Genomic DNA, 54458 nt, shown 5'->3' with positions numbered 1-54458 from the left:
AGGTAGTCTTTCTCCCGAGTGCAGCCGGCAAAAAGGCAGAGAAGACAATGTGGAGGCCCCAGAGGCCGGTTTGTGAAGTTATTTTTATTAAGAGCCAATTTTCAAAGGCGATCCCGCCCTCCTTCATCTTGTGGGATGTGGATTTGGGAAAGCTTAGCACCGGGGGAAAAGGTATGAATCCATTTCCTGCCTTGGAAGCAAGCGCTCTGGGTAACAATCCGGTCACATCGAAAGTATGCAAGGTATCGCTCAGCCACATTCTGGCCCCACTTTTATTTGCCCAGCTGTGTGGTTGGTGTGATGTGGTTGGTGTGGAGGGTGAGCGCGCGCGCAATTGCTGGGAGGAGAGTAAATTGGCGCATCTAACTTAACAGTTTAACACGCACACGCACACATGGGCTTTTGTCCCAATCAAGAAGCCTTAGAGACTTCTCTGCAGCCTCTTCCTTAGCCCCCACCTTCAAGGTACCTCTGAGTCAATGAGGAGCAGCAGCCCTGCCCCACCCCCACCGCAGTCCTTCCTTCAGACTCCACCCTGCCTAAGGCAGGTGCCTGCCCCACTGCCGTTGCTGGACTGCTGCCTTTGACCCGCGGCCGGAGCTGACGCCTGCTCCTGGCTAGAGGGATGGATGGGTCCCTCAAACGTTGGAGATGGTGCAGCGACAGTACTTAAAGGGAGGAAAACGAAGAGAGAGAGGGAGAGTGTCGCCTCCTTCAGCCAAAATTGCTGCCCTCCTAACACTCCATGCCACTTTTCCCTACCAGTAACAGCAGCGCGAACTTGGCTTTCCGCCCCCCCGCGGTTTGCCGGATAGATTTGTGTGTGTGTGAGTGTGTGTGTGTGTGTAGACAGACATAGATTTTTTTTTTCCCAAAAAAAAAATGCATTTCTAGAATCAGAAATGGGGAGTTGAGGAGAGCGAGATGGCAGGCAGCCAACGCTTCTTGGAGGAAGAGCGGAGGGCGGGCGGGCGGGGACTGGTGTTTTGCTAGGCGCGTTGCTGAGCAACGGGAGAGGGAGTGAGCCTGCAAGCCTAGTGCTGAGAGCGCTCAGGGCTCTGCATTTTATTTTGGCCAGTTCAGGGGCAAAGATAGATATAGAAACAGAGGGCAATGTGTGTGAGGCTGGAGAGAGGCGGGAGACAGGAGTTATTTATTGAACCAAGCTCGTGAGCTGGGCCGAGTCAGCGAAGGACCCAGCTTTGCTCTGGGCATTGTTTGGAGAAGGAGCCTTGCGGCTTTACTGGCGCGCATTCTTGTCCAGGTCTGGAAGATATCTCTTGCGCCTGTGAAACATTAAGTTTGGGATATAGGGAGAAGTGGATTCTGGGTTTCAGTTCTGTCATTGAGAAATAAGAGAGGAGAGGAAGAACAGAAAATATGCTTCTGGGAAAGAAAAAAAGTTACCTAAATAAAAATGAATTGCTTCTTTGAGGGGTTTGGCCCTCCATCACCCTGGCTTCCATTCCCAGCCTGGTCCAAATGCAATGTTGAAGTCAAGTTCCAGAGTTAGGTTTATTGGCCAAATTGGTGCCTGGGTCGAACAAGATCATGGAAAACTGAAGGAGCCAGATTCCTTTCCCACCCGTATCCCCTCCCTTTGAAACATGTCTTTGAGAGGCTGGCTGTGCCCTGAGCCAACCAAAATGGGAGCTGGGAAGACAAGAGAGGATGTTTTAACTTGAATTTTCTTGTCTTCCCCCTCCCCTCTCTTCCCCTCCTTCTGCTGTGTCAGCTCAGAATGGAAGAGTAAGCACAGTTGTCCATTTTCTTTCCATTTCTCTTTTTTTCCCCTTTCTTATCCCCCCCCCCACCTCTCTCCCACCTCCTTCTCCACCCCTCAACTCCAAGACGTCCCCTGAGGGTTTGAGTTTTAAGCCGGAGCAGCTGTGTGTTAGTCCTGGGGCTTGGGTTGGATTTGAGGGGGCAGGTGGGCTTGCAGCTGCAGAGGGAAGACCGGGCTGACCTAGGAGCCAGAGGTCACCCTGAGGGTTAGAGCAAAGGGCATGGGAGCAGGAATCCCAACAGAAGCCCTGGTCCCCTTAACGGGGAGGGTGGAGGGGAGAAACTAGCAGGACAAAAGGTGATCTTTGTCCTCTACAGTTTTTACTTCGTACCTGAGCAATGTCTTTGAAACTTTGAGTTATTTAATGTATGGAAAAAAAAATTTTGAAGAAGGCACCACCGCACTCCAGGCCCATTGCCTCCAGAAATTGGAAGAACGCCACAAGCAGACCAGGTACCAATGAGGTCCCACTGGAAGCAGAAGTGGAGGGGGTGGGAAGTGATTGCCCTGACAGGGAAGCAGTTTGGTGGGGTTTTGTTTGAGTTTTTGTTTTGCATCTTTACTGAGTTGGTCCAAAATTTGCAATCCCCAGAGACCAACCTTAAATTGTAACCTGGATGTATGGTTACAATAACAATAAGATTGGTTACATATTTGCAAATATAAATAAGCAAATCAACTAAAAAAGCCAGTTCTAAGCTTCTGCACCCCACCCCCCACATATCCAGAGAATCCACTCTTGTTTCCAGATCCAATTTTTTCCATGATTTCTATTATGATGTCTTTTTTAAAATTTCTTCTTTTTAAACACAAGTCCAGAAGAATGATTGGAAATCTCTAGGAGAGGTGACATGGCCTTGCAGCCCTACACTCAGCTTAGCTCCATCCTAGTGTCTCTCCAGGAACTGTCTGGGTATTGGCCAAAGAAGCCTACAACTGGAAGGAGCGCACAGCAATCCTGGCAGTCAAGGTCTTCATTATACAGATGAGGATTCTGAGGCCCAAAGTGCAGGGTGAGAGGCAAAGCCAGGGCTAGAACTCAGTCTTAGAGTCCTGTTGATTCTAGGCCTCCGTTCCACTATCCCCGGCTTCCTTCCTTCCTCACTAGGGCTCTGGCCTGGGCTTGGTCTAACCTGCAAGAGGCCTTTGGCAAAGATTTCCTGAGGCTGCCATCCTATAGCAGAGGTTGCAAAGCTGAAATAAGCGCTCAGAACTGGGGGTGCTCCATTTGAGGGGAAGAAGTGAAGCAGCCCCCAAGTGGAGAAGGCAGTACCCCTTTATTTTCAATCCTTCTCTGTTCCGTCGCTTTTTCTACACAGTCTTGCAAGCAAGGCTGGCTTAGGGCAGTGGTTTGGTGAGGGATGGGGGCAAGGAGGGTGGAAAGGGGTGGCATTCAGCCCAGACTTCAGGTCCATGTGCCAAACCTCATTTCCTGAATGACAGGGAGCTGTCCTGATGTGGGCAGGGAGGCGGGCCCTCGCTGCCCCTTGGCTGGGCATCTGTCCTCAGTCTCTAAAGAGCACAAGGCACAGGAATGGCCTGCTTCCCGTGGCAACCAGCCTCCAGTACCAAGGGCTTCCATGGAGCTGGAAGCGGGTGGGATGGACTGAGGGAGTGATTGGGGGATTCGTGCATCAAAAGAAAATTGAGAAAACCACACATCACAAAGTTTGATAAGGTTGAGAGTGAGAAGATCACCAGGGTTTTGAAAACATTCAGGCACATATTCAGAAGGAGAGGAGAGGAAGGGCTCCGGATTCTGGCTGGGGGCTCAGGTTGATCAGAGGAACTGCTGAGAGCCACCCTAATACATCCTGGAGGCTGTGGCAGCTCCTCCCTTGCAGGGTTCCTAAGAAGGAGGCAGATAAGATAAGACTGTCTTCCCAATAGATTAGACCACCAGGTGAACCCTTGGCGGCGGGGGCAGGGAGGGGGGCTATTTCAGTCTGGGCCTTCCTTGCTTCAGGGTTTGGCAAGGGAAGGCCTCTGATGGTCTGGATGAAGGGATCAAAAATGAGATGACCTGTTTGTTTTAAAATACCACCCCCCAAGGGTTCACCTGGTGGTCTAATCTATGGGGAAGACAGCCAAATAAATAAGAATCTCATTTTTGATCCCTTTACCTAGACCATCAGAGGCCTTCCCTTGCCAAACCCTGAAGCAAGGCCCAGATTGAATTGGAATGCAAAACCCAGCCTCGTATGACCTCTGCTGGTTTGCAGAAAAGTTTCCTGGGGGCCCCAGCTATCCTGAACTGTTTAGATTGTACCATCACAGCTGTACTGGGCATGCTCCCCAGTGTCTTTGTCACCACAGTAAAGATGACTCTCAGATCCTTTAGGATAGCACAGTTCAATTGAAACATAATACAGGCTGCATATGTAATTCAAACTTTCTAATAGCCACATTTTTTAAAAAGGTAAAGAGAAACAGGTGACATTTTCATATATATATATGGATATGTATATATATGTATCTCCAAAATGTTATAGTTTCCACATATACTCAAAATAAACAATTATAATGTTTTACATTCTTTCTTTCATATTAAGGCTTTGAAATCTGAGGTGTCTTTTACATTTATAGCACATCTCAGTTCAGACATCAAATTTTCATTGGAAATACTTGATCTGTATTTTAAAGCGTCCTAAGATTTACAGTTGAGAGAAGCGATTCAGACAGACTCAAATGTTTTCCAGAAAACAAATTGGGTCTTGGTTTTTTAAGTTAAATGAAATAAAATTTAAAATCCAGGGAGTTCCAGTTGTGGCTCATTCGGTTACAAACCAGGTTAGTGTGTAAGAGGATGTGGGTTCGATCCCTAGCCTCACTCAGTGGGTTAAGGACCCGGCATTGCCCTGAGCTGTGGTGTAAGTCACAGGTGCATCTCGGATCTGGCATTGCTGTGGCTGTGGCATTCTCCCACAGCTACAGCTCCAATTCAACCCCTAGCCTGGGAACTTCCATATGCTGCAGATGTGACCCTAAAAAAGTAAAAAACAAAAAAAAGTAAAAGTAAATACATTTTAAAAAAAAATGCAGTCCCACTAGCCATATTTCAAGGGTCAGAAGCCACATTCGGCTGGTGACCCGTAATTGGATAGGGCAGAGGTCACTGGCAGGCCCCTCCCACACCTAGGAAGAGAACTACTCTCTCTACTCTCTTCCTCCTGCACCCAAAAAGCCAAAATGGAAAAGAGTCTGAGCTTTAATTGGCAGACAGGACATATTCCCTTGTTTGACCCCTAGCAAATCTCTCTTCTTGTGCGGGGGGGCGGGGGGGGGGCGGTGTTCAAACCATCTGCTCCCTGCCGCCCCCTTCTGGTCATGCAGGACTTTCCTGGGAATGTGGCTACTTAACTGTTCTGTTCTCAATGGTCTGTGATGAGTCATCAGTGGGAGTGTGGCCAGGTCAGAGAAATGGCCCCTCACTTCCTCAATCTCCTCATCTCCCCCTGCCACTCAAAGGCTGCTCCCTACCTCATTCCTCCATTACCTTCTGGTTTGGGGTGTGTATAGGTATTTCTACCGAACATTCGCCACCTTCCCCAAGTCTAGAGAGACCGTAAATTGTGCATAGTGTGTATTTCTCATGCATACATTTATCACCAGCTGCCTCCCAGGGAACAATAAATGTGTACCAGAGTCTCGGCCCTGAATCCTACTTGTCCCCGGGGTGGGGAGGGGGCAGTGGGAGAATGAGGAGGACCCTTCCTTTACAGTGAAGGATGTGTGAGCGGGACCCCAGCTTTTTGTGCTGGTGAAGTGTCACCAACTTGCTTTGGTGTCTTCATTTATCTGCCCAGGATAGAGATGTCCCACACCCACATCGGCCAACTTGGCTGTTGGTTCTCCTAGACCAGCATGGGGTGGGGGCTCTAACAGAGCTCAGCGAGATAAGCCTATTACTCTATCCAGTCACTGACTCTGCTCCCCGCCTCTGCCTTGCACCCAAGTCAGCAAGACTTCCCTCCATGTCTTCTTGCAACCCTCCCTTCTTGCAACTGTTTCTTAGGATGGTGGTTGTTTGGGTTTTTTTCCTCTTGGAAAGTCAGTGCTCCTTTTCTTCTCAGCCCCCATAATTCAGGTCAAGAAGAGCCTAGAACATGCATGTCTGTTACTGACCACAGAGGAAAAGAAAACAGCATCTTCCAGTGTCTGCCTGGGCCAAGGCAGACACTGGTCAGGGATCCTCCTGGTAGGAGTGGGGACGTTGCAGCTCCCCTGGGAGCCTCTGCAGTCCTCCCTACCACCCTGTCCCCTTTTTCTTTATGCAAAAGAGGCATATGCAGTGTAACTGAGTCTTTGGCCTTTGCAGCTGGGAAACGGTCAGACTTCAGGAGACTGAGACATGATTCACATTTTTGTTAAATAGTGAGCCACTGATCCATCATTTTTCCCATAAGCCTCTAGTTGTAGCAAAGAGCAGGAGACTGCAGGTTGGCTAGGAAATGGGGCAAAGTGGGCAGGAGACACAGAGCACCTGGCCCCACCCAGGTGTGGATCAGTGTCCTCGAATAAGCTGTCCAGTAGAATTTTCTACAGTAATAGAAATGTTCTGTCTCTTTGCTGTCCAACAGAGTAGCCACTGGCCATGTGGCTACTGAGCCCTTGAAATGCGGCTTGAGCAACTGAGAAGCTGAATTTACCTTGACCGAATATGTATTTATCTCATTAGGCACATGTAGCTAATGGCTACTGTCCTAGATGGCACAGTCCCAGATCAAAGAAGCCCAGGAAATCCAGGGGACCCTACTTCTTCCTGCTCCTACGAGGCTCACGTGCCTGCCTCCTTGTTCCCTCTGCAGCAGTTACTGTGCTTAAAGGCAGGGGCATGGATGACATGAACCCACCAGGCACCCACTGAGCTCTAACATGCCCCAGCTTAGATCACAGAACTGCTCCTAGACCTGCTTCTCTCTGTCTCATGACCAGATTCAGGCATCTCTCCATTCAAAGGTTATTTATTGAAGACCATTTATTTATTGAGAGACAAAGATAAATAACAACATTCTGCCCTTAAGAAATTTACTGTTTAAATTCCATAGAGGGAGCTAGAATGAGAGCCAGGGGCCACCCAGCTCCCCTTTCCATCCCTTGTGGAGAGCTTCTGGGTGAACCCATCTTATCTTCTGGCTAGAAAAAAGAGATTCTTCCTTTCCCCAGGTCCCAGTGGCAAAGCCCTTCCTTCTTCTCAAGCTGTGAGTTCTGAGCACATCTGTTTCCTCAATTTCTGTAAGCAAAGTCACAATATCTGAGCCACCCATTTTCTCCAATTTTGATTATAGGTCAAGTTCAAGTGAGAAATGACCACCAGGCTGTCAGTGGTGCCAAGGTAGGACCAAAAGCCAGGGTGGAAGTTTTGATTGCAGGAAGCAGCAGGTCCCAGACAACACACCCATCCTTGAGACTGGGGAGCAGGTGGAATGAGAATGCTTCTGAAGAGCACTAGCCTGATTCTGCTGCTGAATCATCCTGCCCCTGCAGGAGGACAGATGCAGCAAGAGGGCAAGGTTGGAGACAGTGGTCAGCTTGGGTATAGAGTGCATTTTGGCAATTACAGTGCGAGTAGCAGTGCCTCTTGATCCGCGGAAGCTGCAGCCTCACTCAAACACCTGCTGGGTTTGCTGGAACATGAGGATGGCATAGTCCTCAAGCAGGTTTTCATGTTGCCTCAGTGGGTGTTGCTGTATCTGTGTGAATGGGCAGCGCCTTATGAATGAAGGAGAAACTGAATTGGCCACCCTCACATGGCAGGGGCTGGGGCCATCAGAGTGCCGGCTGGCAGGACTGGGGGCAGAATAGAGCAGAGAATCAGAATGCACCCTAAAGATAAATATCAGGACAATATAAGAGCTCTTGCTTCCTTAATCACTGGATAGATGATGGAATTAAAGGGCCCTGCCTGCACAGCTTCCCAGAGAGGGAACAATATTGAACATTCCTTATTCCTTTGCCCACTCTGCAGCATCCTTTCCAAATGACATCTAGAGATAGGAAGGGAGGTCCTAGATCTGTTTTTCTTCTTTCCCTGATCTTGTTTCAGTTGCAGATTAAAGAAATAGCAGGGGGTTACACACAGATCACCTTGACCCGGTCTCATCCTGCCTTCTCCCCCTGACCTCATTCGAGTCCGTTCCAGTCCTCGCTTGTCCATCTCCCTGACTCTTTAAATGCCTACCGCAGAGGCACAGAGAGGAGGATGGGTGAGGTTGTCAGAGAAGTAGGAGTGGGAGGCACACAGACTCCTGATTTTAAAATTGCTTACAGGGGAGTTCCAGTCGTGGCGCAGTGGTTAACGAATCCGACTAGGAACCATGAGGTTGCGGGTTCGGTCCCTGCCCTTGCTCAGTGGGTTAACGATCCGGCGTTGCCATGAGCTGTGGTGTAGGTTGCAGACGCGGCTCGGATCCCGCGTTGCTGTGGCTCTGGCGTAGGCCGGTGGCTACAGCTCCGATTCAACCCCTAGCCTGGGAGCCTCCATATGCCGCGGGAGCGGCCCAAGAAATAGCAACAACAACAACAAAAAAAAGACAAAAAAATATATATATATATATATAAATAAAATAAAATAAAATAAAATTGCTTACAGCCCCTGCTACAACGGTCCTTGGCCATCAGTCTCCTCCGCCATCTACTGGTCATGTGGAGGTACTGACCTGCTGGTCAATCAGGTTCCACAACCCTCTGCACAGTTAAGTTCCTTGGATTGCAGCTTCACCAGGAAGTCCTCCCTTATATCCCACCTAAATCCCTTCCCTTTCTGCAACCTTGTTCCATTTTCTTTTGATGAAACAGCTCAAGATCCACCAGTCTACTGGTGCCTTCTTGTTTTATCTAAAAGTTAAACCCTCCCCAAATTGAAAGCCTATTTATGACTTGGCCGCAGAGCAGCTGAGTAGGGCTAGCTGGCTCTGGCACTCCAGCTCCAGTCTTACTTTCCAGCCCTTTAATCTTTGTGGCTCTGCCCTGGCTCCGCTCCAAGTTTCCACTGTCTCTCTGGAGCCTACAGGTGACCACAAGACCCTGCTTAGTATCTTTGATACTCGACTCTCCCGCTGCCTAAGTAATAGGTCCCATGGGGTTAAATGGCACCAAAAACTGGGAGGGACATCAAAACTTTAAGCCTGCCCTTCATAAGCAGCCAAAGAGCCTGCAAACTGGGGAGGGTATGCCCTCAGGAACCCTGCCTTGGTGGAGGAAGGACAGAGGGTTTGCAAAAGTATTTTGAATCCTGAAAGAAGGTACAGGAATCTACATTTGTTTTCCTAGTATCATCCTTGCTTAGTCCCAAAGCTAAGACTTTCATAGAAAAGACTAAGAGATGTCAAAGTAAATTGTCCCAAAGTTTCTTGAACCGTGATTAACGGCCCCATCCTCTTCCCAGGAAGGGTGACCCAAGGTTAAGGAAGGCCCACAGCACTTCCCAGGAAAATTCCTAAAATGTGAAGAGTCTGGAGAAGAGCAGCTGATGTACAGGGGGCCATGAGCCAACATACTTCCACCAAGGGCAGAGGGAGAAGCTCCAGAAAAGATGGTGACATGGCAATTGGAGGAGGGATCCCTCTGACCAAAGGGACAGGGAGTCCCCAAAACAGGTGGCCAGAGGAGGAAGGGTGGCACCCCCATCCCAGATGCCTTTAAGAACTAAAAAGAACACCACTTGGATGGGTGCATATACTTGTTTCTGCCTGGACACGGGGGATGGACTAGAGGGTCCATTGGAGGAATTCTGGGAGCTGGCACATCCTCTGGAGGTAAGCAGTTTCCGGGGATCTCTTCCGGTGAAGAGTGATTCCTGGAGCCCAGCTCCACAGGTGCCCCTGAGGACAAGCCAGAACAGCCCCCAAAGGAGATGCTCACCTCCTTTCTTGCACCGGTCAGCATCTGGCCTTCTCATCCTCCTCCCCTCCCTTTATCTGGTTACAGTTGCAATTGAGGAAGGGCTGTGGCCATGCCCCCCAGAATGCTCTCTGCCTTTCATTTCATATACATATTTGGCCGTGCTCACAGTACACAGAAGTTCCCAGGTCAGGGATGGAACCCAAACCACAGCAGCAACCCATGCCCCTGTAGAAAAAATGCCAGATCCTTAACCTACTGCAGCACAAGGGTACGTCCCAGCCTTTCAAGGGCAGTCATGTCTTGCCCTCTCCCCTACCCCAGTGTTGGAGTGAGGATCAGAATGCTGGGTGATGCCCAGAAAGGTTGAGTGAAGTGTCAGGTCACTCAGAAAGCTGTGACCCTGTGGTTAGCTTTTCCCCTCCTCATGCCCTCCCCTCACCCGGAACAAGGTTGCGGGTTTGGGCCTGTGTTACTAGATAACAGCACCGTGATTTTTCAGTGTGTGCGGAGCTCCCCGCCCCCCAATTCAGCTGTGATCTGCTCTGCATCCCGCCCCCATTCTGGTTCATCCCACAACCAAGAAAAGTTGGTTTTTACACCAAAACACCTCTCCATTGGCTAATCCCCAGGAGGCCTCACTCTGCCTAACAGGTGCATTGCCTTGTTGCTTCAGCACCCAGCAGATCTTGATAAAGGAGAGTCAGAGCCCCAGGTCAGGACATGGGGGGCAGGGGAGTGAAAGGCCAAGAGCGGGGACTGGGATCCTGGCCATTTGTTAGCCATTTGCTTTCTCCCCACTTCTTCTCCAAAGACTACTTCCCTTCCTCTCTGGTGGACAGACACCCAAATCAGCTAACCACCCAGAACACAGCAAACCACTGGAGGCTTATCCAGGGCGGGAAACTTCCCTGCTGGGGCTTTAAAGACTGGATGTCTATTCGTTGAATTTGATAAATCCCCAGCCAAGAGACAAACAAGTGCATGGGGACTTCTTACCACCTGCCCTCCTGATTAGGTTAGGCCAAGCCTCCTAATGCCTCCTGGAACCTCCCCTGGGCCAAGAGCTCCTGCCCTGGAGACACCAATGTCTTCTCACCAAGCTGCTCTTCCCCCATACCTCCCCTCACCCACCTCAGATTCTCCTCCTTTTCTCATCCCTGTGCCTTGCCGTCAGGTTCCTGGGTAGCCCAGTGAGAGCCATGAGGGTGGAGAACAGAATTTTCCTTCACTCTCTATTTGAGGTATTTGGCATTACTACTAAAGCCCCATTTTCTTTTCCTAGAATTTGAAAAGAGGTAATGAAGGTGGGGTTCCCTGACCCCGCCTGCACAGCCCTGCCCTGCCCTGCCCTGCACCGGCTCTCACTCTGGGCATCCTGGCCACACCCTGCCCACCTGGGAAGATCGACCCCACCCAGGGTCTGCCAAGGCTGGTGGGGTCAAGGAGCTGAGAGGAAGGCCTGGGACCCTGTGAGATGAGAATTTCATGGAAATCTGTGGACCAAGAAAAGGCCGGGGGGTGGGGGGCTAGGGGGTGGAATTAACAGATCAAGAAATAAATGAACAAAGTCCTAGTCCTTTAAAGGTCATAAGTCAGCTAAGTATAGACTGTCACCAAGTCACTGCTATATATAACTGCTCCAGCCCCAGCCAGCTGTCTGCCTCTCCTGGCCTGGAGTTGAGTTATGTCCCAGCCTCCCAGGGTACAGAGTACAGAGCCACCTCTGAGCAGGGAGCGGCGCTTTGGGCATCCATGGCCCCCACCCACCCACCCTCACTGCTCCCCACCAGACCCCACATTTCTGGATCTCCCAGGTCCCCTCCTCCTGCTCTTGGGGATGGACCCCACCACTCGGCCAGGACCCTCTTGCCCTCCACTCCCCAAGTCCAGATATACCTCAACTCCAGCAGTTCCTTGCCACCAAGATCTCACAAGATGATGACTTGACCTCTTGCACACACGCTGGCAGTCCCCCATTTCCCTCAAACAACCTCGATCTCCAGCCTGTGTTCTTCCATCACAGCCCCACCACCAGCCACTGCCCCATCTACTTAGCCAGCCCCCCAAAACAAGCAAGCCCCTTTCCACAGCCTACCTCACACCTCCTCTCACCAGAAGGTCCTCTGCCTCCCATTCAACTTCCCCTGCTGTATCAGCTTGACTTTTCCAGCACTCTTCTACTCCATGAAGTCTCCCTGGATTTTTTCTACTGGACCTCCCACCACTTACACGAGTGTTGGTTCACGTCCGAATTCCTATTTCCCTGCTTTCCCCAGTTTGGTAGGCTCCACGGGGGCTGAGAGCCCATGCCCCACCCTAACCCTTCGAGCCCTGGACTCTGCCTGGTTGTGCCTCAGCCGGCAGAAGCTGATCCTCTGCCCCACCTCCCTGCAGAGAGAGACTCCCGCGAGCACGAGGAGCCGACCACTTCCGAGATGGCGGAGGAGACCTACTCGCCCAAGATCTTCCGACCCAAGCACACCCGCATCTCCGAGCTGAAGGCAGAGGCCGTGAAGAAGGACCGCAGAAAGAAGCTGACCCAGTCCAAGTTCGTGGGGGGAGCTGAGAACACCGCCCACCCTCGAGTCATCTTGGCGCCTGAGATGAGACAGGAATCTGAGCAGGTGAGTCTCAAGGGGTCCCATCTCCTTCTGCATCCGCACCTGCAGCCTCTGCCACCACTCCAGCTTTGACCTTGCCCCGAGTCTAAATGAGCATGCGTGGCAGTACTTAATATACCTGGGGCGGGGGAGGGGGGCGGCGAGGCAGGAAGAAGACCTTGGGTTGCAGCTTATCAGAACAAAGAGTGGCTCCCCTTGCAGACTCTTTAGCCCCCACACACCAGCCCCGAGCTCTGCACGATCAGGTGGTTCCCTCCGGTCTTGCCATGCCTCTCACCCCTCCTGTCCGCACACAGGGTCCCTGCCGCAGGCACATGGAGGCTTCCCTGCAGGAGCTCAAAGCCAGCCCGCGCATGGTGCCCCGCGCGGTGTACCTGCCCAACTGTGACCGCAAGGGATTCTACAAGAGAAAGCAGGTACGCCTCCTATCATGCCCCAAGGTCAGGGGTCTCCTGGAAAGGCCCTTGCCAGAAACCTCCATCTCTAAATGCCTGGATTTCTGGTCTTGAAAACCGTGTGTTAATATCCTTAATATCTTCGGATAGCCTTGCATACACCACAGTCATGCCCCCCCATTCCCTCCTACACTAAAATCTATTGAGGTTTCACTGATTCACCTTATGTACATGAATTCATTTTAAAAGGAAACTTTCCATCCCTGAATCATGTCACACAGTTTGTTGTGCTGTTTTCTGATGCAGACACTTAAATATATACACTATGTGTGACTCTAAAACGTATTTTCACCATGTACCACCTGAAATTGTTCAGTGCACCATTCACAACCAGGCCACCCTTTGGGCAGTTCTGCTGCTGGTTAACCAGCAATCTTAGCCTGTGAAGGAGTACACGCGACCTCAGGGCAATGGTTCTCAGATTTCTAGAGCTCAGCATCTCCCCGAGGGCTTATTACCCACACCAGAGTTTCTTTTTTTCTTCTTTTTTTTTACAGCCACATCTGCAGCATATGGATGTTTCTGGGGTTAAATCGGAGCTGCAGCTGCAGCTGCAGTCCATGCCACAGCCACGTCAACACTGTATTCTTAACCCACTGAGCCCAACAGAGGTGGGCTTGCACCCGCAGAGACAATGTCGGGTTCTTAATCTGCTGAGCCACAATGGGAACTCCTACCTCCCCAGAGTTTCTGATTTCTAGGTCTGGGGTGGACTCCGGGAATTTGCATTTCTAACAAGTTTCCTCCCAGGTGACTCTGACACTTCATAAGGGCACCGACCTCTCACCTAAGTTAGGGGTCAAGAGCCAGATAGCTTTGGGTGAGTTCTTGGCTCTCATGCATATGAGCTGTGTCCTCTTACCCCAGTTAGTTAATGTCTCTGCCTCTGGCTTCTCATGTAAGATGGACAGTAACTGTACCTACTATTCTCAACTGCTTTTGGGAATAATGCACTAATCTTTGCAAAGCGCTTAGAACAGCACCTACAGTATAGTAAGTGTTAAGTGGTGTCTGGTATATGACACAGCTGTACAAGTGATGCATCTTATTATTATTATTTAATTATTTAATTTATCATCATCATCTTCAGGCCACGTAACTCCCTGGAGAATATCAAGTTGGAAAACCCTGAGTGGGTGACATAAAAAAAAAAAAAAAAAAAAGTTGTAGGAGTTAGCCAAGGGCAGGCTGCCTAAATCAGCTCTTTTCTCCAGGTCCTCTCATGCAATGTGGACACGAGGACCCCAAGAGTTGGGTATAGCCCCCTCGACCCTCTAGGGATGGGGGTCTGTCTTGGGGTGGGGAAGATGAAGGACCAGGCAGGAGCAAAATGCAGGGTACAACCTTCCTCACTGCCTGTCACTCTCCCATGCCAGTGCAAGCCTTCCCGTGGCCGCAAACGTGGCATCTGCTGGTGCGTGGACAAGTACGGGATGAAGCTGCCAGGCATGGAGTACGTGGACGGGGACTTCCAGTGCCACAGCTTCGACAGCAGCAACGTTGAGTGATGCGTCCCCTCCCCATCCTTCCTCCCTGCCCCATCCCGCCCCCAGCCCCAACTCCAGCCAGCGCCTCCCTCCACCCCAGGACGCCACTCATTTCATCTCATTTAAGGGGAAAAAAATACATATATCTATCTATTTGAGGGAACTGAGGACCTCGGAATCTCTGGCAAGGTCTCAACTTTGAAAACGGCAACAACAGAGATGCAAAAAGCTAAGGAGACCCCCAACTTAAAAAAAAAAAAAAAGATTTTCTTTTTGAGGCAAGTTGAAGGAACAGGGAGGGCAAGAGAGAAAAAACAGAAGAAAGAGAAGGGAGGGAAGCAGGTGTGTGTATGAGAGGATGAATAGGATGAATAGTTGTGAGAAGGAAAAGCAGAGTGTGGGCAGGAAGCATCTGCCTTTATGTCCATCCCTGACCTGAGTTGGGGAGCCATTTGGGCACAAGCAGGTGTGATCCCAGGTGTGATATTCTGTGACACACTTGGAATTTGCCCAGTTTGGATATGTCCCAGGTGGAAGAAAGGAAAAACAACAGGTGTCAGTGCCTCTCCTGGATCGATCTCCTGCAGCCAGCAACTTGCACGGCTTGAACCCTGTCCTTCCTCTCCTCCCCCGCCCCCCACCCCATGGCACTGTGATCTCTCTTCCCCCCCAGAATTTACAAAAACTAAAATGCATTCCATTCCTCTCAACACAAAGCAAATTCCTAACTGAGTGATATTAGGGAGATAGGTGTTCCTGAACAGATCCATGAACATGAAGTGTGTGTGCATATTTCACTCCCCATGCAGACTCTGAGAACTCAACCCACACCCCAGTCGTAGGAAGACCTGTTCTTCCAGGGTGGCTAAAACCAAGTGCTGAGTGAAGCCTGTGGTTTCAGCCCTTCACTGCATTCAATTCACAACTAGGACAGCCTCTGTGGGGGAGGATAGGCTGAAAAAAAAATGTGAGCTTGTATCTATCTACAAGGCTCCATATAGTCATATATAGGCATATACATCTATCTTCTTTCTTTTTTTTTTTTTCTTTCTTCCTTCCTTTCTGTCAAAGGTTGCATTAACTTTCCAAGTAGTTCCTATGGGGGCATTGAAGCATGTCCTTATTCTGGGTAAACCAAGAAAACCCATATTCTTCTAATACCACCCACAATACCAGTGTTGCCTCTTCTCCGTGAGCAGCAAATGCATCCCTTTGTGGGACACAGTGTTGGATAGTTTCGTGACTTCCCACGTGCACGTGTGTTCACACGCCACCAAGCCATGTGGATGAACGCACCCAGTGGCGCACCCACCAAGCCCTCCAGGACACCCCATTCAGCTTGAGGCCCTCTGGAAGTCACTGTCTCTGGACCCCACACCCAATGAACCCAACAGGTCTAAGTTGGACCCACTGGTCCAGCCCAGCCTTTTCGTTTCATCTGCACAGAGCCTGCATGTGGAAGGCCTCTCTCAGCCTGCATGCTGGCAGAGCAGGAGAGAGGCTGAAATGAGAGATGGCCAAGAGGGAGAGGGAGGTGGAAGGGTTAAGGACAGGGAAACAGTAGAAGTGACGGTTCAGGCCAGAGTAGATGCAGTGAAGGGCAGGGAGCTGGAGAAACAGGGGGCTGACTTCCCTATTCTAGCTTTGGAGCAAAGTGATGGGAAAGGGGACAAAGCCCAGAGAAAGGTCCTTGGGTCCCCACCCAATAAGCTCTCTGGGATTTAAGAGGAACGAGAGAGGAAGGTGGGGGAACAGAAATGAGCTTGAACCAAGGAAGGTGGCTATCTTCAGGTGGGTTCTAGACTGTAGGTGCTGGACAGGAACAAGGCTCGGTTGAGATGGGCCGTGGTCTTGAAGGGACAAGCCTCTGTGCTCAACGTGCCCAGCTTCACCCCGCAGTGACGAACTGAAGCCAGAGAGTCTGTCAAGCTCTTCATCCACTCTGTTCTGGCTTCCTTCCTGGGGTGGAGGGTGGCAGAAAGGCCCAGGACAGAGAATGGATACTCTGGGGGTGCTGTCATTCGGCAGCCAGATTCTGAACCAAGCAAAATCCTATTCGCCACTGGCTCCCCCAAAAAATGGGCAGATCTGGGGCTGTTCTCTGAGGATGGAGCTCGCCAGCCAGATCAATGGCATGACACCATGGAGACCACCCGGGCCCCGAACTTGGGCCAGTGAATAAGGACAAAACTAAGGACAAAACCATCTCAGTTGGTGGAAAGCCCATGGCTCTGGAACATGGCGGGGTGTTTCCTGCTCACCCACCCCCACCCCTACCGGGATGGTTGGCTGGGATGGGAAAGACAGTCGATCTTCACAGGACAAAGGGCCTGATGGGGGTGGCAGCTTTGAGGACTTACTCAACCTGCTGTGCCAGCATATCCCAGCTCTCTGCGCAACTGTCCCCAAGCCCCCGGCTCTTGTGTCAGCGTCTTAGGCCAGTATCGTCAGCCTTTCCCACTTCACTCTTTCTTCCCGTTCTTCCTCTGGACCTTGAGCAGTCGTCTCTCTGGGATCCGCCACGTGGATACTGGGGTGCCATTACCCCTAAGAAAAGACTGAGCCAGGAATTGCATACCCCACCCCTCCAAGGCCTGGACCTGGTTCCTGAGAGGGGCGCTCTTTTCCGCCCAATGCCTGATGTTTACTGGACTCTGAATGGGCCTCTGCTCCTTCCCTAGGCTCTTTGCTGTCAGCCGTAAGGTGGGGGATTATGGCCTGGTTTAACGCCACCCATCTCTTCAGGTCTCCAGAGCTCACACCAACTCACCCGAACCTGTGAGTCTCTTTCTAGTGCTTGGGGTGTGAAGAGGGGTGATTCTGGTCAGCTGACCACTCCCCGAGAGGATGCTGGACCTTCAGACAGAGGAAGGTCCAGCCTGAGCCCAGGGTGGGAGCTCAAGGGAAGGGAGTCATTGAGGAAGGTAAGCCAGGGCAGGGTGGCAGGAAGGCAGGTGTGGCAAGCTGCCAGCTGTGAAGTCCTGAGCAGGGATCCTCTTGACCCCAGGCTGCCTATTGGCAACTGTCTGCTCACCTGTGGGCCTCAGACTCTAGGTCTCTGTGGCCTCAAGTCTAAATGCTGCCCCGCAGGCCAGCAGGAGTCTCTTCCCATCCCCTTTTGACTCACGCCTCACTCGCAGTGGAGACCCATTGTCCCCCATTGCTGCCAGGTGATTGAAAGAAGCCTCACCAGGACTGATCCTCCCACCCCCAGAGCTGCCCTACCCACCCCCCTGGGCAAAGCAGGGCATCTGGGAAGGAAGACATGCAAAAGTTCTCAGACAGCCAGGCCTGAACAGAAAGGCCTGGAGACATTCAGAGGGAGGTCAGAAGGCCCCGTGTGGTCCCACCTCCCGTCCCCTTGCCCATTTTCCCATCACCACCTCAGTGGTCTCCATGGTAACCCTGCAGGGCCAACCTCCTCTGGGGAGGTGGGCCTGGACCACCACTCTCCCACCAGCCAGCCCACGCAACCGCCAAGACCCCCTCCTTCAGCTCAGCCCCCTGCGAGGGCTCCAGCTCAGATGGGAATCTCAGAGAGGAGTGGGCCAAGGAGAAGCAACCCTCTGGTCTCAGAGAGGGACGTATTTCCTTTCTTTCCTGGAGAAAGGAAGCTAAGTTTTGAGAAGTGGTGGGACAAGGGAACGGAGGTTACCAGCCAGCAGCGTGGGCGTTGTACTGTCTTTATTTTTAAAACCACTAAAGTGCAGACTGATTTTGCACTTTTCTCCACTTTTTTTTTTTTCCTCTTAAGTTTTTGATGTCTTTTTTTAAACATACTTTCTTGGTTTTCTAATGGAGTATATAGTTTAGCCATTTCCACAGACTCTGACCTCCTCTCTTTAACACTTTTTTTTTTTTTTTTTGGATGGGGGAAAGGAGAGGTGCGGGGTTGGGGGGTGGGGGATCCAGCCTCTCCGCACCCATTCACCCCACCTCTCTGGACCCTAGCCACCAACCTGAGTCCTGGACCTTCCACCACCACCACCACCACCACACACAGTAGCCCACACGGATAGACAGTTGTCAGACAAGATTCCTTCAGATTCCGAGTTGCCTACCGGTTTGTTTGTTTAAACAGCAATAACCACAGCACATATTACCATAGTTCCTTATAGTTTGACATACATACATACATACATACCATAGCGCTATTCTCTCCTCTTTTTGTTTGTTTGTTTTCAACTTTTTTTTTTAAATAAATGCTCATAATCTTTACTGGTGAAAAGGATGAAAAAAATAATAAACCAACAAACAAAACCTGTTTGTGGAAAAATAAATAAATGAAAAAAGGGGGATAAGAACTCACCTGAATGTGGAAGAGCTTGCCTCCCGTTTAGGGTTTTGTACCTAAGGAAATAAAACACAAAACAAAACAAAAACACCCCCGGAGGATCTCACGTTTTATTAAAAAAGTGAAGATTGCTGTATACTATTTATTCAACTTATAATTTATGTTACTCCTTGATCTTTGTCTTTTGTCGTGACAAAGCATTTATTTAATAAAGTTATGCATTCAGTTAGCCTGCGTCGGCTTCCTCCAAGGGCCCGGGGAAGGTAGGCGAAGGGCGAGAGAGGATGGACGGAGGAAAGGAGAAAGGACCAGACAGAAGCAGGACCAGGGCCTGCTCCCTCCAGGGAGATTCCCCACACCGGCCCTCCCACCCAGAACTCAGGTGCCCGCCTCTCCATCTCTTCAAAAGCCTTTCAAGGAGTTCATGTACACAAGCAGGGCGGGAGGTCCTACAGGTTTAACTGCTGCTGTCACTGTGACTTGCTATCATTATTACCAGTTAACCTCAGCTCCTGCTGTTAAAGAAAGTGATTGTGGAGTTCCCATCATAGGTCAGTGGTAAAGAACCTGGCTAGTATCCATGAGGACACGGGTTTGACCCCTGGCCTCACTCAGTGGGTTGAGGATCTGGCGTTGCCATGACCTGTAGGGTAGGTCACAGACGCGGCTCAGATCCTGAGTTGCTGTGGCTGTGGCTGTGGCGTAGTCCGGCAGCTGCAGCTCCTATTAGACCCCTAGCCTGGAAACCTCCTTGTGCCTCAGGTGCCCTTAAAAAAAAAAAAAAAAAAAAAAAAAGATTTTAGTTGACTCTTAAGCAAAAGATCGGTCTCCTCTCTTCGGAGAGGACTTTGAGGAAGGCATTACTAGAATATTCCCCCGTTGCCGATTCCAGTGCCCCTCAAGCTCTTCACTCCTGGGAGCCTCTGGCTGAGGTGAATCCCACCTCCGACTCCTACCCAGCCCCCACCCCCACAGTTTCCAAGGAAGAGGAAAGTTTTGGAATGGCTAGTGACTCTGATTTCAACCCTCCAGTGGCTTAAAGAGCACAGTTCCTACACTGTCCTGCCATCTGCCCTTCCTCCCTCCGGCCGCTTCTCCTTTCAGGCTCTTCTTTCTGTCTCCATGTCCCTTTTCATCTGCAAGCCCACAGCTGGGCATTGCCCTTCATGCATCCCCTCCCCCGGTACTGCCCCCCAATTGGGGCCTCCATCTGTGGTGGGGGGGTGACGGGGGGGCACGTCTCCACTCTGCCCAGCCTGAATCCCAGGGCCCTGCCATGTCCCAGTCACGTGGCAAGCAGAGTAATTGGAAGCATCCCTGCCAGGCGAGGAGCTGGCCTGTCATCGGGCACAAGTCCTTCTGAAGCATCATTGAAGCTCTCTTGGTGAGGCCACTCAGCCCGTGTGCAGCCTGGCAGACGTGCAGCTGTGCAGCCAGCGCCCAGCAGTGATGGCAGAGATGGAAGGGGTGACAGCTGTGCTGGGAGGTGCAGCGAGGAACCGGCCTTCCCCCACTCCTGGGCTTTCCTCTGCAGGGAGGCTGATGAGTAGGGGACACCAAAAAAGCAACGTGCAGGAAAGCCATACAAGTCTGTATCAGGCCACACAGCCTCACCCACCCTGGGACTTGTCCTGGCCCCTCCATTGGCAGCTGCTCACCCTACTGTCAGCCATGTCCTGCCTGGGGGTAGCTGGAGACCGACCCTTCTGCCCATCATCCCAGCCCTGGGCCCACTCCGCCATGCCCCTGACCCCTATAGCCTTCACCTACCAACCTCCCTTTCACCTACCCAAGTCGTTTAGGATCTGGCCTTTGTCCCACCCCTCCCTGCACCATTCATCCTCCAGGACACCCAGCTCTTTAGTGACCACACATTCACCTGGGGGCCTTGTGTTCCAGGAGGACTGGTCTGGGACCTGGGATTGGGGGCTGGTCCGAGGCCACACTCTGAGAAACACTCTCCCCTCCACAGTCTCACCTGCATCTGCTGAAGCCACTCTCTGAGCCTGGGTACCCTAAAGGGTTACACATGGAAAATCCAAAGATTTCCCCGTCCCCTTCCAATTGCAATCGGCTGTCACAGTGAGAGAAATGGGGCGAGGGCACTGTGATATTTACCTTGTGGAGAACGATGGCCTTCTATCCTCTCCATTCTGTTTTTGGACTCGTCTCCCCTCCCTGGCTCCACTTCCTTCCCTGGGGAGCCCAGAGCCCACGGCTCCTTCTGCTGTCTGGGTCTTGCCTGGCCTGAAGCCCCTTGGCCCTGAATAGACCTCCCCTTGTCACTCCTGCATGGGCCCCTGAGCCCTGCTGGAGAAAGTCCCCTCATCGTGCGGACTGACACCACCACAGAGTTCCCAACTTCAAATCCCACCTGGGGAAGCTCTTCATTCCCCTCTTGTCTACAACACCCTGTTGTGCTTCTCTACACACCGTCTTCTTGCAGAGAAAGCCAAGACCCACCAAGGAGAACGTGCATCTTCTCATTGCCATCCCTCCAGAGTCAGACACAAAGCTATTGCCATGTTCTCCCCCGCACCCATCCCCCAGTCAGTCTTCCTCTGCTTCCCAGGGGTGGCCCCCTTCCTTCACTCTCCCCTGCCGATGCTCCTCCATCTCCTCCATCCCCTGCCCCCCTCTCCTGCTGTAGAGCCAACAGAGGAGAGGGAGAAAGAGGGATGGATAGGAAAGTATCTTGTATTTAGAGCCCATGGAACTTGTTCATGGGATAGACGTCTGGATGAGGATGAGGGAGAGTCAAGGATATCTCCTCTATCCAAAGTCCACCCCACCACTCCCACCTCCCGGCAACTCAAGTTCAACCTGTCCAGACTAAACTCAGGTACTTTGCCTGTCTTGTTCTATCTTCTATCCCAAACCACAAGTTCAAAACCAAGAACAAGATTTGAACTCATCATCTTCCCTCCTAAACGACCCCCCTTCACACCCCCTCTCCTTCTCCTCCCCCACCTCCCTCCACTGTTTGCTGTCTCAGAGAATGGCAGCATCATCTGCCCAGCTGCCCACACCAGACCCTCCTGTACCCCAACATCTAATAAGTCCCCAATGACAGGAACCAGCCACCTCATTGACAGCTCTCCCATCTGTCCCTTCTCTCCATCTTCCTTACCTGGTTCAGGCCATGCTCACTTCTCACCTGGATCACTGCCATTTCCTCCTGCTGGGATGTTCTACCCCCTCCCATGTCCTCCAAGTGAGACGTCACAGTCAGAGTTCACTTTCAAAAACACAGACTCAGTCCTGCCCACCCTCTGCCTAAATCCCTTCCTTGACTCTTGAGAGCTTTGGGTCCAAAATTGAAATCTTTCAGCAAGACACCAAGGTCCTTCCTGGTGGGCCCTTCCGCCTGCATCTCCCACCACCACAGGTAGCCTCAAGCATGGGAAGCTCTCCCTGTTCACTGTATAGCTCATGCTGGTTCCTCTGCCTGAGCGCCACCACACACACATGCACACACTCACACACATACCACTCCTTTCCCCCAAATTCCTACTCCCTCCTCACAACTCTGCCTTTGCACCCCTCTGAAACACAGATGTCCCTCCTAATTGCGTTGGGCACACCTCCACCACACCCACAGTCATCAAGTGCCTGGTTCCCTCCACTAGAATATCAGCCCTTTCAGGACAGGGCTTTTTCATCTTTTTCATCTCCATGTCCTTAAACCCTAACACTGAGCTTAGGACACAGTACTCATTGCATGCAGGGAGCATTTATTATATGACAGAAATGGTTTTCTAGTCTCAAAGCCATTCTTGGAGAGAGAAAACATCTCAGTATTTAAAGATGAAACGAATGAGGTTCAGAGTTAGAAAAGTGTCCAAAGTCACATAAGTTGTAAGTAGTAGAGTCCGAATTCTCTTCCAAGACTGCCTTACTTCCAAGCGCTTGCTTTCAACCACCCCGTCTTATGTAGCTAGTATTCCACACACATCTGAAAGATGCAGTCACTACAATGGTGATTCTCCAGATTCAGAGGGTGTAAAAACAGGCAGTCTAGGATCGGTCCTGTGGTTCTAAAATTCAACAAACATCCGTAATTGACTCATTCCGGACTCTTGGGACCACCACTTAAACAAATGACTCTTGCAGTTTCCTGTGTTACCACACGGTGGCAGTATAGCACCAGTGTTTGTCAACTGTCCCTCTAACATTTAAAGAGGAAGTGAGTTCCAGAAGGTAAACTATTGGCTTGATATTGTAGAGATCCTGCCCGACCATCTTCCCATATAAGTGCAATTAGCAATTGACCTCAGAAAAAGTTTCTAGGTCATACTATGCGTCGGTCAGTGTGGTTCCTGTCTCTTGGAGCCACAGCCGAAGGGCTGCTCACATACTTGCAAAATCCTTGGGTTTAGGGTACAAGGAGGTAACATGGTAATAATGGAAATGGCAGGGAGATTGAGGCATCCTCAAGAGTACGCTGGAAATATAATACAGAAAGGACCCATGTGTGTTGGCAACTTTGGGGCGTGGGGGCTGGCATAGGCTGATCCCAGCAATGGCCCCATGGTAAACATTCACTTTATACATTCCTATAGTTCTCAAAGCACATTCACATCCATTGTCTTACACTGATACCACCCTGTTATCAGCTGGGTCATAGCAAATATCAACCCTACTGAGGCTGAAACCATCCCATTTAACAGATGAGGAAAACTGAAGCTCAGAGAAGGTGAGTAACGTAGCTCCAGGGCAGTGGAATCATAAGTTGGTGGGATAGGATTCAAACCCAGGTGTCCAGCATGCTCCTTGCCTCCTCCCTGGCTCTGCGTTGGAACCTAAATAAATACATACATACATAGAACGACTTGCCTGTGCTCTGCTCCAGACCACTCAGGTCAGAATTTCTTTTTCTTTCTCTCTCTCTTTTTTTTTTTTTTTTTTTTTTTTTTGGTCTTTTTAGAGCCACACCTGCGGCATACGGAAGTTCCCAGTCTAGGTGCTGAATCAGAGCTACAGCTGCTGACCTACACCACAGCCACAGCAACACGGGACCTGAGCCGCATCTGTAGCCTACACTACAGCTCACAGCAATGCCGGCTCCTTAACCTACTGAGCGAGGCCAGGGATCGAACCTGAATCCTCATGCATACTAATCGGGTTCATTAACTGCTGAGCCACAACAGGAACTCCCAGGTCAGAATTTCTGATGGTGGGGCAGCAGCAGGAGTATTTCTTTCAGTGCCCCAGTTGATTTAAATGTCAGCTAGGTTGAAAAATCGCTGCCTTTGCTGGAAGAGCCAGCATGGCTGCCCCACCCAGGACAGCAGCCATCGGCTGCCAGCTACAGCTGAGGGGACAGTGGCGGGAGCACCCACCAGTGGACGAAAGGAAATCCACAAAGGGACTGCTGACCCACAGGGCACAGATCCAGCCAGTGCCCAAAGCCCTCCAGGCTCTCTCTGAGCATCCTCCAGCTTTTGCCCACAGGGGGCAGTATAACTCAGGGCTGAGCAGCATCAAGGCTCTGGAGTTTGGGGTCCCAGCCCTGGGTGGGAGGTCAGGGCACTTTGGGGGGCCTTTTCCTCATCCATGAAATAGAGCTAATACTAGTGCCTCATTTGTGGGTTCACAACGATTAACTGAATAAAGTGCTTCAGGGGTGGCCAGACACCAGGTGATGGTGCAACCTAGCTGCTCTGGCTGGGGGTGGGGGAGGGGAGTCTCTCTGCTTTAGGGGACTTGTTTTTCTTCTCCAAGGAGGAATGAAGCTCATCCCACCCCTGGGATGGGCCCCAGGTGTCCCTCTGCCTCTCCTGAGTTGCTAGATGGAAGGTCAGGAGGGAGGGGAACCAAGCAAAGCTGCCTCTGGTCCCCTCCTCCAGGATGGGAAGGATCAGGCTCCACAGACAAGGTGTGGACCGTGGGCCTGCAGGCGCTGAGCGCTCCTTCCCTCATGGTCCCCTGCCAAGGGGGGAAGCCCCCTGGAATTTGCCAGGACTGGAGGGGCCAACAGAACCAAGCAGCAGAGCTCTCACACAGGATTTGGCTTCAGACATAGGACCCACTTCTGTGCCCCCGAGTCTTGGACAGCTCCTCGGGCCTCTTAGCAAGCAGGCCTGGATTCTCAGAGGTCACACTGTTGTGAATACACTGGCCCCCAACACCCCACTCCCTTTTCTGGGGGGCTGAGTGAAGGTCTCCTCCCACACACCTGGCTGGAGAGGGAGCACTCCATGGTTTCAGGGGCCAGAGGACCCCAATTTCACTGTTTCTGGGTTCCCTTCCTCTTGTAGCAGTGTCCAGGGAACTGAAAAAGGAAGAAATACCAGCCCCACCCCTGCTTCCCCAAGGCCCACCCAGGGGCAGGACTGGCCAGAGCCCTAGCTGGGAGTCCCCAGATTCCTGGGGTTGTGCTAGAAGGTTCCTCCTGGGTTTAGGACTTGGAGTTCCTTTGTTCCTTTTTTTTGTTTTGTTTTGGGGGGTATTTATTTTTAATAGTCCCAAACTGGAAACATCGAAAGTGCCTATCAGTTGTTGAATGGATAAGCAAATTCCAGTCTATTCATGAATTGAAATACTACTCTGCCGTTTCCATAAGCCCTTTCCCCTGCCCAACCCATTTCATTCCTGTTGAGTGGACAACCCATTCTTGCCTCTCCCATTTCCCCCAGGGTCCGGGGAAAGCTGAAGAAAACGAGGCTGGTGAGCCCTGAACCTCGGGATCTCCTTCCCAGGGGGACCCCAAAAGATTCAGCCAAAAGACACACACTTTATTTGTCCTTCCTTTAATCTTAAGCAAAAGAGACACAGGGGTTCAAAAATAAAAATTTCTTTTTTCCCCCCTCCCAAACCTCTACCCCAGCTCCGCCACTGCAGCCACCCCCTCCCTCCCCAGCAGGGATTCCAGGAGGGAGGGTGCGGGCATCTCCAGCTGGGCATCTCCAGCTGGGGAGGGGGGAAGGAGGGGGGGACGGGTGCCAAGCTCGGTGCTGGTCTCTTTCCAAATATAAATACGCATGTCAGAACTCCTGGAAAATCCTCCCCCACCCACCACGCAAGCACTCTCCCCGCTCTGCCTGCGTTTGAAGAGGGGTGGGGGGGGGGGGTGCCAGGCACCGGCTGGCTGTGGTTTACTGCATCCGCTGGGTGTGTGCCCCGCGAGCCCCCTGCTGCTCGTTGTAGAAGAGATGACACTCGGGGTCCCCCCGGATGGTGGGGGCCCCCTGGATCAGCTTCCCGGTGTTGGGGTTCACGCACCAGCACTCCCCACGCTGCCCATTCAGAGACATCTTGCACTGAGGAGAGAGAAGTGGAGGTGGAGGAGGCCGCACTGAAATGCAGATGCCCTTCGGCAGGTCTGGGTGTGCTTGCGGTTCTGCAGGGCTAAGGAGCTCCAGCGAGACACTGGTGCTGCTGGCCCAGGACCACGCTCTGGTTAGTGGCATGGCTGCTGGGGATGCCCCAAGGAGGAAAGACATAGCCCCCACCTGCAGGGAGGTCCCATCCAGTGGGGGACCAGTGTACTGGAGGTCAGCCCTAGTGTGAGGCAAAATACCCAAATGATGGTAAAATCATCGCTAGCACTGGAGTTCCTGCTGAGGCTCAATGGGTTAAGACCCTGACGAGTATCCGTGAGGATGCAGGTTCAATTCCTGGCCTCACTCAGGGGGTTCAGGATCCGGTGTGGCTGTGAGCTGTGGTGTAGGTCACAGACGAAGCTCAGATCTTACATGGCTGTGGCTGAGGCGCGGGGGGGGCAGCTGCAGCTCTGATTCGACCCCTAGCCTGGGAACTTCCATATGCCAAGTTTAGGTACGGCCCTAAAAAGAAAAAGAAAAGAAAAATGTTTTTTAAAAAATCAGCTCTAGCACACATCCTACCATGTGCCAGGCATGGTGTAAGTTTGCTTATAGTTCCTATCTGACGTATGTATTCATTTAATCCTCACAACCGCCTTGTGAATTAGGTACCATTACTTTACCCCTTGACAGACCATCAGAAGGAAACACAGATGGGTTCAGTAACTCGTCCCACATCACAGAGCTAGTAAGAGCCATCGCTGTGATGCCAATGCAGGCACTCCCCTCCCAGGTCCCTGCTCTTCCCCAAAACCCAGCTCCTCTTGCAAATCCCTGCAGTTCTCCACAAGGCTCAGTGTGCAGGCTGGTTTTCTATAGAAGAGATGGCTATTTCTTCTTTTGTGCTCCAAATGCAGTAGCTGGCTGCCATTTAGAGGGCAGGCGCATGAACCAATAGCTTTTAATGTTAGACTGATATTTCGAGGGGCAAGATGCCTGGGCCGTGTAGGACGTGGGGAAGTGAGACCCCCCCACCGCGGGATCCGCAGAGCCTGTACCCCATCCCCTGGCTTTGCAATCTACCCTTTCAGTCAGTTTGACAGCCTGCTAGGATCACCAGGGGAGCTTTGAAAATCCGGTGCCCAGAAAGCCCCCCAGACTCACAAAATCTGGATCTCTGGGAGGAGGGCCAGGGCATCGTATGATTTGAAGCTCCCTAGAAGACCCCACTGTGCAGCTGGGCTCAGAACCCCTGCTGGAAAACAGAATGGCTGGTGGCGCCCACACCACTACCCGCTTCCTCCCTCCTAGCTCTCACCTGTCTTCAGTGAAATGCATGTGGACTTCCCCTCCCCACACAAGGCATGAGCGGAGTGGGAGGGAGGGAGCAGTGGGCTAGGAAAGAGGGCAGCCGACCAATATTAAACAACCACTAACAATCATGACTACAAACTCTAGACGGTTACATAAAAAATGTAATAATGCTAAAGGGAAATATGCATATGCCCACCATTGATCACGAGAAGGTATATGAACAGGAGTTCCCATTGTGGCTCAGCGGGTTAAGAACCCGACTAGCATCCATGAGGACACAGGTTCGATCCCTGGCCTCGCTCCATGGGTTAAGAATCTGGTGCTGCTGTGGCTGTGGTGCAGGCCGGCAGCTGCAGTTCTGATTCGACCCCTAGCCTGGGAACCTCCATATGCCACAGGTGTGGCCCTAAAAGCAAAAAAAATAAAAAAGAGAGAAAGAAAGAAAGATGGTGTACGAACATATGAACAGAGAGTGGAAAGGGGTGAGAAAAGGGCTCCTGGGTATTTTACTTACACTTTCTTAATTTTCTCTAATGTACTGACAGAGCTGTTCTACTACCCTTCTTAGACATATTTTAAGTCATATCACTCCACCCCTGATTCTCCATTCCCTGAAATACTTGAAAACCAGAGCGGCTACTTGGTCAGTGGTTTAAATCAGTGATTCTGCAAGGGCAGTTCATGGCCCATCAGCATCCCCTAAGAGCTGGTTAGAAAGGCAAATTCTCAGGCCCCACTCCAAATGGCAACCTTTTTTTTTTTTTTCCTTTTCTTTTCTTTTTGGTCTTTTCAGGGCCACACCCAGGCATATGGAAGTTCCCACGCTAGGGGTTGAATTGAAGCTACCGCTGCCAGCCTATACCACAGCTCACAGCAATGCCGGATCCTTAACCCACTGTGCCGGGCCAGCAGGGCCCGCATCCTCATGGATCCTAGTCAGGGTCATTACCACTGAGCCGCGAAGGGAACTCCCTGAATGGCAGTCTTTGGGGGTGAGGCCTGGGAATCACCTCCTGGTGATTCTAATGCTCAACAGAAGTCAAGACGCCCTGGTGTAAGGCCCCCATCCCTTCTCCAGGCGGCTCCCTCCCATCCAGCGCTGCCGCCAGGTAGCCAGGTAAGTGGAGTCAGCCTCCGAGGGGCCTGAAGCCAAGAAACAAGCCCCACCCTCACTCTCCCTGGCCTGGCAGCGGACATCCCCACCCCTGGCTCATGAAGACTAGGTCTCCGGCTCAGCTCTGAGACCTCCAGGGGTAGGATGGGAGCAAGGCACGGCCAGAGAGCCTCACTCACCTGTTTGAGGTTGTACAGGCCATGCTTGTCACAGTTGGGGATGTGCAAGGAGTACAGGTGCTCCAGGGGGCCCCGCTCATCCGGAAGGCGCATGGTGGAGATCCGTTCCAGGACCTGGTCCAACTCCTGCTGGCAGGGGGTCTGTGGGCACAGGCGAGCCAAGAGGATGCTTAGAGTGAGAACTGGATCGTGAAACCAGGGCCCTGGGTGCAGCCTCAGGAAGAAGCCCAGGTATGAGAGGGAGTTTCCCAAGGCCATACTGCTAGCTAGTGGATCCAAAGACTTCTCACTACCCTATCATTGTGTCCCACCCCGGCCTAAAGAAAGCTGCCTGCATATGAGTTTTCACTCCTCCCCTCCATCCGTGTCAATGGCTTTCAGGGGTCAAAGTGGGATCGACTTGCAAATCCCAAATTCAAGAGGCTGCCTCTAGAGTTTCTCTACCCAACCCTGTGGTCCAATCGCCATTCCTTCCATAACCCCAACCAAGGTGGAGACCAAGACAGCAGTGCTGAGCTGGAAAGAGGAAAAGGAGTAGCTGAGTGAGGGTGGCGTATGACAAGGGTGAGCAAGTTCCAGGGGATCCACCTTCATCTCTAGCACCCAGTGTTTGGCCTGTGTCCCAAAGCCAAGGAGAAATGTGAAGGTTTTAGAAGGAAGGGACTTCAAGAACCCATAATCTCAGCCCATTTCAAAGCCAAAGAGGCTAAAGCCCCCATAAGAGATACTGATGGGCCTGAAGGTCACTGAATGTTAGTGGCAGAGCCAGAAAGGAAAGTGCTTTGCCTGCAGGCCACACAAGACATGGACCTCACCGGGGCGCCCACTCCCTTCCACCCCCCACATGCTGGGACACCCCTCCAATCAGACCCAACCCCTGCTCTGACCCTGGCAGGCGGCGGCCGCAGCTTCTTGGGCTCCTCCAGGCCGAGGTGATGCTTGCCACCCTTGCCCATCTGCCGGTGCTGCTCCGTGACTTTCTCCCGGAACACAGCCAGCTCCTTCATGCCTGACTTGAGGGGCTTCCGGCCAGCACCGCCTGTACCTCCCAACAAGTTCACGTTCCCATCCACGTGGTTCTCAACCAGGCCTCCCTCAGCATCGTCGCCATTGTCTGCAAAGAGCAAGCAAGGAAGAGCTGCAGGTCCAGTTTCCAGAGAAATGGACCCCCAAGGTCGTCTGGGCCCCGGATAACGAGGAAGGGGATGACAAACATCTAAGCAGGGGCGCTAAGCAGCTTTCGTGGATCACCAATTTCCACTTCACAGCAATGGGGGAGGGGCGCCCTTTGCACCCTCCCCCAACTTCTACCGACCGAGAAGCTGAGGCTCATGGAGGCCAATTTCTTGACCAAGACCACAAGGCAAGATTTGAACGTGGTCTGACTCCAGAAAAATGCCCAGCCACCTACTCTGCTCTGCCTCTAACCCAGGAGGCCGAGGGGGAAGCCCTGGCAGAGCAGAAGGACAACCACGTGGGCAAGGCCCTCCCGGGAAACAGGATTCGGCCCATCATTTTTCCCTAGAAGGACCCCTCGGATTCACCCACCAGTGACACCCCCTGTTTAAAGTCTTCATCATTTATGGCCTGAAAGGGCATGGATCGGCTGAGTTTTTAAAACTCAGGCCGTAGAGATCACTAGGCCGTGCCATGTCCGGTGGGGGTGAGACGGAGAGCCTCGTGGCCAGCAGAACTCAGGTGTCCAGCACCCTTCACCGTAACTCTTTTTGGGCCCGTCTGCCCCCTCCCTCCTGTCACCCTGATGTTTTGCTCCTATGGCTATGACACTACCCAGGGACCCTGATTTGTTTCATCTGTCTGCATGCTGCCCACCCCCCATTACAGTGAGAGCCCCAAGAACAGGCGCGACCACCTCCTCCACACTCTAGTTCCATCTCATTGCATGGTGCTTGGTCTCATGCAGATGTCTGACCAAGAACCATCCATGAAATCATCTGACTTTTTTTTCTTTTTTAATGGCCTAACCTGCAGCATAAGGAAGTCCCGGGCTAAGGGTTGAACCAGAGCTGCAGCTGCCAGCCTATGCCACAGCAACGCCAGATCTGAGCCACGTCTGCAACCTACACTCCAGCTTTCAGCAATGCCGGATCCTCAACTCACTGAGAGGTCAGGGATCGAACCCACATCCTCATGGATACTAGGTTGGGTTCTTAATCCATTGAGCCACGAGAACACCTTGACTTGCTTAAATTGCCAGCCAGTGAGCAACAAGGAATGGCTCCTACTGGGCACACAGCTTGGGTGGAGGGGCCCCAAGAGTAGCCCCCGATAACCAGTCTCCCGCAAGCTTTAGGCATGTTCATCCAGGGAACAAAGTGAATAATACAGAAGAGTTGTAACCAGGGAGACAATTTCCCACAAGCCCTAGTGGGCCAGGACGCAAAGAGCCCCCCTCCCCCACAGACACTGCGGGACAGACAGGGCCTCAGGCCACACCATGCGGAGCTGCCCCCTGCAGGGTCCAGGGAGGCACAGGTGTTTCCAAACAAACCTGGGGCATTTCTTTTCCTCTTTAATGCACCTTGAAAAACACACAACCCAGGAATTCCCGTTGTGGCTCAGGGGAAACAAATCCAACTAGTATCCACGAAGATGCGGGTTTGATCCCTGGCCTCGCTCAATGTGTTAAATCATCCGGCGTTGCCCTGACCTGTGGTGTAGGTGAGCTGTGGTGTAGGTCGAAGACGCAGCTCAGATCCAGCATTGCTATGGCTGTGGTGTAGGCCGGCAGCTGCAGCTCCAATTCAACCCCTAGCCTGGGAACGGCCACATGCCACAAGTGCAGCCTTAAAAAGCAAAAAAATAAAAAAATTAAAATTAAAAAAACATACAGCCCAGATAACATATGTTAATGTCTTTTAAAACATTTCTACACAAGGATTTCGGGTAAGGCACCCAGTATATAGGGGTCCCTTCAGAATCTGGGCACAGTGCGGTGGGCTCCAAAGGTTGCTGACCTGGGCAGTGCTGTACAGTGGAAAGGAATGGCCCTCGCCTGTAAAAGGGGTGCCCTGGTACCACCTCTGGGTGGCTGTGAGCAGCAGTGTCCACGGCCTTACCAGCTGAGGGGAGGGATGCTCATTCATGCATTGGGGAGCTGGCACCCACAGCCCCAGAGCATGCTACACAGGCACCAGAGGACCAGGCAGCATCAGGGGCCCTGCAAATGGAAGAGTTCACCAGAGGTTTGCTCCCAATCCTTTTCTTCCTGCTGGGCCTGATGCCTGGTCTGCTCACACCCGCTAGAGCATCCCTTTAGAACCAGGCACTTTATCTCCAGATGGGCGAGCACTGGTCAGGGAGGGCATACTCGGGTTAAATCCCAGCTCCACTACTTTTTATCCCAGCTGCATTTATACCCTTCTCTGGACCTCTATTTTCTTAACTATAAATTGTTGGATGATAGTTCCCATGTCACAGAACCACTGAGAGTATGTTATAGGTAAAGCCATTATGATATACCATGAGGAATTCCTGTTGCGGCTCAGCGGGTTAAGAGCCCAACGTAGTGTCCATGAGGAAGCTGGTTCGATCCCTGGCCTTGAGCAGTGGGGGTTAAGGATCCAGCATTGCCACAAGCTACAGCATAGGTCACAGACGTGGCTCAGATCCAGTGTTGCTGTGGCTGTGGTGTAGACCGCAGCTGCAACTCCAATTCAACACCTAGTCTGGGAATTTCCATATGTCACAGGTGTGGCCATAAAAAGTTGTGGACCATGGAATGCAGAAACCCTAGGTCACACTGGTGGTGATTATTTTGATGATGACGAGATGCAAATGATGACAGCTGCCTCAGGGATCTGGTACTCCGGCCATATGAAACCCAACCACGATGCAGGAAGCAGAGGAACAGAAGCTTCTGAGCATCAGGACAGCAGTCACCACATCCGTGTGTTGCAAAGTTGTGATGCTTCCCTCACAAAACAGGGCAAGTCAGCATGTGGCGAATGCTGACAGTTCGCAGTAGCGCTGCTCCCGTAGGCCTGGCTTCTGCATGTCTGGTTTCCAAGGCCACCACAGAAGAAAATCAACAAAATTAAAAAGAGCAAGAAGGAAGGCCTGTGGACAGTGGCAAGAAGTATCAAATGGCAGGGAGGAAAGAGGACACTAAAAAACCAAACAGAAGAACCCTGGGGACGTTCAGTGCCTGGCAAACAACTCCACTGCCATCGATGACCCCTCAAAAAGTTCACGTTGTGTGGTCCCAGACAAGAGGTGTGTTGATAATAATGCTGACCCCCAACATCCCAAAAGGGGAAGAGTTAAAAGGGCAAGTATTCAGTACTTTTTAAAAATAGATTCGATGTCTATCCCAAATGGTCAATATTAGAAAAACAACATTGAAGTGTTTAAATAAGTAAGCCCTCTGAAACCCAGAGAATTTTTCTCCAGAATGGCTATTTCCCCAGGGGTTCCAGATAGCCTGGGTTTTACCATAAATAAACCAAGCACAGATTCAATCTTGTTCCAGATGCCTCAGCATCATCCACAGGGGAAGGACGATTTGAAGCATTTGCTACCAAGCTGGATGGGAGTCCATCTCCAGCCCCTTCTACATCTTTCCTCCCAAACTTCCCTCCCTGATCCTGCCCTCTCCTTTCTGTCCTTGAGGCTGAAACAGCAGAAATTCAGAGGCCCCAGAAGCAGCATTCCAGGTTCCCCAGCTCAGCTACTGGCCAGGTGCCCCTGAACAGGACGGAGTAGCCCTGCCTGGCTGCACCTTTCCCCTGGACCTGGTCAGGCTGCTGAGGACAACCACAGAGAAGACCCCACCCCCGGCCCCACTTCCCTCTTCAGATACCAGAGGTGGAGGGCTGGAGCTGGGGGAGAGAGGCTTGGGAGGGCCCGAGATGAACCTGGAAATTACGTAGGACGGTCTGATTCAGGGAGCCCTCCATGTCCTTAACATTAGCCTTGAAGCACAAGACAGATGCTGACAGAGGTTGGCACATGGGGTCAGGGGGGAAGATGGACCTCCTCCTCATCCTTTCCATCAGTTCTGCCTTTTCCATGTCTACAGGCTTCTCTGCACCTGCCTGGTGGGGCAATTTCAGGCTCCCTACGCCCATCACTGACCTCAACACCACTTTCAGCTCTTGTGCGCCCTGCCCATGGGTAATTCAGCAAGGGCTCTGGGAATCGGCCCCCATTTCTGGAACCATCCACTGTCATCACTAAGCCTGTGATTCTCAGAAGCTCACCTGCGCATCTCTCTTTTGGGGAAAAACATGCCTGTCCATCCCAAGGCTTAGACTAAAACAGCCGGTCTCCACTGTGGCTGCAATTATGCGTTCTCAGATTAGAGGAGGGCAGGGCAGCCCAGGTTCCGTCCTATCCAGGAGCTGGTGAGAAGACTGTGCTCTTCTGAACCCAATGCCTGGAACATTCTCGGGGTCAGGGTCTTCCAACCTCTGTGCTACTGGTTTGGGGACCAGAAGATTCTTTGCTGGGGAGCCGTCCTGTGTAAGACACCCAGCACCAGCCTGGGTCTCTACCCACCAGATGCCTCCCAGTTTTGAATCAAGTGTCTTTCAACATTGCCAAATGGCCCGTGGAAGGCGAGATCGCCCCTGGTTGCAAACCACTGTTCAAGAGTAACAGTTCCCCAGCCAAGTGCTGAAGACTCCAGGCCTCACACAGGGCGGATCTGAGCTCTGCTGCCCCCACTCCCTCAGCTAAGACCCTCCACCACTGTTCATCCTCAGGCACACTTCTGGCCTAAAAGCCCCCACTTCTTGGTCTCAGACGACTCCCAGCCCTCTCACTCCTCTTTCCTAAGCTCTCCTGCGCACTCATACCTCCAGAGGCCAAAGAAGCATCCTTTGGCTGAGCCCTGGAAGTCAGTCCACAGTTAAGGCTCAGAACAAGTCCCTCTGCAAGCCCCTGGATGAAAGAGAGGGGCACAGAATTAATGTGCATTCAGGGCCACAGTTCTGGACAGGGCTGGTCTGTTTATCAGCAGGCACAGTGCCCAGGGCCCTAGGAAATGTTTTCATTTCTTTTAAAATAAGGAGAAAAACATAGAACTTTTAGGTCAAAGCAAATGTCTTCCTATAACACTGATAAAGTTATAAAATACAATTTTAGAAATTTTTTGTGGGAAAAGGGGAGCACGAAGGCAAACATGCCTAGAGCCCCAAAAGTCATGATGCACCCCCCAACTCCAGGTCCCCAAAGACAGCCTGTCCTCTTCAAGGAGGACAGAGGTGTCTTCCTGTCCTGAGCTGTCCCAGGCCTCTTGGAGCTGAAGGTCAATTCATCCACCCTCAACGGAAGCCACTTGGGTTCAAGGGTGTGTCTCATTCCATTCCTTTATTGATCTCCTCACTGCCAATGACCATGCTGATAAGATGAGGACATCTGCGGGCCTGGCTTACTGACACAGGTGCCAAAGCCCCACATCTTGAAGTAGAAACCCAGGGAAATGCAATCACAGATAAAGTGGAGATCAGAAAGGACCACAGGCTTAGAGAAGCCTTGATTCTTTGACCATCCCTATTTCCAGCCAAAGAGGTTCAAGAATTCAGCCTCCAAGGTCTAGTGGCCTGGCTGAAGCCCAGCTTCCCAATGAGCTGTGCAGTCACAGACAAGTTCCTGAAGCTCTCTGTGCCTTCACTGCTCATCTGTAAAATGTGGATAAACAGAACCCACCTCCAGGAGTTCCCCCTGTGGCTCAGCAGGTTAAGAACCCAACTAGTATCCATGAGGATGCAGGTTTGATCCCTGGCCTCATCCAGTGGGTTAAGGATCCAGCGTTGCTGTGAGCTATGGTGTAGCTATAGCTCCAATTCAACCCCTAGCCTGGAAACTTTCATATGTCAGGGGTGCGGCCCTAAAAAGTTTAAAAAAAAAAAAAAAAAGAACCCACCGCCAGCAGGCGGCAGGGAGGATCCCAAGAGATGCTGGCGCGTACACAGTGCCAGGTTCACGGGCTGGCTCACAGTTGCTTCCTTTGCTCTCCATACTCACAAAAGCACCCACAAGGGACCCCCACACTCTGTCAGACAAGGACATCGCCCCCCATTACCAAGTTCTGCCCAGACGTTCTCTGATAGGTGACAGGGCAGTCTGCAGGAAAACATTCCACATGGAGAACTCCAGCTAGAGATGGAATTTGCCCTCAGAGCAAAATCACCAAGTTGCATTTTTTTTTTTTTCTGCCTGAGAGTTAGGTTCAGAATAATATTTATTAAGCAACCACTTATGTATGCAGCTCTGCAGGCTGCAGCGCAAAGGTCGCTCTAAGGAACGGTTCTTAGCAACCCAAATCACATAACTGGAAAAGCCTGTGGGCTGAGAGGTGACTGACAGGGCCCTCCCAGAGCCCTGAAGAGATGGCCATCTAAGGATCAGTAAGCAGTGGCTGTCCTCTGCCTAGCAGCCCAGGAAATGGGTCAACACCGAAGCAGGCTGGTTCCAGAGTTATATGCAGAAGGCCAAGCTCTTCCAAAGAGGAGAGGATGGAGAGAGCAGAGCCTGTCTCATGTGTGGGAGGCTTGAAGAGCGGGGAGGAGGCTGTCCTGCCGTAAGGATGCTGCCCGCCTCCCACCTCAAGCACCTGGAGACGGGAGAGGCAGAGGGAATGAGGGGAAAACAGACGAGGTGTCCCATTTTACGGACAGCAAACCCGAGGCCCGGAAGGACAGCCACATGGGTCACCAGGTGCACACGCAAGCTCTCTGCCATCCGTAGGGATGCTTCACAACTGGCCTGGGTCCCCACACTGCCCTTTGACTCAGCGTTACGCATCCATCCAAGAGTGCAACTGGAAGAGAACACTCCAGGAGCAGAAAGATACCTGCGTCTTTGCATTAATACCCTGGTTTTTAAACTTGATTTTGGCACAGCCCTGTCCCCCCAGTGTCCCTTGTTTGACTGTGGGGCTGTTGACCTTATGCAATGAATGAAGACCTTGTTTCTGACAAACGTTTCTTTTCATGAAAACTCCTTCTCTCCTATTGCGATGCTCTGACCTCTGGCCCTTTTGAGAGATGACAATTCCGGATCTATGGGAGACCTCAGAGCACTCGAGGAAAACAAGCCTCAAAGATCTAACAGCAACTCTACTCCTTCCCAGTTAGGGGGTGAGGCACCTGTCCTCACGTAGGGCCTGGTGAGAAGACCTTTCCCAAAACCATCACACATCTTTATAGTAGGTTAATACGTCTTTCTTTCTTCTTTTCTTTATTCTAAAGAAACCTTTGCTAGAGTTTCCATTGTGGCACAGCGGTAACAAATTCCACTAGTATCCATGAGGATGCAGGTTCAATCCCTGGCCTTTCTTAGTGGCTTAAGGATCTGGTGTTGCCATGAGCTGTGGCATAGGTCACAGATGAGGCTCAGATCTGGCATTGCTGTGGCTTCGGTATAGGCCAGCAGCTGTAGATCTCATTCAATCCCTACCCTGGAAAATTCCATATCCTGCAGGTGCGGCCCTAATTTTAAAATAAATAAATAAATAAATAAATAAACCTCAGTCGTTTTCCAACCTTATCCTATGTCTACCTCATGATTAGACAGAAATCTAAGAACTGGACGCACCAGAGATGACCTAACTCAACCCCAAATCCATCACTCCCTCCAGTGGACTCATCTCCTTCAACAGGTAACATCATTTCAGGCCCTTCAAGAACAGATTCCAAGTCACATGCCAGGGGAATGCTGGCTACTGTCCTGGTTCCACCCTAGCTGGGCAACTCACATGGCTCCTTCTTTGTTGATTTCTCCTACTTAACCTTGACATATGTGGGGCAAAAAAATAAAAACTACCATCTTCCTGCTCCCTGTCCCCACCCCAGACAACTTCTGCATTAATACCCATGGCAGTGGACAATTCACTACCAAATTCAAACGGGCAAAGAACTCCAGGAGTCAAGAACTCTGAATTCCAGTCCTGGCTTTACCATTTACAATCCACCTGTGATTCTGGCCAAACCCTTTAACCTTTCTGAGCTCTAATTTCTCTGAGAATAATCACTATCCAATCTAAGTGAAGGCTACTACTTAAATAGCCTATAGCATCAGCATCACTCAAACCCCCAGTGTGGGCAGAATTGGGCTTCGGGAGCAATGTGCAGGGAATCTAGTCCTTGGATGGATAAGTGACAGGTGTATCTGCTGCGCAGAGGGGAAGGGTGGGTGATATCTGATCTGTAGAATGGCCAAATGCCTTGGGGGGCGGGGGGATGAACTGTAGAAGCTATTTACATATATATTTACATTTCTATGTAAATATCTATTGCATATCTCTTCTAAAGCTTGAGTCTGTAAATTCTATATGTTGCTAAACATCAAAGCTCTCTGCCAGGAAGAGATGAAGGACTTGGGCAAGGGTGGATTTGCTGAAATTGCTTAACTTTGCCTGGAGGAAGGAAGGATGGGAGGAAGAAAGGGAAGGGAGAAGGGAGGAAGGTGGACAGACACGCCTAACTGCCAACGAGGCAAAGGTGAGGCAAGGATCACAAGTAAACTCACCCGCACACATGGGAAGCAGCTTTTGTTGGAGAGAATCTGAAGTCCATTCCTTTAGTGGTCATCTAATTTCATCTAGCATGTGGCCACTATGGTCAGTAACACAACTCACCAAGAGGACAAGTGGGTAATTTGGGCCATCCCAGGAGGTAGGGAGGGTAGGGACAGAAGTTAGAAATGGGGACCTATTTGCTATTTTTCAGCTACAGTTAAACCTGAGGTCCTTATGTATCTTTCTCCACCTATTTTTTTTTTTTTTTTTTTTTTTTTGGCCGCACCACACAGCATTGCAGAAGCTCCTGGACCAGGGGTCAAACCCGAGCCACAGCAGTGACAACATCAAATCCTTAACTGCTAGGCCACTAGGTAACTCCCCTCCTCCTTTCTTTACAAGGTCACAGGCGGCAGGCAGCAGTGGCCTGTCACGCTGGAATCCTGAGCAGTGCATGCAGACATCTGCTGTGGTGACATTCCAGCTCATCTAATGGTATTTCTCCTGGTCGGGCCATCTACCCCCTGCTGACACCCAGCTTCATTCCAAACTCCCTTCCTTCTGTTCTTTCCTACCCCTTGAGCCCCTGCTCCCTGCAAGGGAGCCAGCAAAGCAAACCTGACATCCCTCAGATGCCACCACACAGGAGAAGTCCCTTTGGCAACAGACCCATAGCTCCTCAGCATGGTTTTCTAACAAAAGAAGGGGTGCCTCCTCTTGGACCTTCCCCTGCGTAAGGAAATGGCTTTGAACAAGCAGCCTCTCTGACGTTCTCTCTAGATCCACAAGTCACCCAGGGAATCCCATGACACAAGTGCAGGAACTGGCCTTTCTCATGGTCTCCCTGTGCCCACAGCTACCACAGGCCCATCCCCCAGCTATGGGCTGCAGAGCTGGGGAGTCTGTGGAGTGGGAGGGCCAGCAGGCTCCCACACCCGTCCTCACACATGGAAGGAACCACTACAGCATGCGATGGTGAAGATGGACACAGGGCAGAGGACTGACCACCTGCCAAGCCATTCCAAACCCTTGCTGGATTTCCTTGGGAACGACAGCTCTTGGGCTCCAAGCCTTGGCCAGCCAGTTCTAGCGTGGCAAGAAGGGCAGCACTGGCTAGAAAGCCAGAGGCTCAAGGTTCTGAACCTGACGTTGCCTGAGATTCTGAGTGATGCCAGGCTAGGAGTTTTCAGATATGTAGGCTTCAACATGCTCGACTATACGTTAGACCTGGTAAATGATTCCCTACAGTAGCTGTTCATCAGAAATCATCTGAAGAGCTTGCTAAAAATAGAGCCCTACACTTCAGCCCTAGAGGTTCAAAGACAAGCTGGCATGGAGGTCAATGACTCCGTACTTTGAACATTCCCCTTCCAGCTCAGGCATTTCAAGAGCCCCATTCCTCTATGAGCCCTGCCTTGGCTTCCTGAAGGATTTCTCAGGGATGGATGAGGCTTCTGATAATATGAGAAATATGTTAAATAACATAACATTTGTATGATGCCTGGGTCACCATGCTGTACAGCAGACATGGACAGAATGTCGTAAATCTTTAACTCTAATAAAAAAAATTCTTAAAAAGAAGCTTCTCTTCAAGACATACGGCTTCACATAGACACTCTGAAAAGACAAGCCTCGTAAGCTGTACGATCTTCACACCCACTGACATGTGGGTTCATAAACAGACATGTGTGTGTGCTTGAATGCTCCCTTCTTGGCCAGGCATTATGGAGATTTCTACAGCACACACGCCCTCGCATCACCGTCTCATCTCAGGCTCCCCCTGAGAGCGCAGAAACAGCACAGCCCCTCCCGAGCCTCTAAAGGGCTGCTTCACAAACATCAGGGTCATTCCTGGAATCGCCAAGGCCTGGGGAGGGTCAGGGCTGAGGCAGACAGTTTGAGAAAACAAAAACATTCAGCCACGGTCCTCTGCGGCTCTGCAAGCCAGGCTGTCCTTGAAGAGCCACAGAAACTGATGTTGAGAGGACCAACATATGATCAGCCTTCCCTCCTTGCTTCTTTCTTGCATCTGGAAGTCCCAAACTAGGGGTCAAATCGGAGTAGCAGCTGCCGGCCTACACCACAGCCACAGCAACCCGGGATTCGAGCTGCATCTTTGACTTACCCCACAGCTTGCAGCAATGCTGGATCCTTAACCCACTGAGCAAGGCAAGGGATCAAACCCACATTCTCATGGATACTAGTCAGGTTCTAAAACCAATGAACCACAACAGCAACTCCAAACCTTCCCACCTTCCTGTGGGTCCCAAACATAGTCTGGTTTAACCAAAGCCATCTGAGAACTCGGCAAGGGGACCCTCCTGCTGGAGGCCCAAGTGAGTGCAGAGGACAAAGCCTCGGTACAAACTTGGATCAGAGCCCATGGGAAGCATGTGCCTGACCCAGCAATTCTACTTCTTTCAGACACGTGACCAAAAACATTCATCCCTTGCCCTAAACTACGGGCAGCCAAATCCTAAAGCCTTTCAACAGGTGAATGCATAGAGTGAGAAGGGAAATACAAAGGAACAACATACAGCAGTTAAAAAGAATAGCTCTGGAGTTCCCATCGTGGCTCAGTGGTAATAAACCCGACTAGGATCCATGAGGACACAGGTTCATTACACTAGTATTCCTGGCCTCGCTCAGTGGGTTAAGGAGCTGGCACCTGGCATTGCCGTGAGCTGTGGTGTAGGTCACAAGACGAGGCTTGGCTGTGGTGCAGGCCAACAGCTGCAGCTCCGATTTGACCCCTAGCCTGGGAATTTCCATATGTCAGGAGTGCAGCCCTAAAAAGCCAAAAAATAAAATGAAATAGAGAATAGATCAGACCTGTGTCTATCAACGTGTGTAGGTCTCAAAATCCTAGCATGGATGGAGTGGGGGAGGGGAGGAAGAAGAGGCTTTGCAGATTGAAACATTTTATGTGCGTTTTCTGTTTATTCCCAAAGAACAACTCTGAAATATCGGTCGGTCGTCCATTAGCAAAGCTGTTTAGCTAAGAAAGAAAAACATTAAATAATGCCTTCTGTCTGGGAGAAGGGACTGGTAGCAGGCGGCTGGTGGGGAGAGCCATCAGGGGAAACTTAAAAAAAAAAGACTTGAAGTAAACATGACAACCAAATAACTACTCTAGTTGCAGGTGGTAGATGGAAGATGCATCATTCTTCATACTCTCTGCGCCTTTTTTTTTTTTTTTTTTTGGCTTTTTGCCTTTTCTAGGGCCGCTCCCATGGCACATGGAGGTTCCCAGGCTAGGGGTCTAATGGGAGCTGTAGCCACTGGCCTATGCCAGAGCCACTGCAACTCGGGATCCAAGGCACGTCTGCAGCCTACACCACAGCTCACGGCAACGCCGGATCTTTAACCCACTGCAAGGCCAGATACCGAACCCGCAACTTCACCGTTGCGCCACGAAGGGAACTCCTCTCTGTGCTTTTAAAGTTTTCTTTGCAGGAGTTCCCATTGTGGCGCAGTGGTTAACGAATCCGACTAGGAACCATGAGGTTGCGGGTTCGGTCCCTGCCCTTGCTCAGTGGGTTAACGATCCGGCCTTGCCATGAGCTGTGGTGTAGGTTGCAGACGCGGCTCGGATCCTGTGTTGCTGTGGCTCTGGTGTAGGCCGGTGGCTACAGCTCCGATTGGACCCCTAGCCTGGGAACCTCCATATGCCGCGGAAGCGGCCCAAAGAAATAGCAAAAAAATAAATAAATAATAAAAAAATAAATAAAGTTTTCTTTGCAAACAGTCACTTCTCATTCCGTCCACTCCCACCCTCCTTGTTAAGTAGAGATATCAGTAAATAGGGGGTGCCCCCTGAACCCCACTGGCTGGAAGAGGACTGACCACAGTGACATGGCCAACTTCATCTCTGCTCTCAGAGGCCAGTGTCACCAGAGCCACCTGTGTGCCAGTCAGAGACTGACCACGGGCTCCCGGCCAGGTCTCTGCAGCATGAAGTGGGAAATGAATCAGAGGAAAGACTTGAAGAGAGTGGAAGAGGGTCACAGGGTCAAGGAGGGGAGATGCAGGAATCGCCACTCAGGGGCCACTCACGGCCAATGGAAGGGAGACCGCTGTTGTGGCTTCTTAAGGAGCAGTGCGGTAGCAGCCTTAAACCAAAACAGGTGAGAAGCCTCTCAAGAATTTCATGGGAAGAAGTAAAGCAATGGGCAAACTGCAGGTGGGGAAAAAATGCACAGAGCCCTCTGGCATAGTTTAGGAGGCAGAAAGATGAAGTGTCCCAAGGCCACTTGACTGAGTGGATGGTGAATTGGTCCAATTTCCTTCACAGCCCTCTGGCCCCAAGTGCACTGGCCAAAAGCCATGGATCCATGCTCTTCCTTCCTCCTCCAAAGGAAGGAGCTTCTCGAAGACACAAACTTGGACTTAGCTTCCATAGAGCTTTTTAAATACCTAGCTATCACAAGACATGTTTCTTTGAAAACTCCATCTTGTCCTTCTTCACTTTATCCCATCTTCTTGCCTTACTTTATCCCACCTTCCTGTTTGAAAAACAGTCACAGTGCTGGTAAATGACTTAAGCATAAGAACTGTTATGTGCCTAGAGGTCAGAGTAAGAGCTTAACCTTTTACCAGCTAAGTGGCTTTTAAAATAGTAAAAGAACTTATATAATAGTAAACAAACCCTATATCATCCACCCATAGCCACTCCTCCCTCACTTGATCTCATCTAAAGAGCACAATAAAAGCGGTGTGGTTTCTTGAGGCAGTGCTCTTTGTCCCTGAGAACTTGAGCCCCCCAGTTCCCACCTTTACTTAAGATAAGTGTCTCCGTGTCCTGTTTTATGTTAACTTTTTTCTTTAAGTTCCACAGCACCCGTTCTTCAGCCCCATCCTGCTAGGCTGGCCTCGGCACCCAGCAGAGTTCCTGCCATGTCACGGCGGGTTAAGAATCCGACTGCAACGGTTCAGGTCACTGCGGAGGGGCAGGTTCCATCCCCAGCCCAGAGCAGTGGGTTAAAGGATCTGGCATTGCCACAGTTGTGGCGTAGGTCGTGGCTATGGCTCGGATTCAATCTCTGGCCCAAGAACTTCTATATGCCGTGGATGCAGCCATAACATTTTAATAAAATTTTTAAAAATTTTTAAATTTTAATAAAAAATAATAATAAAAGAATAAGTAAAAATAAAAAAGTACCCATCATGAAAGGAGAGCAGGTAGGGAGACATTCTGTGTGCTCAATTTGCTTTTTTGTCCGGAAAGAAAGAGATTGTGCTTTCATCTTCCAAGACTGGAGATGCAGATACCTGACAAACTTGAGATTTTCTTATTTCTGTGACTTTATCTGTCAGATAGGGATCCCCTTATTTCACGACAAGATTTTCCTGAGAGCCTTGGTTAAAAGGCTAAAAGAGCCACCCGTTTACTTGCATGACATTTATTATTTACGTCTCTACTGACGTGGGTTTCTTCTTAGATAACAGCAACTTTTTCAAATGCTTTTCTTGCTCCCCTCCAGGCTCCAGGGTCAAAATGCATGTGCTACAGGTGGAGTGATAACTGCATGTGTACAGAGTCAGTCTCATAGCTTGCACACGTGCACGATCGATGCTAAACATTAGGGAAGCTGACGATCCAAAGAGCATCTCAATGCTCTCTGGCCTAGCGCATCCAGGGATAGGACTTCTTTTTCTTACCTTTCTGGTCTCTCCCTCACCACCTAAGCCCCAGAGCAGCAAGAGTGCTTAGGAGTAAAGAATGGCAGTGAGCAAAGAGAAGCATGCAATGGAGAGGACGACCACTTCCCTCTACCAGCACCCACACTCAAACGACCATCCCTATACTCGCCTCCGATGCAGCCCCACAGACCAGCTCCCGTGGAGCCATAAACACTGGGTCCCACCCACCTCTTCTCCAGCCCCAGAAGACCGCTCCCAGAGACGCCGGGCCTGACAAACTGAACCCAGGGGATGCGAAAAGAAACTAAAAACCTGCAAAGATGTCCAGGATTGCCGGCCACACTCTCAAAGCAGCACAAGGAGTGTCTTGAATATAAATAAGTGTCTTTAAATAGGTCACCAGGCTTTCTTTTCCTTCAACTAAAAGTTCACTAATTTTGTCTGATATAATCCTGCGGCACCTCAGTTGTCTTCCTTGGTTATGCTCTCTTGGTTTAGAGGCAGGAAATGAACCAGAGATAACTAGTTAGCAGGGCTTTGGGTGAAAATCCTCACCACTGGGGCAGGAACGGGCCCTGGTCCGCGGTCTGCCATTGGTAGAACCACGGTGAGTAACAGTGGCAGCAAAGGCCATGACTTCCCTCTGGAAAACCCTCCACTGACTCCATTCTGGACTTTCCAAAGCCCAGGGCAGCTGTCCAGGTAAGCCAGGCCCTGTGGAGGAAGCCACACCTCCTTACGGTATTCTTAAGTTCCTCTCTTCCTAATAAACTTGGCCAACCAGAAAACATCTAAAAATGGGCATGTGCCTTCTTCTCTTGTTCTGTGTGTTGAGATCAGAGGGAGAAGGGAAATGGATTGAAATGTGTATGATGTCATCTGATTATCTGAGTTTCTAACCCTGTACTAAGTGGTCTGTGTACATGACTTTGTTTTACCATCAAGCAATCACATGACGTTGATAATTTCTTATCCCTTCTCACCCTTGGCAAAGTACCCATAGAGTGTGAGGCCAATGGCACAAAGTCACGTAGAAACAGCAGAGCCAAAAACCAAATCCCAGGTGGTTTAACTCCACAGCTCTTAACCAACCAGAATGGCATTTGGTCACTGGTAACATGGACAACTCTTAACCTCTTAACCCCAGGGCTTCCCGACAACTGTTCCCTTCACCTTGCCCTTCCCAGCTCCCCTCATCTACCCAGGGAAGGAAGCCATCAGTCATAAGCCCAAGAGTCCCATCCAATCTCAAAAGCCTTTAGGATCCAGTAAACCCTTCCCTCCCCACCCTCTTTATCTTGCCTGACACACCTCCTACCACTGTTGCTATAGCAACCACTAGCGTTATCAGGTGGTTGCAAGGGCAGGGCCCAGGGGAATTGCCATTTTCCTTTTATCTTGGCCTCAGGCACTTTAGAAAGTAAGTTCACCATCCCCAGGCAACTTGGCACCTCTATCCAGAAGTCAAGACAATAGGCCTAAAAGAAACTTCCCGGGGAGTTGCATAAAGGAACATTTTTGAGAAGTTATGCCTTAATTACTACCTCCCAGGGAAAAGGAGCTTTTCCGAGCAGCAATATATAATTCACTGCTTCTCTGCATGTGTGAGTCTGAGAGAATGGAGCTCTGGAATGAGAATCCGGTGACCCAGACTCCATTCTGGTTCATCCATTCCGGTCTGTACTTGCCTTGGCATCTGAACCTGAATGTGACCTTGATTTCTTCACCTGTCAAGTGGGGAGAATCCTGAAGCTAAGACAGCTAAGGAAAAAAAAAAAAAAAAAAAAAACCCACCAGGCATCTGGGTAGAAATGGATGATGTCTAGAAAAAAAAGGAATTTTAATTGTAATTATTTGTCATTTACCCTTTGCTCACTGCATCCCTACAAGCCAGTTTGGATCACTCCAGCTAGAAGGCCCCACCTCCTCAACCCCTGTCGGGGTGGAGCCCCTGAGCCCCTGCCCCCCCACTCCCACCTCTCCAGCTTACCAAGTCTCAGTGGCCCTTCCCTCAGTGCTTCCTGGCTCCGAGGGCTCAGCCAGGCCGACACACCTACACGCTGTCCACTAATCAGAAACCCCCCCAGGCTCTGCTCAGGGCCAACTTAACCAGGGCCGGTGGGCCAATTCCCCAGCCTAGCAGCGGGAGGCCTGCCAGCCCCTGCCCCCTTCTCCCCAATCTTCACTCCTGCCCTGCCTCCCAACAGCCAGGAAGAGATGTGGGGCTGGCGGCCAGAAGGGGCCCCAAGGGCTGCCAAATGCCCCCTCCCCCTGACAAAAAAAAAAAAGGGAAAGGAAACAATTCCTGACTACAGTCCACTCTGTATTTCTTTCCGGGGGAGCAGGCTTTCTGAGCAAGGTCTCCCTCTGCGTCCTGACTGACACCCAGGAGCCGAGCCAGCCCAAATCTTCCTTGGCTTTGTTAAGGAACAGGAGTGGCCCAGGAGGGGGAGGGGGCGGTCGAGGAGCAGGAGCCAAGTGGGGGAGGGGCACAGGGAGATGGTCCATTTTCCAGCAGGAAAAAAAAAAAAACCTCTCCTAGAGCCCATCCGCTCTACTCATGGTGGGGGTGAAGGTGAGGGAGCGGACTGTCACCCTGAAACCTGAAAGCCAACCCATTTCTCTGGACCCACCATCCCATCTGTAAAGATGGCTTTGCCTCTTGGTCCCCCCGCCCCAACCCCCAGGTCCTAGAGTCTAACAAGACTGTCCACCCCACATTCCCAGCGGCAAAAGCAGTGCTTTGTCCCTACAGGCCTGGGTTTCACCACGAGCATTTTTTGACCCCTAAGGACTCAAGCATCCACCCTTTCCGCTTCCTGGGGGTGACTCCATCAGCCACTTGACAAAAGTCACTGTGTCATGTCACTGTGCCCAGCCATTCAGAGGGCTTCCCAGGACCACAGGCGGAATTGGACATTAGGAAGAACCCCAGTGCCCAGAAAACACTCCCCTACCTGTTGAGGACCTGTCAGCCCCGACCCTACTCAGGAGTGAAGCCAACTCTGAAGACCGTAGTAAGAAATAGTAAGAAAGCATTGGCTTTTTTTTTTTTTTTTTTTTCGGTCTTTATGGTCACATATGAAAGTCCTCAGACTAGGGGACGAATCCAAGCTACAGCTGCTGTAGCCACAGCCTCAGCAATGCGGGATCCGAGCCATGTCTTCGATCTACATCACTGTTCATGGCACTCCGGATTCCCAACCCACTGAGCGAGGCCAGGGATCAACCCACATCCTCATGGATACTAGTCAGATTAGTTTCCACTGCACCACGAGGGGAACACCCAAGCATCACTTTTTTTGGATAGAACGTCCCATTTCCTTGCCAGGAACACGTTCAGCTTTCTGGCTCCCTAGGCTCAGGATGGACCAGAAAGCCCATTCTCATGGAGCAGGGTCTTCACTGGCTGCGCTGACAACATAGCGGCTCACCCCACACACGCCATGTGTACCCAGCACATTAGCACCAGGTTCTGACCCTCTTCTTTGAAAGTCTGAGTCCTAGAAAGTTTCCTGTAGGGACCATCTGTGGAGGAAGTCACTTCCCATCCCTGAAATGGGACCTCAGGGACTCCCCAGGCCTCTGAACCCAGCAACTGAAGGGCTAGAGGTGGGCTGGTCAGGTGAAGGCAGATGCAGCCTCGTGTCACCTGCTTCTGAGCAGCAAGGCTGGCATGGGTACCCAGTGGCAAGCTCTGTCCCTCCCAGTCCCTCCGCCCCCATTCTAGGCACTACAGTGAAGTGCCCCCAGCGCACAGGCCCAAAGAGCACCACCTTATCCATCCATAAAAAGTGCAAGCCCGTGGGCCTCAAGCCATACACTTACTCTCACTTGGGCTCACACTGCACTTAAGCAGTTTCATTTCCCTTTCGACAGTCTGAAAATGGGTCAGAGGTATGGGTGTTTCCATTTTATAGGTGAAGACATGGAAGTCAATTACAGAAAGAAAACAAAAAACCCCCAAGTGCCTAGGCTTTATATGTATTATCTATACACACACACACACACACACACACACACACACACACACACACACACAGAGGCACGTGCATTTGTTGCTCTCAATTCCTCATTTGAAGATATGGAAACTGAGGCTAGGGGAGCATATACCCCCTGCCTCAGGTGGTGAGAACATGGTAGGAAACCAGGGTTTGAGGCAAAGCCACTTCACACCAGGATGAGGCCCCTCAAGGCCTGGTACAGCCTTCAGACACAAGTGGCCTGCCTGACACAGCCAGGTTGGCCTTCATTTTAAAGCCTGGCTGACTAAGCATCAGATGGGAGACGTTACAGAGAACCTACTATGTGCCAGGCACTGTGCATTATCATAGCTGACCTTACACACACCCCATTTGAGAAATACAATCATCTGTATTTCCACAAAGGCAAGACCCTGGCCCATTATCACTCAGGTTCTCAGAGACAGGTCCGCATAGGAACCCAGGTCAATCTGCCAGCAGAGGCCAAGGTGCTCCCACCATCATCCACTGCCCACCAGCTCCTCTCTCCAGAGATCCATCCTGGGACCCTCCTGTCCCTCTTCACTGTTGCACGATAGTCACTTCCATTTCTGAAGTCCCCAACTCCAGGACTTGGGTCTCTCAAAAGAGTGCAGAGGGAATGCAAAGAACTGAACAGTGGTCCAAGATTCACTGCCCATGGCAGGTGACCAGGAACAAACCTTCAGGCTGATGGGGTCAAAAGCTTCTCTGCCAACAGCTTCTACTCCTTTGTTTGGCCATGGAGGTAGAGGCGTGCAGAGCAAAGGCAGCCAGGCTAGGCTCTCATCTCATTACTTACCTGCTAAGATGGCCCCTTCCCTGAGCCCCAGAGTTGTCACCTGCAAAGTGGAGGTAAGAAACCTCCTCCCAGGAGTGTTGTAAGACGGGAGACAAAGCAGGCAAAGAAGCTGGTTCATAAGAGGACGAGGACAGATGGGAGGGTGCCTGCCATCTCAGCGGAACATGGGCCAGAGATAGCAAGGAGAAGCAGAGGGGTTCAGAACATCTGCCAACCAGATCGCCAGCGCCCGGGTGCATCACAGTATAACCTCGTTACTCTCTGCCTTGGTTTTGGCAGAAGCAGCCCCAGCAGGAACCCCCCTCCCCCACCCCATAGGGGAGATGGCCACTTCCCCACCCACAAAGCCCTGCCCTGTCAGTCAACGAGGCTCCTCATTTCAAGGAGATTTGTTTCAAACATGCCAATCCCCAGTCAGCTAATGGTCTCCATTTACCTGCATCTCTGGGGAAGGCCGGGCCAGTCTATTTCCCATGTCATTTTTTCAAGCTCTGCCCACAGGCTTAGCATCCAGCCAGGTGTTCTACCAGAGTCACAGGGGGAGAAGCAGGAGAGAGAATGGATCAGAGGGGGTTGAAAAGACGAGGGAGAAAGCACAGGAGGAAAAGGGGAGCTGGAAACACAGAGAAGAGAAAGACTAAAACCAACTGCAGTCTCTGGATATGCTGGCTCTTTAAAAATAATGATAACCAAGCCTTTTCTTTGGGGGGGGGAGTACTGTTTTATAGTATGTGAAACCAAACCAAAACCAAACCAAACCAAACGTGGGCAGAGCCTGTTCATCTGCTGCTTCTCCCTCATTCTCTTTAGCAACCCCTGCCCTGTCTACCCCTCCCTACTCCTGTTCTGCATTTCATTAGAACCAAGAATTTTTGGAACTTGCTCATATCAAAACTTAGCAATTGTGTGTCCCATTTTCTATGGCAGAGAATAGCTAATCTGAGAACCGACTAGAAGCTAACATGATAAATAGGCTAGAGAACAGTGATGCTCTCATCTCTAAAGTCAGCCCTCATGTCTGACAGTGGGTGATTGAACACACCCCAATCTCAGGTATCCTGTGGGCATTTCTACAGGGCTAATTTCCATGGAGTCCCCTAACCTGAAGGAGTGATGTGCCTGAAAAGTTTATTTGAAAGCTTAGTGCTAAGGTAAGCTAATATGAGAACCATCCAAGCTTCCCTTTTTCCCTTTGCCTGCCAGGAAACTCAATGGTCCAATTAAGCCAAGAATCAGAGATAGACCCTCACATCCACAATGGATGAGTTCTTTCCCCCCTAAACACCCCCACATATTCTTTTTTTTTTTTTTTTGGTCCTTTTTTTGCCTTTTCTAGGGCCACTCCCATAGCACATGGAGGGTCCCAGGTTAGGGGTCTAATCGGAGCTGTAGCCACCGGCCTACACCACAGCCACAGCAATGCAAGATCCGAACCATGTCTGAAACCTACACCACAGCTCACGCCGACACCGGATCCTTAACCCACTGAGCAAGGCCAGGGATCGAACCAGCAACCTCATGGTTCCTAGTCGGACTTGTTAACCACTGAGCCATGACAGGAACTCCATCCCCCACCTATTCTAATTCAGAGACTCCTTACCTCTGGTTTTGTAAGATCTTTTGACATAGTTATATAGGATTTTTTTTTTCCTCCAAGATTCCTCAAATACATTGTTAAAGGAATGGATGGGGTCATTATTACTACACAAAGGGAACAATCTCAGAGAACACTATGGACACAAGTGGAAGGTGAGGAGGGAGACTGCAGGCAAACCTGAACACTGTCTGCCTCTGCCCAGTTGGTTCGGGACCCACCAGACCAGCCCTGCCTCCAAGGCTGCAGTGCTGGTCCCATAGCCAGGGAACTACAGGTCTTCCATCTCCCCAGAGGGACCCAGGAGCATCGGCCCTGCAGTCCCCCATGTCCCCTTTCAGCACACTTTGGTGACTCAGGCAGGAGTGGCCTTGCTGAGCTAGTTCTGGGTGTTCTGTCCCGAAGGGGGGAGGGGGGGACGGAAGGTAGTGATGCTAGCTAGCAATCAATGACAGTGGGTCCCACTCATTCCCCAAGACTATTTTACGACTTTGAACTCAGTATGCAAATTTATGCAAGACAAGATGCAAAGCAGCACTTTGAGCCAGAAGTCCCGTTGCTTTTCTCCCCCTTCTTTGAAGCTGCACTGAACCACTGTAAATCAGCCCTCGCCTCTGCCCCCCTTCATGCTCCCCCAGCAACTGCAGATGCAAAGCCTCCCCAGGCCCGCCCGCCGGCCCGCCGGCCCGCCAGCCCGCCTGCCCCGGGACTTTGAATGACTGCACATTTCTATAGCACCTTTATAAGTGCAGCGGGCCAGACGGCCACTTGGCCGCTCCGCCCCTCGGCATAATCCCCGGCATTGTACACGGAGGGGAAGGAGGCAGGGGAGATGCTGAGGGAGCCAGTCCGGCCAGGCCGAGGCCCTGAATTCTGAAAGGGCCCGGACTGGCCCAGGCCTGCTTCCTTTTCTTCCCCCGAACATTTCTAGGCACTTCTGCCCACTCCACCACCCAACACACCCTCACATTTCTCAGGTCCAGACTTCACCCAGATCTCCGGGGCCCCTTCCCATTTTTCTTCCAGGCTCACCCCCTCCAATCCCCACCCCCACTGCCCTGGCTGACTTCTGGGCTTCTTAGAACCAACCAGCCCATCACCCCCATGGGATGCAGGCTCAGCACCCGCTGATGTGCCCACCCCCACCCCCTGCATCCCAGCCATCCCCAGGAAGCCAGCAACACAGCCCCTGAGTCCAGGGAACAAAGACAAAAGAGCTAACAGCAAAGCCGGAACTGCTGGGGTTTGCTGCCTCGAAATAAGGGTATGTTTAAAATTCTCACAAGCAACCTGCTCAAAGAGGAATGCAGGCTGGGATGTTGAGGGGGGCATTCTTCAGAGAGGGAAGTAGCATCTGGGCCATGTTCAGGGCTGCAGACCCTCCCTACCCAACGCCAACACCCCCCCCAAGCCCCTGGCATTCTCCATGCAGCACCCCCATCCCTGCCCCAGTCCAAGGCCTTCTCCTACACAGGAGCCTCAAAACTTGTCCCTCTCTTTTCCCTGCACCCCTGCAAGCCCAGGCTTCTCCCCACAGTGCCCCCTCCCCCTCTCCCAGCCCTACCCATGCCTCAGACACCCTGCTCCTGGCCAATTCTTTCCAGGGCGCCCATTCAGCGTCCACCCCCACCCCCCACCTTGGTGTCCCCTCTCCCCAGCCTGGAACACAAGAGAAAAATGCGGAAGGCGGCTGTCTGGCCATTGGGAGCAGGCTGAGGAGGCAGCTGGGGCTGGCTGGAGGAAAGGAGTCCCATAACCAGGCAGAAAATCCAGAGTGACATTCTTCCCATGAACTCACCCCATTGTCCCCAAGCTCCCCTGACGACTCCGAGGAGGAGTGAATGGCAGAATTCCCCGCTTCTGTTCCCTTCTGAAGACCCTAACCTGCCTCTGGGGGCTGGGAGGCAGGAGAGTTGGTTTTCAGGCAGAGAGGAAGGAAGAGTAAAAAAATACCAAAACGTGGAGAAAGGACATGTATTGCACCCTTGACTGAAACAGTCAAGATCCCAACGATTCTGTGAACTTGGAGGCCTTTTGAACAAACGTTCACCCTGCTGAGGGAGATGTTTAGTTTGTCAGAGTTGAGCTCAGAAACCACAGCACCTCCCTGGTGGACCATGGGGTGTGAGGGGGGCCACGGAGGAGAAACACAGGAATGGGGGGATGGGCACCCAGCCGTGAAAGGACCTTTGCTGAGTCTTTTCCCTTTTATTCCTACTTTCTAAGAGTAGCCAAAGGGAAGGGTTAACTTCGAGGCAGGCTGGGGAGGGAAGCAAGCCCGAAGGAGAAAGGCATGGAGGGTTCCACTTGGAGGGAGCCCTAACTTGCTGTGCCCTCAAGGTCAAAATGTGCCAGAGAAAAAATTTCAACTCTGACCCCTAATTGTATTCCCAAGGAGAACAGGGGACAAAAAAAAATAGTGAAGGAAGGTGGGGGGGGGGCTATGGGAGGAGAGTCGAGATGTTGTTGGAGGACCACAGAAGCTGAGAAGCAAGCAAAAATGTTTCCACTTTTTCTTTCCTTTTTTTTTTTTTCTGTCTAAGTTTGAGAAACTTGGTCAGACTGGCTTGCTTTTTAAACAACAGCAGCAGGCAGTGGACACATTTCGCCACTGTCTCCAAGAGGAAAGAAAATAATTACAGCTTCCTCCAGAACGACTGGGGCAGGAGGCTTTTGTAAATTAAGAAACAAACAAACAAACAAAAAGCCAACAAAACAACAACAAAACTCAACACGTGAGGCCTTCATCGCCTGGCTGTGTCCTTCAAAAAAATGTCTTTTGGGGGGCGGGGGGATGAGGACCCAGGAAAAAGAATCTCAGGGCCCTCATTCTATGGGATAGGAAGAGCTCCCTCAAATTAGGATGGTGGGGGTGGGGGACCACCATGCTCCGGCAGGAGAAGCTGCGCCCTGGCCCAGGCATCCTCCTGCCGGCTGCCCCAGGGCCCAGATGCTAAACTGAGCAGCATGGCTGCCCCCGCCCTGAACTGCAGCCGGCAACCCGGCTTCATGGCTGAAGTTACAATGACTCCACCGCTGGGGTCTCTTCCTCGCCTCTCCAGAGCCCCTTTTTTATTGTTCTGCCTAACATAAAAGCAAGAACCTTCTTCATCCCCTTTGTAAAATAGCAGCGTTCCTTTTCATTTTTCCACTAAGCAGTCCACCCGACAAAGTACCAACAAGTCCTTTCTTCTCACCTCACAATCCCAGAAGGAAGGGACCTCAGACGCCGCTGCTGTTTCCCAGCGCCCCCTTCTCACCAGAAGTCCCTGAGGTCCTCGGTACCCGCCAGGCTCCCCCACCATCCCCGGCCCCCAGCAGCGTCCTCCACCAGGACCCCTCCAGCAACCTTTGGTCGGCGGTCACACTCAAGCTGTGCCCTAAGTAAGCCTGAAGCTCTTCTCCCACCAATGTGACCAGCCCCCTCCTCCTCAGCAAGTCCCCCCTCCAAAATAGAGGTCAGGGTACGTTCCAACCAGGGAAGCCTATGGTAACAGGGATGCCGTCCTTCTCCCGGTTTGTTCCCCACCAAATCAGTAGCCCGGGCTCTTCCGCACGCTGGAACTCCAGCTCCCCTCCCCGGGTCCAACTTTTGGGTCCCCCCTCCCAACAATCCCCCAGAGCCAGTCCAGGGCTCCGCTCTTCCTGCGCTAAGACGGTCTCTGAGGGGTGCCGCACACCCCTCCGCTCTGCAAGGGCGCCAGCCGGGCTCCCCGGTTGCCCTCCAAGTTTCTGCGAACTAGTTGTCCTAGCCGGCGTTACCTGCAACCTGCTCGGGGCTGGCGCCGTACTCGGCATCGCGGCGCTTTTCGCAAGTGCCCTCGCCCAGGACCAGCGCCTGCAGGGGCAGCTCGGAGCCCGGGTGGGGATAGCAGCGCAGCCCCTGGGCGCAGCGCGGGGTGTACACGCCGCACCGCTCGCCCTCCAGCCGCGCGCACACAGAGCAGCAGCCGCAGCCCGGCTCCCGGACAAGCTCGCAGGGCGCGCGGGAGTCGCCAGCCGGCCCGGCCCCGGCGGAGGGCGGCGCGGCGGGAGGGGGCCTGCAGGCGGCCAGGCTCTCGGGCGTGCAGGGCGGGCAGCGGAACAGCACCTCGGCGCGCGCCCCGCGGCCGCCCGTGCCCAGCAGCAGCAGCAGCAGCGGCAGCAACGACAGCGCGGTGCCGCCCAGTCTCGGCAGCATGTTGGCGGCGGTGAGCGCGACGGCGGCGAGCGAGCGGGCAGGTGGCACGGCCCTGCGAGCGCGGGAGCCGCCTCCTCGGCTTCTTTCTCCTCCCCCGCCGCCGCAGCCGGGTCCTAAAGGGCCCTGCTTCTCCCCGCCCCCTGCCTTCTCCCCTCCCCCTTTTGGAGACCACCCCCTTCCCCCGACACTCCCGCGCGCGGGCCTCTACGTGCGCGCACGCCCACTCGCCCATCCCCACTTCCTCGCCTGCTGCGGGGGGTCCCCTAACTCCCTCCGGTCTGTGTCCCTCCACGCACTTCTACCCCGGGCTCCCTGACTCCCGGAGGATGAGAATAATTTGGGGGTTTGAGTAAGATTGGCGCGGGACTGGACAAGAGTGGGTGCTTTTGTCTCC

The 54458-nt window shown here is 51.7% G+C and overlaps 2 protein-coding genes across 2 annotated transcripts in view; one reads left to right on the top strand and one right to left on the bottom strand.

Moving 5' to 3' along the window:
• The window catches only part of IGFBP5 (insulin like growth factor binding protein 5), a 21475-nt gene extending 2758 nt beyond the window's left edge, over positions 1–18717 (top strand). The window contains 3 exon segments of the mRNA NM_214099.2: positions 12026–12255; positions 12549–12668; positions 14084–18717. Of these exon segments, the coding sequence (NP_999264.2) occupies positions 12026–12255; positions 12549–12668; positions 14084–14215 (482 nt within the window). The 3' untranslated portion in view covers positions 14216–18717.
• Positions 18718–25224: 6507 nt separating this feature from the next.
• Positions 25225–54138, bottom strand: IGFBP2 (insulin like growth factor binding protein 2). Its single transcript, NM_214003.1, is given in 4 exon segments — positions 25225–25750; positions 28361–28501; positions 29248–29474; positions 53647–54138. Coding segments are annotated over 4 exon segments (951 nt in total). The 5' UTR covers positions 54065–54138; the 3' UTR covers positions 25225–25585.
• Positions 54139–54458: the final 320 nt, after the last annotated feature.

Source organism: Sus scrofa, chromosome 15 (assembly GCF_054392235.1).
Source record: "Sus scrofa isolate SSC_HxYL_T2T_F1_AM1 chromosome 15, Sscrofa_HxYL_maternal_Yorkshire_Landrace_v2.0, whole genome shotgun sequence".
NCBI lineage: Eukaryota > Metazoa > Chordata > Mammalia > Artiodactyla > Suidae > Sus > Sus scrofa.
This window is presented reverse-complemented; position numbering and strand designations above follow the sequence as displayed.